Here is a 72,089-nt window from a genome sequence, read left to right as displayed (position 1 = left end):
AGTCGATCCAGGGGACTAGCACTAAAGCACAGAGATCGAACCCTTGTACGGGGGCGGTCGCTTCATTCTGCATATTGTTATGCTCTGTCTTTTTTGTCTCAACTAACTGATGAACAACTAGAGCAATGCCCAGAAGAAGAGTTGGCACTCCTCACCTCACGTTTTACACGTGCCCTGCAAAATGTTCGTTCAAGGAAGAGAGGTGGGAACAATGCTCCAAGGTGTTTTGAATGCAGTGATCCCAATCACTTTCGCCAAAATTGTCCAAAATTCTTATCCAAGATGGTGAAAGAAGAGAATGGGGAGGACAAGAAGAAGAGGCGTCCCTTCAACATCAAGAATAAAAAGAGGGGCGACTTTGCTCGAGCGGTGGCTCACAGTATTTTCTCCGTGATTAATGAATATGGCGAACCATGCTTGAGTGATGTGGATATCGAGTCTGATTAAGATGATGCATCCAAATGCAAGCGCGACATAATGGGATGTGTCTTATGGCTAGCAACAAGAGTGCTACCTCCTGCGGTGACTACGACAGTGACAGTAACAATGAGGTAGAACTTTCTTATGATGAATTACTTAAAAGTGCTAATAAATTGAGTTCCTTGTTTGATCATGCTACTAAAAGAATTAAGAAATATGACTTGAAAATTGCATCATTGAATTCTAAAATCACTAGACTTAAATCTATGATTCCTGATGATGATTACTGTAAGTCTTGTGATTCTATATATTCCGAGCTTACCTCTTTGCGTTCTATTCATGATGATACACTTGATAAACTTAGAGTTGCATTAAAAAACAATGAGAAACCTATTGTGCATAAACGTAAACAAAATAATGATGCTAGCATGAATACTTCTGATTTGATAGATTCAACTTCTTGTAGTAATTGTCATATTTTTAAATTGAAGTTGAAAGATGCAAATGCTAGGGTTTCCGATGTTGAAATTGCTTTACATATCCATGAGGTTTCTTTGTGCGCTTAGTAGAAGTGAAAAACAAATCATGGATGGTGCTTGTGATAATTGTATTGCCCTGTCTCATCAAGTTAATCATTTACAAGCATCTTTGCAGAAATTTTCTAGTGGGCACAAAAATCTGAATATGATCTTAGATAAGTCTAAAGTGAGTAAAAATAAGACCGGACTTGGTTTTAATACACATGCTCATTTTAAGGCTAATCCACCCACTATTGTTAAGTCACTTGGCAATGAAATTTTTGAAAATCTAACAAGCCAACCAATGTTATTTTTAAATTTGCCGGCATCACGTCTAATGATACTTCAACAAATGCAAATGTAGGTCATACATTACATGCTAAACCTGAAAGTAGGTACACTTGCACTTATTGTAATAAACCTGGACATGGTGTAGGTTCTTGTTTTAGACTAGCTAGAGTAATTAAAAAAGAAAGAAAACAAGCTAGATCTAATTCCTTCAAGGCACATTATGCTCATGATAAAACTATTACTCCTCATTATGTGCCTAGGTGTGTGTTTCACCTTCCGTTTCAACTTGCACGAGACATGTACAATCTGTCCCAATGTATAAGGAAACTCGTGTTTGGCCTACTCGTCGTGTATCTCAGTACTGGATACCTAAAAGTTTTTATCTAACCCCAGTACGGAGATCTCGGCATGTGTTTGTTGTTTGTAAGCACTTCGCTTGAGGAAGGGGAACATATGGCTAGTGGACTCCGGTTGTTCTCGTCAGATGACCGGTGATAAAAATTGGTTCTCCTCCCTCACACATGCATCTCAGGCTAAAAGTATAATTTATGGAGATGCTTGTAGCTCTACTGTTGTGGCGAAAGTGCTTTTATTCGTAATGCAGGAATATATGTTCAGGGGGAGGAAATATTTTTAGATGAGGAAGATGACGACGTGCCCCTGCTGTCCATACACACTTCGACTATTCAAGTTGGGGTTGAGCAACCTCCTGAGTCAAATATTTCAGCACCCCTGACACATTCAAAAAGAGGCACCCTCCTGAGCAGCTTATTGGTAGCATGGCTAAGGGAGTCACACGGTCATACCCTTATTGGTGCACGTTGGGCTTTATGTTATTTTTCGCAACAAGGTTAGGTTTCAAGCTTCCCCACTTGCATCACATCTACAAGTTGTCATAAGGATTTTTAGGTATCTACATGGCATCCAAACTTTTGGCATTTGGCTTTTTGCTTCCTCTAGTATTACACCGTGTTCATTTTCGGGTGTTATTTTTGGAGGCTGTAGAATTGATAGAAAGAGTACATCTAGTACAAGCTTATTTTTGGATGATTCTTTTGTACTTTGGTCTTCTAAGAAAAGTTCTATTGCAGAATCTACCATTGAAAGTGAATATGTAGCTGCTGCTTGATGTTGCTCACAAGATTTTGTGGAAAATAGATACAATGAAAGATTACAGGGTAATTTAGAAAGTGTACCACTTTATTGTGATAACACTAGTGCTATATATATTGCTAAAAACCCTGTGCAACATTCTAGTACTAAGCACATAGATATAAGGGATGCATAGCTTGTTAGTACGGAACACAAATCTATCATTAATGACGAACTTGTTTCATGTTCTGCCCTCTTTACAATGCTGCAAAACATCTTTAAAATCTGCATCATGTTCATATTGTTCTTTTATAGTCTCCAATCCAAATATCCGAAAATCAAGCTGAGATAACAAGGTATAACGACGTGATAACGCATCAGCAATAACATTATCTTTACCCTTCTTATGTTTAATAACATACGGAAAAGACTCAATAAATTCAACCCATTTAGCATGACGACGGTTCAGCTTTGCTTGACTACGAATATGCTTCAAAGATTCATGATCAGAATGTATAACAAATTTTTTGGGCCATAAATAATGTTGCCATGTTTCTAAAGTCCGAACGAGAGCATATAATTCGTTATCATAAGTAGAATAAATCAGACTAGGCCCACTCAATTTTTCACTAAAGTATGCAACAGCTTTTCCATCTTGTAACAACACACCTCCTAAACCGATTCCACTAGCATCACACTCCAACTCAAAAGTCTTATTAAAATCAGGAAGTTGGAGTAAAGGAGCATGTGTCAACTTATCTTTCGGACTTTAATAGTGTTAGGATCAAAAGGCTTGGTGATGAGGACATTCCAACTAATGATACAACCACAGCCCCTACAGCACCTACACCTCAAGTACCGGGGATACATGGACCAATTACTAGAGCTCGTGCACGACAACTAAATTATCAGGTACTTTCGTTCCTCGGTACTTCATTTAATATTAATGAGAATATGCTGCTGCCTAAGATGGGTTCTTTTATGTGTTTTAGGAATGTAGGACCTAGCTTGGACCTCAAGGATCAGCGTTGGATAGCAAACCATGGAGGTGGCAGCAAGGTGGCGGGAGCTAGCTCAAGTGATGATTTCAGAACATTGAAACCGCCATAACGAGAGATGAGAAGAAGGCCGCATCCTCTTCATCAATGGGATTTCGGCCAAGTGAAGGATTCCCCCTCCAATGGGTATCTATGGGCCAAAGATGAGGGTTATAACCTTGCTTTATTGGGCTTAAGGCCATGTAATAGAGTCCAGCCAATTTTTAGATGTTTTCCTTGTGTTTTAGGAGGATTCCTAGGCCGTTTCGGAGTCCCTCAAGGACCTAACCGAAAACCACCTAGTTCCCCTCCTATTTATACCCCATGAGCCCCCCTATGGAGCTTTGGGTTTTGATTAGATAAAGTTTAGCCTTTCCTTCTTTCGTGTAATCGCGTGTGTCGGTTAGCCACCTGTTTTACCGTCATTAAGACTCCAACTATACTGAATATTCAGATTCGTGAACCGTCATATCTCCTATTCGCAATTTTAGATTGCTTTTCATCTTGTTCTTGCTTGTTCTTCGATTGTTTGCAGGACCAAAGACCTTCGTGGTAAGGTTGATCGTGCCCCCGCGGGATCAATAACCTTCTGGAGTTGGTGTATCGATCGCTAAGGCGCTGCCTCCTAGGTTGTAGTCGGATCGTCAACGTCACCTCCTACCAAATCAATAATTAGGTATCTCATCGAAAGATCGGGATACCCTCGAGGCTATCACGTGGTATCAGAGCTTAAGGAAAGAAAAAAAAAAGGAACGAGAGAAAAAAAAACGAAAAAAAAGAGAAAGAGTTCGGGTCAGTTTCGGACCCGAGTCCAAGTAGAATTAGAGTTTCGGGTGGGTTTGACCCGTGTTCACTAAAACGGGCGTATCTTTTGCATACGAAGTCGGATTTGGACGTTCCAGGACTTTTCGGAAAGCTCTCGACGAGGCGCATCCTCTAAAATTAACGGCTCCTTGACCCTCAAATTCATCCTCTAAGGTGGATGTTTCGAGCTCCGAAGTTTCTGCACTTGTTTTTGGGCACCTGGGCAGCGCAATATATCTCAGAAGTGCGCCATGGCCGAGGAAGGGTGCCTGATGCCCGAGCTAGCGGCCAAGGCTGCCACGAGCCCAGGCGAGGGTTCGCAGAAGAAGGGTTCCCGCAAGCGCCGGGGGAAGCAGGGTCTCGCTGCGGACTCCCGGGCTCCTGCCGCGAGGCCTGCGAAGAAGGCCTCGTCGGGTGACGGGTCTGGCGGCAAGTAGGGTGACGCGCCCCGCTGCCCCATCCACAACAACTCCACCCAGGACACGCAGGACTGCCGCATCCTGCAGGGGATCAAGCAGCGACGCGAGGAGCGCCATGAGGAGCGCCGCGCTGCTGGCGCCTGCTTTAACTGCGGCGACATCGGGCATCTCTCCCGAGATTGCCCGAATGACCCCAGAGCAGGGCCGGGGCCTACCGGCGGGGACGAACCCCAAGGGGGACGCAGCCAGCCTCGCGCGGGACGGGAGCGCCCTCCCCGGGGACGCGACAGGGCTCTTGCGGAGGAGCAGCGCGAGTCCGACTGCACTGGTGGCGACGAGCCGGGCTTCCAGGAGCCTCGCGGCGTCACCTGCATCCATATGGGAGCCTATGCTCTCCCATCCCACGCCGCGGTGAAGCGCCTAACCCGCGACGTGTGCGCGCTGTTGCCGGACGAGGAGCCGCAGCAGCCGCTGAGGGGGTCGCATGTGCCGATCACCTTCAGCGCCGACGATCACCCAGCGCGGCAGCTGGGTTCAGGGGTGATACCCTTTGTCGTCTCACCGATCATCAGCAATATGACGGTGACCAAGGTACTGGTGGACAACGACCCGTTTTGGGGGGTGAACCCCGGGATCGTGCGCCTGCTGGGGCGCATCACGCTGCCGGTCACCTTGGGTCCCGGGAAGCGTTCAGGACTGAACACACAGTGTTCGACGTGGCACACACCCCGTTGCCCTACAACAGGATCCTTGGTCGGCCAGCGCTGATCAAGTTCATGGCGGCTACGCATTGCGCTTATGTCGTGATGAAGATGTCGTCCGTATATGGGGTTCTCTCCATCAGGTGCGACCTCAAGGACACGGCCTGGTGCGTCGGCGAGGTCGTCAGGGCCGCCGCCGCGGCTGACGCTGGCGATGAAGGTGCTGCCGGAGACGACAGCTCACCGGGCGATGCCCCGGCATCAAAGAAGGCCCGCGCCGCACCGCAAGAGCGTGCCGGGGGAAGCGCAGGCTCGAGCTCGCGCCCCAGCGAGGGGCAGAAGCTCCGGGAGGAGGCCGCCAAGGTGAAGAAGCTGCCCTCCAAGCCGGCAACAAGAAAAGCACCGTCACCGTCGGTGCGAACCTTATTGCCGAATAGGAAAGCGCCCTCATCACTTTCCTCCGGGATAACGCCGACGTGTTCGCCTCGGAACCGTCGGACCTTCCCGGAGTCCCCAGGGTGGTGATTGAGCATCGGCTCGCGGTGCGCCCGGACGCACGCCCCGTCAAGCAGAAGATTCGGCGGCAAGCACAGGAGCGTAGAGAGTTCATCAAGCAAGAGGTGGACAAGCTCAAGGCTGCCGGGGCTATCAGGGAAGTTCTGTACTCCACTTGGTTGGCTAACCCTGTAGTAGTACCTAAAGCAGGGAACAAGCTTCGCATGTGCATAGATTTTACTGATCTCAATCGTGCATGCCCCAAGGATCCCATCCCTGTACCTCGTATCGATCAAATAGTTGATTCTACCGCTGGTTGTGATTTGCTGAGTTTTCTGGATGCTTTTTCCGGCTACCATCAAATTAAGATGGCGGTCGAAGATGAGGAAAAAACAGCGTTCATTACCCCGGTTGACTGCTATTGTACATGCATGCCGTTCGGGTTGAAGAACGCGGGCTCCACATTTCAGCACGCGCTGCGCGAATGTTTGGGGCCCCAGCTAGGCCGCAACTCGGAGGCCTACATGGACGACATCGTCATCAAATCGAAGCGCGGGGACTCGCTGATTGATGACCTGCGAGAGACGTTCGATAACCTCTGCAGGATCAAGCTCATGCTGAACCCCGAGAAGTGCACCTTCGGTGTGAACTCCGGTCAGCTTCTGGGTTCTTGGTTTCACACAGGGGGATACAAGCTAATTCGAGCAAGATAGAAGCCATCGAGAAGATGAAGGCTCCCCGAAAGGTGAAAGATGTCCAGCGCCTCAACGGCTGCGTTGCCGCGTTGGGACGCTTCATCTCAAGGCTGGGCGAACGCGCCCTACCTTTCTTCAAGGTGATGAAGAAAAAGGGTCCGGTTGACTGGACTCCCGAGGCTGAGGTGGCGCTCTGGGAACTCACGCAGTACCTGAGGTCGCCGCCCGTCCTCGTCGCCCCCAAGCCGGGCAAGCCACTGTTACTCTACCTAGCAGCGACTGACCAGGTGGTCAGCTCGGTGTTGGTTGCCGAGAGGGAGGAAGATGTTCGAGGGACTGAGGCTGTGGAGCAGGGGGCTGAACGGCCCCCAGCAACCGCCTCGGACCCAGGGACCACCCCCGAGCCGGCAGCTTCCGCACCGCGTAAGCGATTAGTGCAGCACCCGGTGTACTTCATCAGCATGGTGCTGCGCGACGCGCAAAGAAGGTACCCGCAAGTACAGAAACTCCTTTTGGGGATTCTCCTTGCGTCCCGCAAGCTGCGCCACTACTTTCAGGCGCACCGCGTCACGGTGGTGTCGGGGTTCTGCCTCGAGCAAGCCCTCACCAACCGTGAAGCCACCGGGAGGGTGGCCGAATGGAGGATGGAGCTGTCGAAGTTCGACCACCACTTCACCAACTCCAGGAGCATCAAGAGTACGGCCCTGGCGGACTTCGTCGCGGAATGGACGTCAACAAGCGTGGAAGAGAATGAGCTGGAGACCAGCCTGCCCGGCAAGCTGGACGAGGACCGCTGGGTCCTCTACTTCGACGGTGCGTTCAGTCTTCAGGGAGCTGGCGCTGGAGTCGTCATCGAATCACTGACAGAGGACCAGTTGAGGTTCGTTGTCCAGCTCGATTTCCCGAACTCCACCAGTAACACGGCGGAGTACGAGGGCTTGCTCGCCGGGTTACGGGCGGCGATCGCCCTCGACATCAAGCGCCTAGTTGTTTGCAGGGACTCCCAGCTCGTGATCAACATGGTGAACAAGGACTACGACTGCCCGCAGATGGCACCGTACGTGGAGGAAGTCCGCAAGCTAGAACATAAGTTCAAAGGTTTGCGATTCGAGCACGTCAAGCGGAAGGATAACTTCGCTGCTGACGAGCTGGCCAAGATGGCAGCAGAGCACCGGAAGCCTCCGGCGGGGGTGTTCTTCCAGAAGCAAGCGGCTCCTTCAGTCGCCCCCGAGTCGGCTGCCGGGGATGCCCCTCCGGCAACCGAAGGAACCCCCGCAGCAGTAGGGGTCCATGCCGCTGATATAGTGGCATGCGTTGGCAGGGAGATCCCTCCCTGGGCGGTGGAAATCGCCCGTTACTTGAAAAGGGAGGCTCTCCCAGAAGATGACGTTGCCGCGAAATGAGTAGCGCGGCAAGCCAAAATGTACACTGTGGTGGATGGAAACAGGGTCAAGCTCATCTGCGTGCCGCAAGACGAAGGGCGCGCACTGTTGGAAGAGATACATCGAGGCACATGTTCGCACCATGTGGCCTCTCGGGCCTTAGCCGGCAAGGCGTTTCGGCACGGTTTCTACTGGCCCACGGCCCTGGCCGACGCAGAGCGGCTGGTGAAGACGTGCGAAGCGTGCCAGTTCCACTCGAAGAAGAGCAACCAGCCGGCGCACGCCCTGCACGTCATCCCTTCCTCGTGGCCATTCACGGTCTGGGGGCTTGATATCGTCGGCAAGCTACCGAGAGCGGTTGGTGGTTACGAATATTTGCTTGTGGCCATCGACAAGTTCTCCAAGTGGGTAGAAGTGGAACCAGTGCGGAAGGTGACCGCCCATGCGGCCATCAAGTTCTTCAAAAGCATTGTGTGCCGGTTTGGTGTGCCCAACAGCATCATCACCGACAACGGCACGCAGTTCACGAGCGCAGTGTTCCAAGCCTATTGTGAGGGCATGGGCACTAAGTTGCACTTCGCGTCCGTTGCTCACCCGAGGAGTAACATGCAGGCGGAGCGAGCCAACGCAGAAGTGCTGCGGGGGCTCAAGACGAGAACCTTTGACAAGCTCACTCCGCCACGGGGCATGCAGTCGCCGGGTTAACCGCAACGTGCATCACGGGACATGCAGTTGCCGGGTCCCCCGCAACGTGCATCACGGGACACGCAGTTGCTGGGCTCCCCGCAACGTGCATCACGGGACACGCAGTTGCTGGGCTCCCCGCAACGTGCACCCCGGCTGGGAAATAGAATGCTCACATCCAAGTTCGGCGTCAACCCTTCCGTGCCCGAGGGTTGGGAGGCAGGAGATTACTCGTGTTACTTTATGTATTTTCTTGAATTTCGAAAAAAAATTGCAGCACCTCGGGCCCGGTAAGAATCTAATCTGCAGGAAAAGGTGGAACCTTACGCACTGTAATACCCGTGGGCTGCCCACGGGTCGTGGCATGTAGCAGTGCCTTGTGGTGCGGGGTGACCGCTACACAAGGGACTCACCGCACTCCGAGGCTCTTGACTTGGAGGGCGCCGCCACGTGTGCCACAGCAACTTGGTATGCAGGGTGGCGAAGACTGTACCACTTGTCGAAGGGAGGGATGCCACGGGTGCTGCGCTGATCCATCGCGCGTGGTGGCGAGCCCCTCCCCCGCGCCTATAAAAGGCGCGCCCCAGCCATGGAACGGCTCAGAGCGAAGCCGAGAAAGGGGCTGTTAAGGCACGCGATGCCGTGGAGGCACGATGGTGGTGCATTCCATCAGCGCCTAGCGCTGACAGGTGCACTACCATCGCGCCCTTGCCACATCGCCCCATCGAGGCCACTCCGAGGGGCGTCGCAGAGACACGGTGGTAGTGCATGCCATCAGTGCTCCGCACTGACGGATGCACTGCCACTGTGCCCTTGCCGCGCCTCCTCAAACGAGTGGCTCCTGGGCGAGGGCTGTCGTGGAGGCACTGTGGTGGTGCATCCCTGCAGAGGACACCTCCGCAAGGAGCAGGGGTTGCCACGGAGACACTATGGTGGTGCATGCCATCAGCGCCTCGTGCCGACGGGTGCACCATCATAGTGTCCTTGTCGCATTCCCCTAAGAGAGCTCCACTATAGACGCGGGTCGTTGCGAGGACGCTATGATGGCGTCAGTGCCGGCGTTCGCCGTCCGTTCCAACCCATCACCGCGTCCCTGCCATGGCCCTCGAGCAGTTTTGCTCCCAGGCAGCGAGGGCTGCTGCGGGAACATTGTGGCATCCTTGCCGCCCGCTTTCGGCGGTGGTGGCGAGGAAGCCACGATGCCCCTGCTGCGGCCCTCAGACGGGTTTGTTCCAAGCAGCGAGGGCTGCTGTGGGGATGCCGTGACGTCCTCGTCGCCCGCGGTCAGCGGCGGTGCCGAGGAAGTCACGGCGTCCCTGCCGCACCCCTCGGAGAAGGCTCTTCCAAGGGCGTGGGTTGCCGCGGCGTCCCCGCTGCTTCCCTTTGTCAAGCACTTTGCAGGGATAACGAGCCAGGAGTGCGCCTCCGGTGAACGCTTTGGGCGCAAGACTGAACGAGAAGCTAAGTACTAACACCTAAATGGCGAACCACTAAGAATTGGACGTAATTGAACGCTGTCTCGTCAGGTGTGGCCCCGGACCCTACGCGTAGCCGGAGTGTTAGAAGGACGCTTGCGGGGGGAGTACGCTCCCCGTGTGGCTTCCCAGGTCCGTCCCGGAAGGGCACGGCTTGGAGTAGTTACCCCGCAAGTGGAGTGGCTCCCCGCTACCGCTTGACCCCAGGTTTGCACTGCGGGTCCGTCCCGAGTCCCTGGTCTGGTCAAGGGTGAGGCGTGCGAGTCCCCGGTAACACAAGGCGAAACACGCAAAGGCTAGGGGGGTCACCCCGCGAGGCAGCACCGGGAACAAGGAACAGGGGTTTAAGCAAATTAAAGAGCTTGAATTGTCTAAGTGTTGAACGGTTACATAAGATAATGGAAAAATAATTGTTCAAGCGGCACCAAGCGCCGCACTTGCAGGAAAAACAAGTAAAAGGAGATACATCGGAAAGCAGCAAGGACGGCTGGGGCTGCGGCAACTAGTTGCCGGCGTCTTCGGCAGGGGGCTCCGTGGACGGCTCGGGGTCCGGCTTCCGCTGCATCCACTCGACCACCTCGTCGACGAACCCGCGCACTGCTTGGGTGTGCGTGGGCTCATCCTCGCCATCCGACCAGGCGTCCAGCAGGGACTCGAACGGAAACTCCGGGTCCCGGAGATGTATCCTCGGGAGGATTGTCCCGGCAACCTCCCGGGCACAGTTGGCGACTTTGTTGGCGCTGTACTGGGCGATCCAGACGTCGAGAGCCCCAAGCTTCCCCACCAGGTCGGAGAAGAAGGGGATCAAGGTGGAGACGTCCGTGCCGTCCACCTCCGCCGCCTGCAGCTCGAACTTGGGCAGCAGATCGCGCAGCGCCTGGGCAATCTTGAGCAGCTTCTCGGTCTCGATCTTTTGCTGACCGATCAGCGTGCCGCGGTGAAGCCGAGCGGTGACGGTTGCCTCCTTGGCCTTGCTGAGGCGGCCCACCAGCTTCGCGAGCTCTGCGGCCTTGGCCGCGTTGTCCTCGCCGGCCTTGGCAAGCTCCTCCCGAGCAGCGGCCAGCTCGGTCTCAAGCTTGGCCCCCTTATCATTGGCGGAGCCGAGCTGGATCTCCTGCCGGACCGCTGCTCCCACCGCGTCCTCGGTGGCCTTGACCTGCACCTCCAGCTTGACGCGAAGGCCCTGAATCTCACCACGGTAGTTGTTGATCAGGTCGCTCTTCTCGTCCAGCCGAGCCAAGGCCGCCGCGAGCACCCCGGCGTGCTCCTTCTTGGTCGCCTCAAGGGTTGCCGCCATCGAGTCCAGCTCCTCCTGAAGCTTCGTGCGCTGGGCCTCCAGCTGCCGGTGGAGCTCGGCCTCCGGGACGACCGGTTCCTCGATGTCCTCCAGAGCTTGCCGGGCAAGACGCGCCTCCTCCCTAGCGAGGCGCGTCTCCTAGCGCAGCCGGGAGAGCTCTTGCCGTTCCCTCTCCACGGCTTCCCGCACCTCGCCAAGTTGGCTCTTGGTAATGGCGTGGTGCTCCCTCACCTCGCTGAAAAAGGTGACGAAGGCTTGCTGTTGGTCCCTGACGGCGTCCAGGAACCGATGCCCCTGCTCGAAGATGCTCGGATCGCAGGTGATAGGATTCCAAGCGAGCCCGGCGAGGGTGCCGAGGTCGGTGTTGGCGAGGCCAGCCGAGGACGATGAAGCCCCCGCTGCCGAAGTAGGGATGTGCGGGGGGTCGCCCGCCTGCTCCGGGGGATCCTGTCGTCCTTCCCCGACAGCTTCCCCTTCGCCCGCACCCGGGGACTCCGGGGCTAGAGAAGCCACCCTGTCCCCGGCAGGAGCCGTTCCTTGCTAGGCAGTAGGCGAGCCTGCGCCAGCCGCGCCCGCGGCTGCAGGCGCGTCGCCGGGCGCCGTCCCGGTGGTGGAGGCAGCCACCATTGCCGCCGTCGCCGACGCGGCAGGCGCCCCTGAGGGGGCCGCCGCTCGGGCGGAAGCCGCCGCCGAGGCTCCGGCGACCCCTGCAGACGCGGATGCCGCCGAAGTACCGACGGGCGCCCCTGAAGTGCCGGTGCGGATGTCGCCGCCGAGGCCGCTGCGTACGCCCTTGATCTCTGATCAATCAGGGGCGCATCATTGCTGTCCTCATCATCGTCGTCCACGGGCACGACTTCCGGGGACACCGCAGCGGGAGGGCCAGCTACTCTCCGACTCGCCCCCGCTCCCCTCGAGCGCCTGCTTCCCGCGAAGTGCTGGCAGGGGAGCGCGGGGGATCCAAGTGGGGTTGTCGTCCATCAACCCCCACTCGTTGCAGGGCGGGAAGGCTGCGACGATATCGTTGAGCGCCGCGACCCCGGCATGGAGGGAGAAGACCCCCGGCGGGAACCTCATTGATTGGAGGGTTTCGCCAGAGATTCCCCTCACCCACATCATGAGGGTTTCCAAATCCATGCCGTCCTGGTGGAGGCGTGTTCTGTCCCCGGGACCCGTGTACATCCACACGGGCCGGGAGCGCAGTTGGAGCGGCACGATACGTCGGTTGTCGTCGCTCAGTGCTCCGACACCGGGGGCGTGCAGCCACATCCCCCTTTCTGGTTCGGTAGGGGCGTCTGGGTTGGAGACCAGATGATCGCCGGCACGGCCGACGAGGCCCTACTAGGCCGGCGAGGCAAAGTGCTAGGGGTACGCGCTAGTCCAAGAACAGACGTATGCACGATTTTTACCCAGGTTCGGGCCACCCGGAGGTGTAAAACCCCACTCCTCACCGCTCTCTGCTGGCTACCTGCTGGAGCCACTAAGCATCTATCGAGCGAGCTTCGTGCAAACCAATTAACTGACCAACTGACTAACCTGTCAACCCTCTCCCTCTCTCAGTTGTCATGGGTCCTCCTTTTATACGCAAGGGGATGCCACATGTGCCACGGTGCATGGGCTACAAGTGTCCAACGGGGAGGCATGCAACTCTCCCTGGTGAGTTGGTGGCACGCATGGGTGCCACCTCCGCTGCTAGGGGCCTAAGACCCTAGGGTAGGATTGGACAACCACTGTTCCTTCGACCCGACGGGTAACTACCCGTCGGTCGGCTCGTTTACTGAGCCGCGCACCTTACTCCTTGCCTTGGTGGGACCGCGCGTTCCGCGCCCGCCACGCGCCTGTGTGGCGCTGTCCAGTGGGCCCCACGACCCGAGGCGGGGGCACGCGTCCGGGAGCCTCCAGTCCCCGCAAGTCGGCCCGGGACGCACCCGGGCCCAGCGCGCCCGGGAACCTCCTCCCGGGAAGCAGCTTCCCGGGAGGTGCCTAATCGGGAATATTCCTGGAAGCCCCGTAGCCCATTTCGGGCTGGTAGCTTGCCGGGAAGCTCGTTGGCGCTCCCCGGGATGAGACCTTCCCGAGAACCCAAGGGAGGGGGCCACGCGTCGCGCAGCGGTGGTACCCCGGGTGCCACTGGTGCGACAGTAGCCCCCGGGCGTGGGCCGGCATCACCTGTCCCCGGAAGGGTCTCTTCCTAGCCGGTTGCCGGGCTACGCCCTTAACCGACGCATGGGCCCCCGATCAGTTGCGGGCCCGCGCCCCATCGCTGCCCCGCGTACGGCACCGCCAAAAGCGGAGTAGTGGGTGCGAGATTTCCGCCCTAATCCCCCCCCTAAATGGGGTAGTTATGGCCACTCCGCGCATTACTCCCAGTGATTAGGAGTTATCTCCGCGCACCCGTAGGGTACGGAACCGGCCGTTACCAAACGACCGGGCGTCATAAAGCTTCCACTGTTGGCAATGGGGAGCAACACTTTGCCCTTTCGCCTCCATCCTCTTCCGCATCTTGCATCCCTGCGCTCTTGCCAGCTTCCACCCTCGCTCCTCATGGCGCCCCCCACCACCAGAAAGGGGAAGGAGGTCCAGTCTTCGAAGAAGCCTGCGACCAGCAAGACCGAGGCGGCACTCAAAGCGGCCGCTGCCAAGGACAAGAAGAGGCGGAAGATGCGCGCGAAAGTAGGCTTCTTCCGCCCCGGCTACAACAGCGAGGCGCTGGGGAAGCTCCGGCACGCCGTCGCCTCCAACTTCAACGAGCACGGGGAGACGCGGATCTTCCCGGCGGGCGTCGAACACCAAGATAACGACTTCCGGGTGTTCGTGCGCTTCCTCCTCTGCGGCATGGTGCCGCCCTTCTCTCTGTTCCTCCACGCGCTGATGGAGTCCTATCAGCTGCGGGTGGCGCAGCTCCACCCCACCTCGCTCTTCCTCCTAGCCACCTTCCAGTTCCTCCGCGAGGCGTTCGTGGGGGTGATGCTGTCAGTGGGGCTCTTCCGGCATTACTTTTACCCCGCGCATCGATGTCGTCGGGGGTGGTTTTACCCCGCGAAGGCGATGTCGTCGGGGGTGGTTTTCCGTGCCCGCGACCAGATGAAGTCGGAGTTCATCGTCCGGTCGGGGAAGAAGATCGAAAAAGAATGGCGGGGCGACTGGTGCTGGGTCCGAGTGGAGGACCCCCAGGAGTTCATCCAGCCGCCGGCGGGGCTGCCGGTGCCCCAGATCGGCTGGCAGGACAGGTACCACCGCGACGCCGACCTCCTCCCCATCGTGGAGAAGATCAAGGCGTTGCGGCTAGTGGGGCTCACAGATGTCGACGTGGCGCGCACCTTCGTCCTTCGGCGCATAGCCCCGCTGCAGCTGCGTTCCCGGCCCGCGTGGATGTACACGGGCTCCGGGGACAGGACACGCCTACAGGCGGACGGCGTGGACTTGGAGTCCCTCAAGACGTGGGTGAAGGGGATCTCCGGCGAGGTCTTCCAGTCGATAGAGTTCTCGCCGGGGGTCTCCGCTCTGCATGCCAGCGTCAAGGCGCTCAGCGACATCGTCGGCGCCTTCCCGCCCTGCAACGAGTGGGGGCTGATGGACGACACCCCCACCCGCATCCCGCACGCTCCCCCGCAAGCACCCCGCGGGAAGCAGGTGCTCGAGGAGAGCGAAGGCGGGTCCGAGCCCAGCTGGCCCTCCCTCCGGTCGCTGGACGACGAGGCGGGCCAGGTGGCTGCGTCCCCGGAAGTCGTCGCCGTGGAGGACGACGACGAGGAAAGCAGCGACAGCGCGCCCCTGATCCTGAGAAGGTCGAGGGCGTTCGCGGCGGCCGCAACCACTTCCTCAACAGCGACGTCTGCCCCGGCAGCGGCCCCCACCCTGGCGGCAGCCGCCGCTCCTGGGGCGCCCGCTGGTACCACGATGGCATCCGGGGCAACAGGGGCCGCGAGTGCCTCAGCGGCGGCCCCTGTCTTGCCGGCGGCCGCCGGCTCCGTGGCGGGAACCGGCTCCGGGGTGCTCGCCGGCACCCCGGCAACGTCAGCACCTGCGGGGGCCTTCGGCGCCCAGGCGACGGCCTTCGCTCCGGTAGCGGGGGCCTCTGCGAGCTTGGTGCCCGGCAGCACGGCGGTATCGCCATCGACACCTGGAGCTCTCCGGGTCACGACGACACCGCGGGCGCCCACGACGCCGCCCGCCCGGAGGGTCTTCCGGGGCTTCGCGCTCCGGCGCAACCCTCCGAAGTCCTCCTCGCCGGCGGGCGCCAACAAGAGGGCGAGGAGTGATTCCCCGACCGGCTCGCCAAGCAAGAGGACGCGCGCGGACACTGGCAGCGCCACCGACCCCGCTGCCTCGGGGGCCAGCGTAGGCACAGGCGCACCCCTTGGCGACCCAGCCCAAGCGGAGACAGGGCCGGCACCAGGTATGTCTTCGTCGATTCCCTGCAACTGCAATTCCTGCTAGCCAAATTCACAAACATGCCTTCTCTTTCTGCAGCGAGCGGCAGCTCGCCCGCGGCAAGACCCTTGGACGCTCCTGCTGGCGCAGGCGAGGGAGCGGAGGCTGCATCGGCAAGCCCGACGGCCGCACAAGGTAACCGCCCTGGTCGCCCCTATTCGCCTCCGATAACACCAACCATCGCCGACCCTCATGCTTCTCCACGGGTGCAGGCACATGGTCGTCGGGCCACGGGGGCGGAGGTGGAGTCGGAAACGGCTCCCGTGGACTAGCACGAATAAGCACAGAGATCGAACCCTATACGGGGGCGGTCGCTTCACCTTCGGCCGACACATCCATGAAATAAAACCACCTCGATTTCCATCGAGAAGATGATTCCCTTGCTCGGAGGTTGAAGAATTTGGCATCCGCCTGAGTTTTGATATCCACACATCCAATCGCGTCCTTGCCCTGGCGCTGGATCGTGAACATTCTCCTCCAGAGACCCAGGTGTGGATTTATTCTGTCGCAGCACGCGGCTTTGACACCGGGGGTGTGCGGGCACCCCCTATTAGGTTCGGCAGAGGGCGACGGGGATCGCTCCGACGATCGCCGGCGGGGCTGATGTGTAACCTGCAAAACACACTACAGACACATGCACACACGTTTTACCCAAGTTCGGGCCACCCAGAGGTGTAAAACCCTACGTCCTGCTTGTCTGAGCTTGTATTATCAAAAGATTGGGTGTTTACAAGTTGCCGGGGGGAAGAATCCCCGGGTGCTCTCTTTTTGGCTAAGTGCTCCTTGCTACTCTGGGCCACTACCAGTGGTGAACTGCTTGTCGGTTGAATGGGCCAACCTACCAATGAACCGAACCCAAAAAGGAACACTTTTACCATTGGCGGGGGTCCTCCTTTTATAACCAAGGGGATGCCACAGGTGCCACGGTGCATGGATTACAAGTGGCGAGCAGGGAGTTTGGGCAGCTCCTCCTCGGTGCGCTGGCAGACATGCAAGGGCGCCGGTCCCGCGACTAGGGGTCTAATACCCTAGAAACTAGCTCTGGGCAGCCACTGTTTGCCTGACTAGATGGATAACCCCCCTCATGTCGGCTCATTAAATGCGTCTTGCGCTACGCTCCTCGTCCTGGCATCCCTGCATGGCGCCTACCACGTGCCCACGTGGAGCTGCTGCTCTGTTTTGCTCAACCCCACCCTCGCAGCAGGAACCTGCGCCCGGGAGCGCTTCCTCCCGGCAAGTTACCTCCCGGGAAGCGCCCCGGTGAGAATATTCCCCGAAGCCCCGGTAGCCCTGCCGGGCTGTGAGCTTGCTGGGCAGCTTGCACGTTGCCGCCCGGGGTGTGATCCTCCCGGGGACCAAGCGATGCGACCCACGCGTCGTGCAGCAGTGGCACCCCGGGTGCCACTGGTGCGACATATTCCAAGAAAGCATTCACACAGCGTCACAAAGCACGCGATGTGGAGGTAGGAGTTTGGAGAAAGATTGTGAAGTTGGATCCCGTAGGCTAAAAGCAAGCTACGAAGGAAATGGTGGACTGGGCATGCTAAGCCACGAGTGATGAAGTCGTAATGCACCACTCACTCTCCATGCATGGGGCGAGGGATTACCTCCTCGCTGGGAAAACGCACATGCCCCGGCCGCGGGGACAGCAACCCTTCCTCTTGCATGCCGGCCACCCTCTCGCGATCCACAGAGGACAGCAGCCAAGCTTCTGCACTCTTCTTGCTTTTCCCCCATCTCACTGGGTCGAAAGACGTTCTTGTTAGGGAACACGAAGGGTTTTGTCTATGGAAGCTAAAGTCTTGGGCGCTTGAGCTATGGGTGCGAGGAAGAAGAAGGGTTAAAACTAATTTACGCCACCTCCGTTTTTATCCTTACCTTGGCAAAAAATCCGGGACGCACGATCTCGTTCGTGGCCACGTGTTCCGCATCAACCGGAATACGAAACGGCAAGCATGAAAATAACTGCTTACTTTGTGGGCGCATGAACCAATGAGATCATCATTGCGTCTTGTTTACTGCGCGAAGTGTGATCGTTTCTCCACTGACGCACGCCTACAATGTGCCTAGCTGTCAGGCTAGGTTGTACATCTAGTCACATCGGCTAACCAAAATGGCTCTTCACCTCCAGCAGGTACGTCATCAATGACGAAGTCTGACTTGAATATCATGTCTCGAAATTATCTTTCATACAGGATGACGGAGTTTATCTTAAATGTTGAAAGTCGTCTTGAGTCTCGACTATGAACACTAAGACCCTAATTTGAGTTGTGAATTAACCAGTTGTGGCTTTATACTAAAGACTTCATATAGTCAGTTATTGTTTATTCTTTACTTACAACAGTAAAAACAGGATAATGATCCTGACACAAAACAGTCGATTTCATATAGTCGACTCAATTGAGTCGCACCAGCTGCGTCACCTCATTTGTTTATGCTCATTCGCATAACAGTAAGCCTGTTGGATTTCTCCAAAAGAGCCTGGAGCCGCACCAGCTGCGCTGCTCTCGTAAACCCCATGCTCATTGCATATAGATAAGCCTCATGGATCATTCCATCGAGCCTAAAATCGTATCAGCTGCGTATTTTAGTAAATCCATGCTCATTGCATGAAGATAAGACCCGAAAGTTCTTTTACGGGCCTGGAGTCGTACCAACTACGTTATTTCCAGTCGAATCCATACTCATTGTATGAAGGTAAGTCCTAAAATTTAGGCCTGGATATGCATCGACTGCATCCCTCGAGTAATAATTCTCACTTAAGGGTCGCGCCCTGCAACCATGTTCATTACAGGAAGATAAGACCCGTAGGCTTCCTACAGGGCCTGGAAACGTACCAGCTACATATTTCCAGTACAAGCAATCTTAATGAACGAGTCGAGTACTTAAAAACTGAAATTTGACTCTATAAGACCCTAGCAGGCTAAGTTGAAATTCGCCAGTCGCCAGGTTCAAGCCCGGGGACTCGAATGCTGAGCAAAGCTAATGTTGTTTTCGCCCTAGAGCGATTAACTGGACTCGACTTCTCGAGTATCTGGGCGCATTAAGCATATATCCTTATGACTCCAACTCACCGCATTGATCCACTATCAGATCATATTGTGAAACTGTCGTTTAACAGTCAAGCACTAAAGCATCGGCTCAGACATTCTCTGAGTCGAAAATACTTCTCATTCGAAGTACAAATCGATGAAACTCCAAGTCTGCAGCATTATGCAACTGGCTCAATAGCAGAATAAGATCATTCTTTATGGGAAAAGTCCCTAGTCGAGTCTTCGACTCAACCAGGCACTTGGGGGCTACTGACGTGGTTATGATTAACCACGTAATCGACTCGAGTATACCCGGTATAGCCCAGCTGGGGGGCCACAAGGAAGCGTACTACGATTCCAGGAGTCTACATGCCAAGTCTTGCAATTCAAGCTAAGGAAGATTAATTAGAGTGTATCCCTCATTGTAACCGACTTGGAATTTACCCGAGGCCTGAGTTTCCTGCATATATTAAGGACCAGGAGGGGGAGCCAAGAACAGACCCAACTTAGATACAAGTCGCCTAGACGCACTCGTCGACTCTATGCTTCTAGACTCTGCGGCACCCCATTGTAATCGACTCATCAATACAGACCCGACAAGCAGGACGTAGGGGTATTACCTCATCGAGGGCCCTGAACCTGGGTAAATTGTGTTCCCTGTGTCCTTGTTAGCCGACGAGTTCGCAAACACACACTCGAAATCTTTCCTGGATACAAGTCCATCAATATGGACATTGTTGAAGTCACATCTTCGCCAGCCCCAGCGGAGACGGTGCCTTCTGGGGCGGCGGCAGCCTCGCCGGTGAGCTCGATCACCCGCACTTCGGTTGTTGCGCGTGCCGTTGGAACGTCCCCGATGACTGCACATAAACACTTGCGTCAGCTAGGAAAATAATGCAATTTAAAATAAAAAGACGTTGTAAAGAGCGTCGCAATACCTTGCCGCGTCCCATCTCCAGCTAGGTGCATGGCTCCATCACCTGCATCCCCACCGGTTGTCGGGATGCTCCCGCCGGCCACCACAGTCCCTGCGAGGGACTTGGCGCTAGAAATCAACTTCGCAATTAGTTAAAACAGGGAATACTTGGTTCCGGGGGTACCTGCTCCTGGGCCGGTGCCCTGCAGGCTTGGGTCGGGGACTCGCATGTCCCCAACGACATATGCCGCCGATGTATCCGCCGCATCAGCGGCGTCTTTGTCACCACCGCCCGCTACCGGGCGTGGTTTTTTGGCCAGGGCCACTGGCGATGTACTAGGCTGCCCCCTCTTCTTTGAAGATCTGTGGAAACGCAGAAGTAAGTTAGCGGAACATATGAAATTCAAGGAAACAAAAATGGTTAAAATAACAGTAAATTTACCCCGGCAGGTTGAGCTTGAGCACTTTGTCCACCAAGATACTTCTCGCCGGGGGTGCCCTTCGTGCGGGCAGAACCGGCGGAGCCGCTGGAGTGGCGGGGGTGGCTGCCGTAGTCGCCCCGCTGCCGGCGGAAACTACGGTCCCCGCATCCGGCTGAGGCGCCCAGGGCTGCGGGCTTGCTTCCCGCTCACTCGCCCGCTGCGCGGCTGACCGCCTCACTAGGGGGACGTCATCTTCATCGTCGTCGTCGTCGTCGGAGTCCCCTTTGACGCCCAGTGAAGAGTCATCGTCGCGTTCGACTCCTCCGGCATGACGAAGTCCCGGTCCTGGTCGCCCCCCTCCGGCTCTGCTGCCGGCTCCTTGCCGGGGCGGGTAGTGGGTTTCGGGGGGGGAGTCCTTGACGTGGGATCCTCCACAATTCCCCACTCGTCGTAGAGTGGGAAATCTCGGGCTCCCGGGTCCGGGATCCTGGCATGGAGCGCGTGCGCCCCGAGTTGCAGCAACCGGAAGGTTTCGTCCTCGCCGATGATGCCCCTCACCCAGAACTGAATCTTGTCTGGAGTGAGCTCCTTGCATTGCAGCCGGGTATGGTCGTCCGGCCCGGTGTACATCCAAGCCGGATGCGAGTTCCACTGCAGGGGAGCCACACGCCTCCCGATGAAGTGGCGCGCCACGTCCGTGTCCGTGAGCCCGGCATCACGGAGCGCCTTGATCTTGGCATAGATCGGGGCCAGCTCCTTGTCCTTCGGGTCACGGAGCGTCCAGTCCCCCGAGCCCTTCAGGGGTCCGAGGGGCTCCTCGTGGAAGTCCTGGAGCTCATCGGTGCGCATCCAGCACCAGTCGCGGCACCATTCGTTCTCTATCTTCTTCTTCCCCAGCTAGATGAACTCCGACTTGAGCTTTCGTGGAATCGGAGCACTACGCCCGAGGACAGGGGAGCCTTCGCCTCTGTCCTGGGGTAGTAGTAGTGGTGGAACAATGCCACCGATGGCATCACCCCCACGAACGCTTCACAAAGGTGTTGGAAGACAACCAGTGTGAAGAAGGACGTGGGGTGAACCTGGGGAAGGATGGGCCCGTACGACTCCATGATGGCGGAAAGAAAGAAGGAGTGCGGCAGCACGAACCCGGCGAGGACAAACCTCGCAAATACCCAGAAGTATAGCTGGTCACGATCCGCGCCAACAGAAGAACCCGCGTCGGCCCGTACTCGTTGTGCTTGGTGGCGAGCGCCAAGGCCAACTTCTCCACCCCCTCGCCGTTGTACCTAGGGGAGAAGAAGGCGAACTTGGCTCGCATCTCCTCGTCCTTCCGCGCTCGTTCCGACAGCTCCTTCATGGAGACCTTCTTGCTCTTCTCTCCTTTCCTGGTGCCGACCTTGGGTCGGTTTTGGCCCTTGGAAGACATTGGCGAGGATGGGGAGTGAGCTTGGCAAGAGTTGGGGTGCGGAGAGCTCGGGGGCAATGGCGGAAGCAAGAAGCAGTGGGGGTACCTGGGTATTTATCAGGGGCTAGCGGGTCACAACGGACACCCCCACGATCGGCAATTAAGTGTCCTAAAGTTTCGGGAAATCAAGATAGGATGCGCGACGTGGCCTTAACTGCCTGTTAATTATGAAGAACGAGGCAGGGGATCGTGCACCTGACCGTTTCGCTTGGGTGAGGGGAACCAAGGTGCGGCTGACAGGGCCGGGTACCGGGACTTTCTCCTTGGACTCACGCGTCGGATAGGGCATAGCCCAGCAACCGACCAAGGACAACGCTACCTGGGAACTCAAGGTTGCCGGCCCACGCCCGGGGGCTACTGTCATACCAGTGGCCCACGGGGTCTCACTGATACGGACGCGTGGGTCGCAGCCAATGAGATCTCACTAGACCGGCTCCCCGTGAAGGGCAAACCTGGGAAGCTCACCCCCGAGGCGGTAGCTAAGGGATTGTGGAAAGACGCTCATTGGCAAGACCATCACACGAGAAGATGGAAGCTCTGACATCATTGACAAAGTCAAGGCCAAGATCCAGAGTAGAAGAGATACCCGCCTCAGCGGCTACCCAAGAAGCATGGTCCCGGCAAGGTAATAGCCCGCTGCCCCCGCAACGGACTGGATGCTCGTACTAGGGTGCTCCCGGCAACTCGAGCTCGGGCCTACAAGTGGGGACAGCAGGACAGCGGAACACTGAAGACAGTGGAGACAGCTGAGGCAGTGCATTTAATGCACCGACAGGAGTCACATCGGCAGGGCTAAGCTTGCTCAGCAAGGCTAGAGCTGCTACCCTACGGTTCATTTTATTTACCATGTACAGTGGCTTCGGCGCTGCATGAAGCCCACCGTGGATCGATAGTAGTGTAAGTTTTGTGACTAGGACATGCGGGTAGCTAACGTGTCACGCTGCATGCATTGGCACATGTGGTATCCCCTTGTCTATAAAAAGAGGACCAATGCCACCGGTCAAAGGGTTCCTATCCCGGTGAAAGATAGAACGTAGCTCAGCATTCATCTAAGTAGCGAAGTTCCTTAGAGGGACAAGTAGCGAAGCCCGGGTACTCCCGGGCAACCTGTACAAATCAAAACTCATGAATACAACACTAAGCAGGACGTAGGGTGTTACACCTCCGGGTGGCCCGAACCTGGGTAACTTCACGCGTCGACACTTCATGTCTTTCGCCACGCCGGCGATCGTCGGAGCGATCCCCTCGCCCTCCACCGAACCAAGAAGGGGGTGTCCAACATCCCCGGTGCCGGAGTTCCATGCTCCAACAAGTCATCCGCAAGCTCCAGAGGACGGAGGGCAGCTCCTCGACCCAGGCTCCAGCTGCGCGATGCAGGGGAGTCATGAGACGTTTTTTGATGCCAACTATGAGCAAGCCATTGGCTTTTTCGACCTGCCCTTTGGTTTGAGGATGTGCCACTACGGCGTAATTGAGGTGAATCCCCATCTTCTCACAGAAGTCCTAGAACTTATTTGAGATGAAGTTTGAACCGTTGTTTGTGATGATGCTGTGCGGCACCCCGAAGTGGAATATGATGGAGCGGATAAATAGCATGGCAGATGTGCCTGTAGCGTTTGTGATTGGCATGGCCTCGATCCATTTGGTGAATTTGTCAATGGCGACGAGTGACGAAGTTGGGACTTCGACAATGTCCATATTAGTGGACTTATATCTAGGAAAGATTTTGAGTGTATGTGTTGGAAAACTCACCAGCTAACAAGGACACAGGGAACACGATTTACCCAGGTTCAGGCCCCTCGGAAGGTAATACCCCTACGTCCTGCTTGTCTGATTTGTATTGATGAGTCGATTACAAAGGGTGCCGCGGAGGCTAGATGCACAGATTCAATTTGGCGAGTGCGTCTAGGCGGCTTCTAGCTAAGTTGGGGTCCTTGGCTCCCCCTGCTGGTCCTTGGTATGTAGGATCTCAGGTCTTAGGTAGAGTTCAAGTCGGTTACAATGAAGGAAACATATTCTAATTAGACTTCCTTATCTTGAGTCATAATCTTTGGCATATGGACTCCTGGAGTCGTAGCAGGCTTCCTTGTGGGCCCCCGGCTGGGCCGTAACAGGTATACTCGAGTCGAGTACGTGGTTAGTCATAACCAAGCCAGTAGCCCCAAAGTGCCTAGTTGAGTCGAAGACTTGAGTAGGGACTTCCCCGAAAAGAACAAGCTTTCAAATAGCTACTGAGCCAGGTTTGTAATGCTGTAGACTCGATATTTCATCGAGTTAGACTTCGAATGAGAAGCATTTTGACTCAGAGAAGGTCTGAGCAAATGTTTTAATGTTCGACTGTTGAGTAACAGTTTCGCAATCTGATTTTGATAGCTTGTCAAATCAAATGTGATGATTAGAGATCGTAGGGATATGCGCTTAATGTGCCTAGATACTCGAGAAGTCGAGTCCAGTTAATTGCTATAGGGCAAATACAACATTACCTTTCATCAGTATTCGAGTCCCCGGGCTCCTGACAACTGCGAAATTCAACTTAGCCCGCTGGGGTCTTATAGAATCGAACTCTAGTTTTCAAGTACTCGAATCGTTTGTCAAGATTTTTGTCATTGTATGTACTGGAAAGACATAGCTGGTACGTTTGCAGGCCCTATAGGAATCCTACGGGTGTTATCTTCATGTAGTAAACATGGATCAGGGAGCGACCCTTAGATGAAAATTCTTACTGAAAGGATGCAGTCGATGCATATGCAGGCCTAATTATAGGGCTTACCTTCATGCAATGAGCATGTATTTCACTAGAATAGCGAGCCAGTACGATTCCAGGCCCGATAGAGAATCTACGGGTCTTACCTTCGTGCAACTACAGCACCTACACCAGGATGATGAGGACATCCCAACTAATGATACAACCACAGCCCCTACATCACCTAAACCTCAAGTATCGGAGATACATGGACCAATTACTAGAGCTCGTGCACGACAACTAAATTATCAGGTACTTTCGTTCTTCGGTACTTCATTTAATATTAATGAGAATATGCTACTTCCTAAGATGGGTTCTTTTATGTGTTTTAGGAATGAAGGACCTAGCTTGGACCTCAAGGATCAGTGTTGGACAGCAAACCATGGAGGTGGCAGCAAGGTGGCGGAAGCTAGCTCAAGTGCTGATTTCAAAACATTGAGACCACCATAACGAGAGATGAGAAGAAGGCCGCATCCTCTTCATCAATGGGATTTTGGCCAAGTGGAGGATTCCCCCTCCAATGGGTATCTATGAGCCAAAGATGAGGGTTATAACCTTGCTTTATTGGGCCTAAGGCCATGTAATAGGGTCCAACCAATTTTTAGATGTTTTCGTTGTGTTTTAGGAGGATTCCTAGGCCGTTCCGGAGTCCCTCAAGGGCCTGGCCGAAAACCACCTAGTTCCCCTCCTATTTATACCCCATGAGCCCCCCTATGGAGCCTTGGGTTTTGTTTAGTTAAAAGTTAGCCATCGCTACTACTTCGTGTAATCACGTGTGTTGGTTAGACCACCTGTTTTACCGCTTTCGGAACCCCAACTTATCGTCTCGTTGAGACATTGGTTTGATATAGTATATTCGCTCAGATTGCATCCGCTATTTATCTTGGTCAGGTTGATCGTGCCCCCGCGTGATCAATAACCCTCTGGGTTGGTGTATCGATTGCTAAGGCGCTGCATTCTAGGCCGTAGTTGGATCGTCAACGTCACCTCCTACCCAAATCGAGAGTTATCAATCTCATTGAAAGATCGGGCCACCGACACCCATATCACGTGGCATCAGAGCTTAAGGTTGCTCGATGAGATCTTTCAATTTATCCCTAGCTTAGATCTGTTTTTCACCTATCGTCAAGAAAAAGCCAAAACAAAAATTAGATTAGTTACCTTGTCCTAGAACCAATCTGAGGCTTGCAATTTTCACATTAGTTTTGCATTGTTGAATCTTTGCTGCATCAATCATGTCGAGTTGCTGGACTAGATTGGATCATTTTTCAGATTTTTTTCTACTAGATCGAACTTGTTTTTGTCTTTTGATTTCGTGCGACGCAGGCTTTCCATCAATCTTCCGCCGCCAAACTTCCTGCCACACCACCGCCATAATCTTCCGCCGCCGCCATATCTTCCACCGAGTCCCTCTTCGAGTCCTACATCGAGTCGGCAAGTTATAGTTTTCAGCCGCGAGTTCGAGTCCGAGTCCAATCAAGAGTGTTTTTGTAAAGTGTTTCATAATAGATCGAATTTTGTTTAGAGATCAAGTTGTTCGGAAAGTTGTGAAAAAAAAAGAAAGGAAAGAAAAAAAGGAAAGAAAGAAAGAAAAAAACGAAAAAAAAAAAGAGAAAGAGTTCGAGTCAGTTTCGGACCCGAGTCCAAGTAGAATTAGAGTTTCGGGTGGGTTTGATCCATGTTCACTAAAACGGGCGTATCTTTTGCATACGATGTCAGATTTGAACGTTCCAGGACTTTCCAGAAAGCTCTCGGCGAGGCGCATCCTCTAAAATAAACGTCTTCTTGACCCTCAAATTCGGCCTCTAAGGCGGACTTTTCGAGCTCCGAAGTTTCTGCACCCGTTTTTCGGCACCGGGGCAGCGCAGTATATCTCAGTTTTCTCCACCGTCCGACCTCCGTTTCGAATGATCTTGCACTTGTTGGAAAGCTTGTTTTGATACGCTTCTAACCCATATTTTCTCATATTTTTCTGAGTTTTCCTTACTACAGCCTTACTAACGCACCTAGCACTTTCATGCGGTTAATGAACGAAGTTTTACGTACTTTCATAGGACGATTTGTGGTGGTTTATTTTGATGATATATTGATTTACAGCAGCTCTTTAGAAGATCACTTGAATCATTTACGTGCTTTTTTTGATGCTTTGAGAGATGCACGTTTGTTTGGTAACCTTGAGAAGTGCACGTTTTGCACCGATCGAGTTTCGTTTCTTGGCTATGTTGTCACTCCACAGTGCATAGAAGTTGATCAGGCCAAGATCGACGCTATTCAAAGCTGGCCAACTCCAACAACAGTCACCCAAGTGAGGAGCTTTCTTGGACTCGCTGGGTTTTATCGCCGCTTTGTAAAGGATTTCAGCACCCTTGCTGCACCGCTTAATGAGCTCACAAAGAAGGACGTTCCATATGTATGGGGCGCTGCACAAGAAGAAGCTTTTCTCATAGTGAAAGATAAGTTGACAGATGCTCCTTTACTCCAACTTCCTGATTTTAATAAGACTTTTGAGTTGGAGTGTCATGCTAGTGGAATCGGTTTAGGAGGTGTCTTGTAATTGATGCCGTTGCTACTCTACCCTGAGGACGGCAAGGGATTAACACGTCGATTTCTTGTGGGTAAAGTATACCACCTCTCGAGAGTGTCAAACTAAGTACTTAGCCGTGTCCTCGGTTACGGACAATTATGAGCAACTAGATATTGGGGCTGTAAAGAAGGTCTCACTCATTCCAATTTCATAATAAAACGAATGGATTGAACTGGGTAGGAGCATTGATGTTTCTACTCAATGTGCCTAGGTTAATAGGAGCATGGGTGTTTCTACCCCGTGTCCAATAAAATAAAAAACTACTTGATTAAAAATGATAGGATTGAACTATGATGCTTTTATGCAAACAGCCAAACTCCACTGAAGCGACCGCCCCCGTACACGGGTTCGATCTCTGTGGTTTAGTGCTAGTCCCTAGATCGACTCACTAGCACACACAGTTTCAGGATGTAATATCATAGAACAAAGGTCTCAATATTACAACGTATCATTCAGAATTTAAAAGGTACTTACAACTCGCATAACCTCATGGGTTAGCTGGAAATAAAACAACTATTAAGCAGCGGAAGGCGAAAGATACAAGGGCACATCAACACCACGGTGAGAGCGTGTTGGAATGTAGGCCCGTAACCCAAACAAACAAATAGGACGTACATCTTACTCGACGTCGGAACTTCCTGCATCATTAATCGATGCAGCCACTAGGGTCAATACATTCAATGTATTGGCAAGATTCACTAGGAGTTATATCAGAGCCTACCAAGTATATGCATAATATGGCAAAGCGGGGTTCAAGGCTATTTGCGTGGAAGCAGAACATAAATTACCCTACTACAAAGGAATGTTATAATAATGTTAACTATTGGACACGGGGTAGACACACTCATGCTCCTATTAACCTAGAGCACATTGAAGTGGATTCATCAAGTGCCCCTACTCTGTTCAAACCATTCATTTTATTTAAGAAATTGGAATGAGTGAGACTTTCCTTACAGCTCCACATCTAGTTGCTCAAATTGTCCGTTGCTGGGGACACGGCTAAGTACTTAGATTTGACGATCTCGAGAGTTTGTACACATTCCCCACAAGAAACCGACGTGTTAATCCCTTGCTGTCCTCAGGGTAGAGTAGCAACGGCATTGATTAGGAGATTTTGAGAGGTAATTCTCTAAACCACGAGAAAATCACGCTCCCCCTACATGGCTACCTCAGTACAATTCCTCGGGTCTTGGTTCATACAACTTACTCTTGTCTCGCCAGAGCCCATATAGCATTGTGGTTGTACTGGAAGCTACTAAATAGGAAACTACTCCAGTCTCGGTTACCCCAGGTGGCATTCCACATTTGCAACGTAGGCGCTTCCCGAATCCACGGGAGAGACGTCCATGGACGATCCATTCCTGAATCCACAGGAACTCGACCCAGAGGGATCCATAGAAATGGACCTGACGCCGCTAATCTTCAAAATCCTCAAAGCAGCCCACCCAGGATGGTTCATTGAATTAGTTGTTTTGCCTTACATCTAACAAAAACATTTCATATAGCCAAGGGCATAACAATATCATAATGTAGTTATTTCCCCCACGATACTACCATAGCCTAGCATTCAACTACAATCGATGGCAATTTGGTGGCAAGGTAATGGCGAGGGTAAACTATACTACTTGGGATTTATAGCTAGCATAGAGGTACGAGTAATAGTCCTATCAATGCATCTCTACCAACAACAGTAATGCATAAGTAGTTTAAAACAACCATAAGAATGGGATATGATCAAAGTGAACTTGCCTTGTCCAAGGTTGTGATAGTTCTCGCACTCTTCGCAACAACAAGGAATACACTCCACACAATCTAAAATAAAAGAAACATGCACACAATAAACACAACATTTAATGCAAAAATCATGCCATGATGCATATGCTATGTTAATGCACACTTGTTTACTTTTAATGTAACAAGTTTTGTTTCTGTTTTGAAAAGTTTTTCAAATGATTTGGACAGGTTATACAGCATCAAAAAGGTAATTACTATGCATGAAACAAGGATAGGGTTTAAATTAAAAGATTGTGTGGTTTTTGCAACATCGAACAAGATTTAAACTTGTATGCCATTATTATTCACAAAATAATTTCTCTTCTGGTCCTAATGGACAGAGAACAAGCTTAAATAATTTTACAGCAGGCTAATAGCTCAAAACTATTTTGAAACAATTCATTTGAAATTTAAACCATATTCAACCATTCTGTAAATTGCTTCTGACTAAGTTGTTCAAACCTGAAATTAGACAGTGCCAACATATTCTACAAGTTGTGACGATTCCAGAAAGGTGCGGAACACAAAATTTGGACAAACGGTTTGAAAGATATGATGCTTTGAAGTTGTAGGGTCTTTCCTGCAAAAGTGCATTATCTATTTCGGCTGAAAATAAAATAAAAACAAAAAGAAAAGACCTCGCCACGTGGCATGGCGGGACTGGCCGGAAGCCAGGGCTTCGTGGCCGGCGGCGTGGGCTGCCGGCGCGGGAGACGGAGGCGGCATGGTGCGGGGCAGCGGACGGGCGGCTGCCGGAGCCGGAGAAGACGGGCAGCATGCGCGGGGTGGCGGACGCGCGCGAGCAGCGGCGGCCGGCGAACAGCGCGGGCGGAGCTTCAAAAAAATAAAGCACGCGCGTCACGGTGTTCGGAACGAGGAGAGGAGAGAGGCTAGGGGGTCGGCACGGGGAGATTCTCACCGGAACGGCGGCGAAAACGCGAAGAACGGCCACGGCAGTGTCGAACTCCGGCGAGCAATTAATCTCTAACCGATGCGAAATAAGGCGGGGAAGTTGGGGGAAATTGAGGAGAAAAGAGAGGAGCTCGAGGTGACGCGCGTTGTTTCGGGAGTAGAGGCTCGTGCGCGGAGAAATCGGAGTGGAGGCGTGGGGTGGTTTCGCGGACGTGCGCGGCATGGACTGCGGAGGCAGTTGGGGAAGAAAGGGGGCGTGGGTCCCACCGGTCAGTGAGAGGAACCGGGCGGTTCGGGCTGGGCCGATCCGGTCCAGTTCGACCGGTTCGGTCCGGTTTGACCGGTTTTCTTCGGTTTTTCCTTTTCTTTTATCTATTTTCTGTTTTTGAACCTCAAAATTGATTCGAAGCTCCAAATCACTCCAAATAAAATGCAACAAAAATTTTAAAATCATATTTTCATATGATATAACTTTTGGAACAAGAATTTCCTCAAAATAAAATATTCAAAAATACATTTGCCTATAAAATGGCTTTTAGGGCCCTTAGGTTATCAAAATAAATTATTTTTCAAAATAGTTTCAAAAGCCAACTTATGGGATAGCTTTATATATGCACTAAGTCCCTTTTTATCACAATCCCCTCATGGGTTAAAATGCAAATACTCAAAAGGAAGATCAAAGCCCAAAATCAAATAAAGGCATTTTTGCACAAGTGTTTTCTGGGCAAATTTTAGGGTTTTCAAATGTGGTTAAATGCAGAGTGACATGATGCTTATGATATGCATTGCATATGAAAGGTTTTGAAAATTGTGATGTTACAGATCTAACCCCCTTAAGATGAATCTCGTCCTCGAGATTCCTATTGGTTAGCAAAAAGGTGTGGGTGGTCTTCTCGAAGATCATCCTCGTGTTCCCACGTAGCTTCTTCTTCGGTGTGGTGATTCCATTGAACCTTGCAAAATTTGATGGTCTTGGAACGGGTATGTCTTTCGGCTGTTTCCAAGATTCTGGTTGGTTTCTCTTCGTATGTGAGATCGCTTTGAATCTCAACTTCGTCAAGTGAAACTGTACCCCTTAGTGGCGTATCGGCCATTTCTGGGTGGCACTTCTTTAACTGTGACACATGAAACACGTCATGGACACTTGTCAACACTTCAGGTAACTCCCAACTTGTAAGCTACCTCTCCTTGGCATGCTAAAACCTTGTAGGGTCCAATATAGCGTGGCGCTAGTTTTCCTTTAATCCCAAATCTCTTAACTCCGCGTATCGGGAAAACTCTGAGATACGCTCCGTCACCAATCTCATAGGTGACCTCACTTCGTTTGGCATCTGCATAACTCTTTTGCCTAAATTGAGCTATCTTGAGTCTGTCTCGAATCAGTCTGACCTTCTCTTCGGCATCCTTTATCATGTTGGGTCGAAATAGACTACGATCTCCTACCGCCATCCCATAGCAAAGGTGTCCTGCATTTCTTGCCATACAAAGTTTCGAACGGTGCCATTCCAATACTTGCTTGAAAACTGTTGTTGTATGAGAACTCTGCATACGGTAGATTCTCATCCCAGCTAAAACCATAGTCCAGAGCGCAAGCTCTTCACATATCTTCAAGAATTTGGTTCACTCTTTCCGTTTGTCCATCCGTCTGTGGATGAAATGCTGTGCTAAATTCTAGTCTCGTGCCTAGAGACTCGTGCAATTGTCCCCAAAATCTTGAGGTAAATTGGATACCTCTGTCTGAAATGATCTCCTTAGGAACTCCATGTAGGCATACAATCCTAGACATGTATCGTTTGGTCAACTGAGCACTTGTATAGGTGGTCTTCACAGGTATGAAATGGGCAATCTTGGTCAAACGGTCGACTACTACCCATATTGAATCATAACCAGATCTTGTCCTTGGCAAGCCGGTGATGAAGTCCATGCCTACCTTATCCCATTTCCAGACTGGCACTAGCAATGGTCGTAGTAATCCAGCTGGTTTCTGATGTTTAGCCTTGACTCTGCTACATACATCACACAGAGCGATATACTCAGTGATGTCTCGCTTCAATCCTGTCCACCAAAACTTTTCTTTCAAGTCCATGTACATCTTTGTATTACCGGGGTGGATTGAGTACGGTGAATCATGAGCTACCTGTAGTATTAGCTTTCTGATCTCAGGGTCTTATGGTACACAAATACGCTTCTCAAACCATACAGTACCTTGATCATCTTCAACGAATCCTTTTGCCTTCTCAATCACCATATTATTCTTTATCGTTCTAATTTCTGAGTCTTCTTTTTGGGCTTTTCTAATTCTGTCCAGTAGAGTGGATTGTACTTCCATGTTGGCTAAGTAACCTTCCGGGACTATCTCCAATCTGAGATCCTTGAATTGCTCACACAATTCAGCAGGTAACTCTCCAGCTGTAAGTCCATTAATATAGCCCTTACGACTCAATGCGTCAGCTACTACATTAGCCTTGCCTGGATGATATTGAAGATTCAGATTATAGTCTTTGATTAACTCTAACCATCTTCTTTGTCTCAAGTTCAATTCCTTCTGCGTGAATATATACTTCAAGCTCTTGTGATCGGTGAATAACTCACATTGCTTTCCCATGAGATAGTGCCTCCAAGTCTTGACTGCGTGCACTACAGATGCTAGTTCCAAATCATGAGTGGGGTAATTTTTCTCATGATTCTTAAGTTGTCTTGAGGCATATGCTACGACTTTTCCTCCTTGCATCAAAACACATCCCAATCCTAGACGCGAAACGTCACAGTACACTTGGAAATCTTCCAGTAAGTCGGGCAAAACAAAGATGGGTGCTGATATTAGCCTCTTCTTCAAATCTTGAAAACTTTCTTCACATTTATCAGTCCATTCAAACTTCTTTTCTTTCTTCAAAAGTTCAGTCATAGGTTTGGCAATCTTGGAGAAATTCTCAATGAACCTCCTGCAATATCCATCAAGTCCTAGGAAGCTGCAAACATCTCCGACGTTCTTAGGGACTTCCCATTCAGTCACCGCTGCTACCTTTGTGGGGTTGACGGCAACTCCGTTTCCTGACACTATGTGTCCCAAGAATCCAACTTCGGACAACCAAAATTCACACTTGCTGAATTTTGCATAAAGCTTGTGCTCTCTAAGCTTTTCCATGATCAGACGCAAATGTTCTTCATGCTCTTCTTTGCTCTTCGAGTAGATCAAAATGTCGTCGATGAATACTACGACAAACTTATCCAAACATTCCATGAATACCTTGTTCATCATATTCATGAAGCATGCCGGGGCATTGGTTAATCCAAAAGGCATCACTATGTACTCATACAGGCCATACCTAGTGGTAAATGCTGTCTTGGGTATGTCCATTTCTCGGATCTTTAACTGAAAATAACCTGATCGAAGATCGATCTTTGAGAAAACACAGGCTCCTTTCAATTGATCAAATAGATCATTGATTATGGGTAGTGGGTACTTGTTCTTTATCGTCACCTCATTTTGTGAACGATAGTCTATGCACATCCTTTGGCTCTTGTCTTTCTTTTCCACGAATAGGACAGGTGCTCCCCATGGTGATGAGCTAGGGCAAATAAATCCTTTGGCCAACTGTTCTGCAAGTTGCTTCTTCAGTTCCTTCAATTCATCTACAGCCATCTTATACGGTCTCTTGGCTATAGGTCCACTTCCTGGCAATAACTCAATAAGAAATTCCACATCTCGGTCCGGTGGCATGCCTGGTAATTCGTCTGGAAATACATCTGAATATTCTTTCACCATCGGTACATCCTCGAGGCTAACCCCCTTAAGAGAATTTACTTTGGGTAACTCAAGCTCATAGGTTGACTTGAAACGGATTCGCTTCTTCTCTGGAGTTGTGAGTGTAATAATCCTCTTGACACAATCCATAAGTCCTTCATACTTAGCTAGCCAATCCATTCCTAGGATCACATCCAAGTGATAGCCTCGAGGGTGTCCTAATCTTTCGATAAGATACCTAATTATCGATTTGGTAGGAGGTGACGTTGACGATCCGACTACAACCTAGGAGGCAGCGCCTTAGCGATCGATACACCAACTCCAGAAGGTTATTGATCCCGCGGGTGCACGATCAACCTGACCACGAAGGTCTTTGTTCCTGCAAGCAATCGAAGAACAAGCAAGAACAAGATGAAAAGCAATCTGAAATTGCGAATAGGAGATATGAAGGTTCACGAATCTGAATATTCAATATAGTTGGAGTCTTGATGACGGTAAAATAGGTGGTCTAACCGACACACGCGATTACACGAAAGTAGCAAAGGCTAAACTTTATCTAATCAAAACCCAAGGCTCGATGGGGGGCTCATGGGGTATAAATAGGAGGGGAACTAGGTGGTTTTCGGACAGGCCCTTGAGGGACTCTGAAACGGCCTAGGAATCCTCCTAAAACACAACGAAAACATCTAAAAATTGGCTGGACCCTATTACATGGCCTTAGGCCCAATAAAGCAAGGTTATAACCCTCATCTTTGGCCCATAGATACCCATTGGAGGGGGAATCCTCCACTTGGCCGAAATCCCATTGATGAAGAAGATTCGGCCTTTTTCTCATCTCTCGTTATGGCGGTTTCAATGTTTTGAAATCATCACTTGAGCTAGCTCCCGCCACCTTGCTGCCACCTCCATGGTTTGCTGTCCAACGCTGATCCTTGAGGTGCAAGCTAGGCCCTTCATTCCTAAAACACATAAAAGAACCCATCTTAGGCAGCAGCATATTCTCATTAATATTAAATGAAGTACCGAGGAACGAAAGTACCTGATATTTTAGTTGTCGTGCACGAGCTCTAGTAATTGGTCCATGTATCTCCGGCACTTGAGGTGTAGGTGCTGTAGGGGTTGTGGTTGTATCATTAGTTGGGATGTCCTCATCACCAAGCCTTTTGATCCTAACACTATCAGGTCTGTGGGGAAGTTGTGTTTTCCAATTCCTAGCATCAGCATTCGGCATTCATAAGCCGCATTCGGCATTCATAAGCCGCATTCGGCATTCATAAGCCGTTATCATGTCTCCCCCAGGTGACTTCACCTTCATAGGGTTCACTAAGGTACTAGTGGTTAATCCATTCTTATGCACAAAACTCCTTGAGATGAAAGAATGCGATGCACCGGTATCAAACAGTACGAGTGCTTCAAAAGAATTTAGACGGAAGGCCGATTATGATAACTTGCTCCTCCGTGATTTCCTCCACGTTGACGTGGTTCACATTGCCCTTCTGGAATGGGTTAGGCTTTGCTCCAGCCTCATTGAACTTCTCGGGACAATCATTGGAGTAGTGTCCCATCTTGTGACACTTAAAGCATTGCACTCGGCTCAGATCCCTGCCAGTGGTGCGGTTCTGCCCTGGGTTGCCTCCATTGTTCTGGCCACTGCCCTTGTTGTTGTTGATCCTTGGATGCTGGTGCTGGTTATTCTGATTGATGTTCTGGTTGTTGGTTATCTGCCAGGTTACCATTTGGAAAAATTGAGTCTGAGCTGCCAACAGAGTCTGCATGGTCACTGCATTGTCGTTCTCTCCCTCATGATTGTCACTGTTGTTGGTCATATGGCTATTGTTGTTGGGGACACGTCTTGGAGGCATCTTTTAGGATAGCATAGATGAGAAATAGATAGACAGGGTCTAAGGGAAAACTAAGCCCCACAACACAGGCAAAACAATAGTTCAAACACAATTATAACACAAGCATGACAACTCAATCATGAACAAGTCAACTATAAAGCAAGCAAAAACATTCACTAGGATTTTAACATCCAAAACAAATAGTTCACAAGGCATAACAGCCTAAGATACAAGTAAAGAGTTGCAAGTAAACACACGAATCTACATTGCCATACCACAACGACGGTATGGTCAATGACTAACACGATAATGAATATAGTATAATAAATAGTCTGGCGGGCTCTAAGCTGAAACTAAGGAAGTGAAAGGAAGTTGGCGTTCCCGGAGTTCCTTGCCTTGGAACGGGTGCGGGTGGCAGGTGTGTCCATCTCGTGGACCTCCTGGGGCTCCTCCTCGGTTGGCACTCCCTCCTGAGCTACCATCTCCGGATCCTGCGGTGGAGGTGGGGTCTGAACAGGTGCCGGTGCGGCAGTTGGTGCGACTGCGACGGCTTCGATGAAAGCCTTAAACTGCTCGCAGTAGTAACGGGCTTGGTCCCTCTCATACATCAGCTGCTCTATGGCTCCTCCCATGTTGAGGACAGCGTTTTTCAACACGGTCTTGTCCTCCTGTAGCTGGGCATTCTCCACCAATAGATTACTGGCCTGCTCCTCGGCTAGGTCGGCCCTGGTCATTTCCTCACCGAGGCAGGTCTCCAGATTCTCGGTGTTCTTCTCCATGCTCTCAAACTGGGCGGCCACCTCGGACACCTCCTGGTCGTCGGCTACTCGCACGGCCTGGCACGTGTGGTTCCGCCTTCCAAGGAGTCGGAAGGGGGAGTCCTCGGGAAACTCATGCCGATAGTCCCGGCACACCTGCGCGAAGGCGCACTGCATGGCGAACTGAAGGCCCAGCATGAAGTCCGGGTAGCACACGGAGTAGGTGATGTCGGGCGTCAATGGAACAACAGTTCGTCCTCTGATCTCCGTGTCGATCTCCCAGCGGCGTGCACCTCCCTAGGATCCCACCGGCTCAGCACGTCCTCGGAAACAGGGTGCTGCCAGGTGCAGTGTCGTGCACAAAGTAGCAAGCTGTCTCCCAAACGGAATGTCGTCGTCAACTGTCGGGTAATGGACGTGTGTGAAAGGTGGCTCATCTCCGAAGTTTGGTGGACCATTCATCTACAAGATTTATGGTGGAGGGAAAGAATCAGTCACATGATCAAGTAGGTGGATGCATAAATGTAATAATGACAATATAAGGTGTATGTTATGCAAACATGCCAACAAAATTGTAACAGTGGGAAGCATGACATTGTAGTATGAGGTGTATATAAATGCATATAAAATCTGAAGATGCAAGTGGATGAAGTAGAACACAAGTAGTATCTATGCATTGGACATTGGTATGATTGCAATTGTATGTGAATATGTATGTAACTCAATATGCAAATTTAGAGTGGTATGAAATGCATAGAACAATCCTATGGTCTCTTTTGGTCTAATCCATACTAGGGTCATGTTCCTACAGGCAACACATTGCTCTGATACCATCTGAAGTGATCGCCCCCATACACGGGTTCGATCTCTGTGCTTTAGTGCTAGTCCCTAGATCGACTCACTAGCACACACAGTTTCAAGATGTAATATCATAGAACAAAGGTCTCAATATTACAACGTATCATCCAGAATTTAAAAGGTACTTACAACTCGCATAACCTCACGGGTTAGTTGGAAATAAAACAACTGCTTAGCAGCGGAAGGTGAAAGATACAAGCGCACATCAACACTACGGTGAGAGCGTGTTGGAATGTAGGCCCGTAACCCAAACAAGCAGAACGTACATCTTACTCGACGTCAGAGCTTCCTGCATCATTAAACGATGCATCCACTAGGGTCAATACATTCAATGTATTGGCAAGATTTACTAGGAGTTATATCAGAGCCTACCAAGTATATGCATAATGTGGCAAACCGGGGTTCAAAGCTATTTGTGTGGAAGCAGAACATAAATTACCCTACTACAAAGGAATGTTATAATAATGTTAACTATTGGACACGGGGTAGACACACCCATGCTCCTATGAACCTAGAGCACATTGAAGTGGATTCCCCACAAGAAACCGACGTGTTAATCCCTTGCTGTCCTCAGGGTAGAGTAGCAACGGCATCGATTATGAGATTTTGAGAGGTAATTCCCTAAACCACGAGAAAATCACGCTCCCCCTACACGGCTACCTCAGTACAATTCCTCGGGTCTTGGTTCATACAACTTACTCTTGTCTCGCCAGAGCCCATATAGCATTGTGGTTGTACTGGAAGCTACTAAATAGGAAACTAGTCCAGTCTCGGTTACCCCAGGTGGCATTCCACATTTGCAACGTAGGCGCTTCCCGAATCCACGGGAGAGACGTCCATGGACGATCCATTCCTGAATCCACAGGAACTCGACCCAGAGGGATCCATAGAAATGGACCTGACGCCGCTAATCCTCAAAATCCTCAAAGCAGCCCACCTAGGATGGTTCATTGAATTAGTTGTTTTGCGTTACATCTAACAAAAACATTTCATATAGCCAAAGGCATAACAATATCATAATGTAGTTATTTCTCCCACGATACTACCATAGCCTAGCAGTGAACTACAATCGATGGCAATTTGGTGGCAAGGTAATGGCGAGGGTAAACTATACAACCTGGGATTTATAGCTAGCATAGACGTACGAGTAATAGTCCTATCAATGCATCTCTACCAACAACACTAATGCATAAGTATTTTAAAACAACAAGAATAATGGGATATGATCAAAGTGAACTTGCCTTGTTCAAAGTTGTGATAGTTCTCGCACTCTTCGCAACAACAAGGAATACACTCCACACAATCTAAAATAAAAGAAACACGCACACAATAAACACAACATTTAATGCAAAAATCATGCCATGATGCATATGTTATGTTAATGCACACTTGTTTACTTTTAATGTAAAAAGTTTTGTTTCTGTTTTGAAAAGTTTTTCAAATGATTTGGACAGGTTATACAGCATCAAAGAGATTACTATGCATGAAACAAGGATAGGGTTTAAATTAAAAGATTGTGTGGTTTTTGCAACATAGAACAAGATTTAAACTTGTATGCCATTATTATTCACAAAATAATTTCTCTTCTGGTCCTAATGGACAGAGAACAAGCTTAAATAATTTTACAGCAGGCTAACAAGCTCAAAACTATTTTGAAACAATTCATTTGAAATTTAAACCATATTCAACCATTCTGTAAATTGCTTCTGACTAAGTTGTTCAAAACTGAAATTAGACAGTGCCAACATATTCTACAAGTTGTGACGATTCCAGAAAGGTGCGGAACACAAAATTTGGACAAACGGTTTGAAAGCTATGATGCTTTGAAGTTGTAGGGTCTTTTCTGCAAAAGTGCATTATCTATTTTGGCTGAAAATAAAATAAAAACAAAAAGAAAAGACCTCGCCACGTGGCATGGCGGGACTGGCCGGAAGCCAAGGCTTCCTGGCTGGCGGCGGGGCGGCAGGCGGCGCAGGGCGGCGTGGCGCGGGGACGGCACGGGGGACGGCGGACGGCGACGCGCGGGCGGCCGGCGCGGGAGACGGAGGCGGCGCGCGGGGCGGGGCGGCGGACGGGCGGCCGCCGGAGCGGGAGAAGACGGGCGGCACGCGCGGGGTGGCGGACGCGTGCGAGCGGCGGCGGCCGGCGAACAGCGCGGGCGGAGCTTCAAAAAAATAAAGCGCACGCGTCACAGTGTTCGGAATGAGGAGAGGAAAGAGGCTAGTGGGTCGGTGCGGGGAGATTCTCACGGGAACGGCGGCGAAAACGCGAAGAACGGCGACGGCAGTGTCGAACTCCGACGAGTAATTAATCTCTAACCGATGCGAAATCGAGCGAGGAAGTTGGGGGCAACTGAGGAGAAAAGAGAGGGGCTCGAGGTGACGCGCGGGGTTTCAGGAGTAGAGGCTCGTGCGCGGAGAAATCGGAGTGGAGGCGTGGGGTGGTTTCGCGGACGTGCGCAGCATAGACTGCGGAGGCAGTTGAGGAAGAAAGGGGTCGTGGGTCCCACCGGTCAGTGAGAGGAACCGGGCGGTTTGGGCTGGGCCGGTCCGGTCCGGTTCGACCGGTTCGGTCCGATTTGACCGGTTTCTTTGGTTTTTCATTTTCTTTTATCTATTTTCTGTTTTTGAACCTCAAAATTGATTCGAAGCTCCAAATCACTCCAAATAAAATGCAACAAAATTTGTAAAATCATATTTTCATATGATATAACTTTTGGAACAAGAATTTCCTCAAAATAAAATATTCAAAAATACATTTGCCTATTAAATAGCTTTTAGGGCCCTTAGGCTATCAAAATAAATTATTTTTCAAAATAGTTTCAAAAGCCAACTTATGGGATAGCTTTATATATGCACTAAATCCCTTTTTATCACAATACCCTCATGGGTTAAAATGCAAATACTCAAAAGCAAGATCAAAGCCCAAAATCAAATAAAGGCATTTTTGCAATTTTTGGCAATTTTTAGGGTTTTCAAATGTGGTGAAATGCAGAGTGGCATGATGCTTTTGATATGCATTGCATATGAAAAGTTTTGAGAATTGGGATGTTACATCCACATAGCCAAATTATGCATGTACTTGGTAGGTCATTTATAACTCTGGTGAACGTGCCAATACATTCAAATGTATTGACCACGTAGTAGCTGCAATTAACAATGCAGGTGGATCCGACGATGAGGAGGTTCGTCGTTTTGTCGTGGGTCATGTGCTTACTTCCAACATGCTCTCACCTTGGAGTAGTTGAGGCCCTTTTGTTTTACCTTTTTCCGTTGCAGTTTTGAAACATTGTTTTATGATGATGAAACAGTATTTGTTTTATGCTGGCCCAAGAGGTCATGCGAGGTTGTAAGTACTATTTGAATTCTGGATGATGCGATTTAATAAAGTACTTTTGACCTTTGCTTCTGTATATTTCATCATGAAACTGTGTGTGCTAGTGAGTCGATCCAGGGACTAGCACAGTAAGCACAGAGATCGAACCCTAGTAAGGGGGAGGATCGCTTCATAAACTTGTTTATCTTTCTTCATTCCGCTACAACTCTAAAACTTGCTAAGTATAATCTCTGTTGTTGAAGTACTCATTTTTGAAGAAAACTTAAAATTAGTCACATTCACACCCCCTCTATGACGTACTCGATCTTTCACTTGGTATGAGAGCAAGGATTCCTTGTTTTGGTTTAACCACAAAAGGAAGAATTATGTCTAAGGAAAGGAAGTTACCTGTTCTTAGCAGTACTAATTATGCATTTTGGAAAAATCATATTAAGACTCACATCATATCTACTGACCCTTGTGCTTGGGAAGCAGTTCACAAACGGTTTTGTTGTTCCTCAGGGTCCTATCTCTAGATATGATGCTGTCTCTCTGAAGAAGTATCAAGCGAACGCCAAAGCCTGTGATATCATCTTCTCGACTGTCAGTGATGCTGAGTTTAACAAGATCGGTAATCTTGTTGATGCCAAGAAGATTTGGGATCTTCTCGGTTAAGTCCATGAAGGGACAACCACTGTCAAAGATTCTAGAGTTACTCGCCTCATCAGTCAGTTTGACAGACTTGTGCTTGAGCCCAATGAGACTGTTTCTTCACTCTATGATCGTATGAGCATCATTGTGAATGAGCTGAATACTCTTGATGATCACAATATCACTGACTTGATGCAAAATAGAAGGTTTCTTCGAGCTCTTTAGAACTTGGTCATCAACATTATGAGAACATCACTTTTGGTGACAGTGGTAAGGGAAAGGTAATTGGTCTCGACAAAGTTGCTATTTCTAAGGAAAATGATCTGTTTATCAATGAAGTACTTCTTGTTGAATCACTTGGATATAATCTTCTATCCGTTGCTCAACTATGTGATCATGGACTAATAGTTTGCTTCACAAGACCATATGTGTATGTTACTTCAGAAAAGGATAACTTTTTTGTCTTCAGAGGGCGAAGAAAGGGTAAGCTCTATCTTGTAAATTTTGAAGACTCCTCATACACCCCCTACGTGTCTAGTTGCAATATTTTCACTAGGGTGGCTCTGGCATAGAAGACTCGGTCATGTGGGCATGAAGAATCTTGACAAAGTAGTCAAAGGTGACCACATCCGAGGTCAGAAGAACGTCTCATTTGAGAAGGATCATTTATGCAGTGCATGCCAAGCTGAAAAGCAAATCGGAGCGTCTCATCCTGCGAAGAATGTCATGTCTACTTCAAGACCTCTCGAGTTGCTTCACATGGATCTGTTTGGTCCTACTACATACATGAGTATAGGAGGTAACTCATATGGATTTGTGATTGTTGACTATTATTCACGTTTCACTTAGGTGTTCTTTTTGGATGATAAGAGCACAGTAGTTGAGATTTTCAAGAAGTTTGCACGAAGAGCCTGGAATGAATTTGAAGTAACCATCAAGGGCGTGTGAAGTGACAATGGAACAGAATTCAAGAACCTGATGATGGAATAATTCCTCGATGAGTTCGGCGTGAAGCACGAGTTCTCCGCACCTCAGGTTCCTCAACAAAATGGGGTCGTAAAGAGGAAGAACCGCATGTTGATTGAAATGGCCCAGACTATGCTAAATGAGTACAAGACTCCTGACCGCTTCTGGGTTGAAGCCATCAACACAGCATGCCATGCTTCAAACCGCTTGTATCTTCATCGACTCCTAAAGAAAACTCCATACGAGCTCATCTCCAACCGCAAGCCTGATGTGTCAACAGAAGCAAATGCTACATCCTCAACAAGAAAAATAGACGAGCTAAGTTTTATTCTAATTGTGACGAAGGTTTCTTCTTGGGTTATCCCTCGAATGCACATGCTTATCGAGTCTTCAACAACACCACAAAAGTTGTTGAAAAAGCTAAGGATGTGCAGTTCGATGAAGCTAACGGCTCCCAAGAAGAGCAATTGCCAATGTCTGTAGATATTGAAGAAATTTCAGGTAATATTCAAAAGATGGCCATTGGCGATATTCGTCCAGAAGAAGTCAAGCAAAATGAATCCGGAATCAATAGTGAAGAAGATACTTCACAAGCTGAAGAACCTAACCAAACTGGAACTTCAACCCTAGCTGTAGAATGAACTGTTGCTTCAAATGAAGCACAATCTAGAACTGCTGGTGGTGAAATACATCATACGAAGATCTGCAAAAGAATCCAGAAGGATCATCCTGTCGATCTCATCCTTGGAGATATCAGAAGAGGTACTCAAACTCGCTCACGTGTTTCAAATTTTTGTGAGCACTTCTCTTTTGTGTCTTCTGTTGAGCCGAAGACAGCGGATGAAACGTTATCGGATCCGTATGGGGTGATGTCTATGCATGAAGAATTGAACAACTTCAAAAGAAATCAAGTCTGAACCCTCGTTGAAAGGCCAACGCAAAATGTCATCGGCACTAAATGGGTCTTCAGAAATAAGCGAGATGAAGAGGGAATCGTCGTGAGGAACAAAGCATGTCTTGTTGCACAGGGCTTCACTCAGGTTGAAGGTTTGGATTTTGGTGAAACCTATGCCCCTGTTCCCCGTCTTGAATCTATTAGAATTCTTCTTGCATATGCTAATCATCATGACATAACCTTATATCAAAGGGATGTGAAAAGTGCATTTTTAAATGGAACAATTGAAGAACTCGTTTATGTTGAACAACCCCCTGGTTTTGAAGATCCAGAACATCCTAATCATGTCTATAAACTTGATAAGGCACTCTATGGCTTGAAGCAAGCGCCTCGAGCATGGTACGAATGCCTCGGAAAGTTTCTAGTCAAGAAGGGTTTCAGAATTGATAAAATTGATCCAAAACTCTTTACAAAGAAAATGAATGATGCTCTCTTTGTGTGTCAAATATATGTGGACGATATTGTTTTTGGTTCCACTAACCCTAGTTTCAGCGAAGAATTTGGAAAGATGATGACCGAGAAGTTTGAGATGTCCATGATGGGAGAATTGAAGTTCTTCCTCGGTATTCAAATCAAGCAAATGAAGAATGAAATCTTCATCTCTCAAACGAAGTACATCAGGGATATGCTGAAGAAATTTGGGTTGGAATCTTCCAAGGAAATTGAAACTCCAATGCCGACAAATGGACACCTTGACCTCAACACTACTGGTAAACGGGTAGATCAAAAGGTTTTTCGTTCCATGATTGGTTCTTTACTTTACCTTTGCGCATCTAGGCTAGGTATCATGTTGAGTGTTTGCATGTGTGCAAGGTTTCAAGCAGATCCCCGAGACTGTCACCTCATGGCAGTAAAAAGAATCCTCAGATGTTTAGTTAACACCCCATGCTTCGGTCTCTGGTATCCCAAAGGTGCTTCTTTCGATCTTGTTGGCTATTCTGACTCAGATTATGCTGGTTGCAAGGTTGATCGAAAATCCACTTCCGGCACTTGCCAATTCCTCGGAAGATCCTTAGTTAGTTGGTCTTCAAAGAAGCAGAATTCTGTTGCTTTGTCGACGGCTGAAGCAGAATATATTTCAGCAGGCAGCTGTTGTGGCCAACTTCTTTGGATGAGGCAAACTCTCAAAGACTTCGGTATCTCAGTGGATGTCGTTCCTCTCCTGTGTGATAATGAGAGTGCCATAAAGATTACCAATAATCCCGTCCAACACTCTCGCACGAAGCACATTGATATTCGACACCATTTCCTCAGAGATCATGTGTCCAAAGGAGAAATTTGCCTAAACCATGTGAGGACAGACAAACAACTCGCAGATATCTTCACCAAACCTCTTGACATAATTAGATTCTGTGAGCTGAGGAGTGAATTAAACATCTTGGATTACCGGAATATCTCTTGAAGACTTGCATATTTGTTAATACTCTTGCATTCATGTTTGCTTCATCTGCATTGTCTTCAGTATTTCTGTTCCTTAGTATTAGTGTTGTTTGTTCTTCTTTTCGTTTGTCTTCAGTAGGTTTAGAAGCCTGTTGTTCGTTTCTTTCTTTAAATTCATCTGTGCAGTTGTTCTTCACTGCATTTGTCTCTTACTATCGGATGAAAATGAAACTAAGGACACCTTAGAACCTTTCTATCTTATCTATTTCTTGTCTGCACACAAAGACCGTTCATCGTAATTCATGTATCATCGTAATCCTTGTCGATGATGCAAGAATTCTCTTTCTTCAAAAATGAGTTTGTTTTTGGTAAAACCGTCAGTCTTCAAAGTTCTGAAGAATGCTACTTCAACGGAATCTCCGTTTTAGCCGTAGTCTTCACGAATCTTTTCGAACGGTAATCTTATCCCAATGGAAAATCCTAACTGTACGGGGAAACCCCAGCGAAATTTTTGGGATAAAAGATACCGGTGAGATCTTCTCACTTTTTCACCTCCCTATAAAAGACCACCATATCCCCTCCTGGAAAATTTACCTTCCACCGCAAATTCCCCCGTTCTCATTCGCCCGGAAGCTCTCGTGACTCCTCTCTCGTCGTGACTCTGCTCTCGCCCGGACGAAGACTTCAAGCTTCAATCTTCATCAGCGCCGTCACTGATCTTGTAACATCCCAAAAATTCAAACTCTTCCATATGCATTGCACTCATGAGCATCATGCCACATTTGCATTTTTGAATCAAAATTTGAATTACAAAAGGCTTTGAAAAGGTTTTATTTCATTTTAAAACCCTAGATTTTCACCCATTTGAGCCTTGGATCTTTAAACCATTAGGGTTTATCTATAAAAGGGGTTTATTGCATGAATAAGCTATCCCATAATTTTTGGGTATTTATTTGGAGTTGAAAAACTATTTTATTTAAATAGTTATAAAGCCCTAAAGGCATTTATAGGGCAGACGTATTTTTATATATTTTATTTGGAAGGGAAATTAGTCCCAAAAGTTAAATCATATTATAATATGATTTTACAAATTTTCTGGAATTTATTTGGATCAATTTGGTTTCAAAATCAAAAGATATCAAAGAAATCAGAATAGGAAAAAGAAAAGAAAAAAAAAGAGAAAACCGGACCGGCCAACTTGGGCCGAACCGGCCCGGTCCCGCCCCGAGCCGCCCGACCGAACCGGCCCCGCGCGACGCGCGCCCGCCGCGAGCCCCTGGCAGGCGGGGCCCACGCGTCAGGGTCGTCTTCCCCGAAGGAAAGCGTGCCTGTCACGCCGCCGTGTCCGAGCCGCTGATCCCGCACGCCATCCCCGCCGCCCCGTCAGCTCCGTGCTCCCCGCGACTTGCCGCCCGCGTTCCTATAAAGCCCAAGGCCTGCGCGTTCGTTTCCCCTTCCCCTCTTCTTCGATTACGCGGCGCCGCTGCCCCGATTCTTCGCCGGAGCTCGCCACTGCCACCGCCGCCGCACCCGTGAGTCATTCTCGCCGCCGTTTGCCTCCCCCTCTTCCTCTTTTCCTTGCGGTCATTTTGACACGCTCCAACCTCCGTCTGGTGCACCGCAGCTCGCCGACGACGTCAACCCGAAGCGCCGCCGCCGCCGCCGAGTCTCCGCCGTCCTAGGCGTCACCTCCGGCTGCCCCGATGCGAACCAACGCCGCCATCCGCTCTGCCTTGACGAGCCGCGCCTCCCGCACGCTTCCCCGAGCCAAAAACCTCGCAAGAAACCACGACGGACGGATAGGACTTAAAGTTTTCAAATGGCGAAGAAACGAAGAACCAGATAAAAAGCAAACTCCCCTTGAGTCAAATAAAACGCAAAACCCCTCCCCCTGGCTCCTTCTCCCCCTTTGGCATCAAGACGCCAAAAAGGTTGAAGACTATTGGCTTGGAGTAGCTTCGCTGTCTTCAGGCTTCAGGACATCGGGGTAGTGCTTGGCGAGGAAATCTTGAAGCATGCCACTGGTCTTGCCTTCGCGGGATATCAGCTTCTTGATCAGCACTTCTTGATTCTTCAGAAGAGGTGCCTGCTTCTCAAGCAAACTTGCTGATTGTCAATCTTTCGGGAGAGCTTCACTACCAGGTTCTTCAAAGAACCATCCGTGCCGAAGCTGGTCTCAAACTGAGAATCAGATGGATTAAGTGATTTCTGCAGCTGCGGTTGCGACGGAACGGGCTGTGAAGACTCCTTTGACGGGCGGTCAAACACTGAGGTATGAGGAAGCACAGACGGCTCTGGGTCTTGAGGCTTCAATGAGAAGTACTTGTGCTGATGCTCCAACTCAAATCGTTTCTTAGACAACTGCAAAATGATCTTCATGATCTGAGGTGCATAAGGTAGTGCACGCACACGGTCGGCAGAGGCATGAGTTATCGTCTGAAGAATGTAATCTCCAAAATCCTTCTTCTCACCCTTGAAGACTGCAAGCAACAGATTGTGGTGAAGACTGGGAATTTCATTTGAGCTGCCTTGCTTGGGAGAGAGAGTGAAACGGAGAATGTCATTGAGGATTTTCACTTCAGGCTTCAACCCAGAAAGTCCTCCGAAGGCGCCTGAAAATCCTTCTTCATAAAGAATAGCGATATCTTCATCTAAGGCAATTTGTTCTTCATGTATCTTGGGCTGGCCATCGAACTCAGCAAGACCAAGAAACTCTTTGAAGTGCCGGGAGGTGCAACTGCCTATCACCATCAGTCATCCAGTAAATGTTGTAGCCTTTGGAGTTGTCTTCAAACTTACATACCTTCCTGCCAAATGTAGCATAGAACTGAAGAATCAGCTCGTCATTCCAGTTCTGGCAGGTTTCAACAAACTTCAACAGATTCAGATCATTGAGCGCATTGGCTGCAGGCATGACGCCACTCTGACGATTGTAAGCAAACCAATCATCATTAAGATACTTCATCTTTGCAAAGTGTGTCCTGGGCAGAAGAATCTGCGCATAATAATCCTGCTGCTCAAAAGACCAGAATCTCGGGTTTTCAGCTGATCTGTCCTCTTTGTACTTCAACTCATTGTTCAGCCTCACAAGGCGAAGCTCAGCGTTCTTCAGGGCCTTGAAGTATACTTTTTCACGGTCAGAGGAGACTGGCATCTTGGTCTTCGGAGACAGTAACTCCCGGTTGTCCTCGGACATTGCTTGAGATCTCACGAGCATCCGCGAGAGTCTCTTGGCCTCACAATCCTTTGCCACTCCGGATCGCTTCTTCTTTAGCGCAGTCTTCAACAGACCTTCCGGCAGATGATCAATCTCCATCAGATCATCAGACTCTTGCGTGGCTTCATTTTCCTTTTCTTCCTTCTCTTCTTCCTTCTTCTCTTCTTCCTTCTTCTCTTCTTCCTCCTCATCACTTGAGGAGCTTGGGTCGGACGGTTCGGACGGTGCGACATTCTTCATCACAACTTTCTTCACACGGACTTGCGGCGTTGGCACGGGGGCATCTGCATCAGTCTCTGCATCGTTGATGTTGAGGTCACAGGTGGCTTCAGCTTCGAAGTCACAAGTTCTTCCTTCTCCAGCAGATGCATCCACAGACTCTGTCCGAGGCAACGAGCTGTTGGTGGGGGGTTCTTCAGGACGAGCGAGCTCTTCCTTATTCTGCCCCAGCACCTCATCTCCTTCTTCCTGCTGGGCGGTTTGCTCAGACAGTACTGTTGGTGATGAAGCAGCTTGTTCCTGTTCCTCAAGGAGTGAAGTAAGCTTGACATTGGATACATCTGGCACAGGGGTGTCAATAGCTTTGTTCTTCCGAGGATCTGCCACAGACGATGAAGTGGAGGGACTTTTTCTAACAGGAACTTTGATTCTCAAACCAAACTCCTTGGCAGTCTTCTTCACTTCAGCAATCTCTGACGCCTGGCGAGTCATGGTGATCTTCTTCGGTAGGACTGGCGCTGGTAAATCCTGACTTTCTTCAGTGTCCGAGGGGGCTGCTAGGCCATTTGTGGCCTTGAGACCAATCTCGCGACGGGTCTCACGAGCGGCATCCCTCGTTTTCTCATATTCGGTCTTCTCTCGGTCAACTTCTTCATTACCACCTTGTTCTTCAGGAGATTTCTCCTTGGCGGCTTTCTTCCTGGCTTCGCTTTTGGCTTTGTTAGCCTTGATGCTCTCGGCTGCCTGCTTCATTTGCTCAGCGAGCACAACCTTCTTCTTCTTCTCAAGCTCAGCCTGAGTCTTCAAAGCGATTTCTTTTTCTTTCTTCAGGGCGATGAGGTCAGCCCTTTTCTTCTCCTTAGCTTCCTTCTGAGCCTTCTTCATCTGCAATTCAGCAGCTTTAGCAGCTTTCTTCTCTTCTTTCCTTTTCAAGGCAGCTTCTGCCTTCTCTTTCTCGACACGTTCCTTCTCAGCTCGTTCTTCTTCTTCTAACCTTCTGGCAACACGAATACTTCGGTTCTGCTCCCATTCTTCAGCCTGAGCATCAACCCTTCAGCATGGCTCATGAGGTGATGTGGGAGCGATCCTTCCTCAAAGGCAGCAAGAAGAACGGGGTCGATATGGACGACTTGAGGAGGATAGGGAATCTCTCCAGAAGCCATGGCGGCAGCATCCGCAGCATCTTTCGATGAAGAACCAGGTCCAACAGCTGAGGCTCTCTTGGCTTTCTTCAGATCCTTCTTGAACTGTTTCTCTAAATCTTCAGAGCCCTTCCTCTTCTCAGGCATCTTTGCCTTGCCCTTAGATTCTTCACTGGGCTTGTTGTGAGGCACTTGAGGAGGCAATCAAGAACCTCTGAGCCTAGAGGCTCTGGCAGGACCACGCAGTTCAACTGCAGGTTCAGACAGGAAAACGTCACTGTCTTCAGCATCTGAAGCCTTCTTGGACTTGAGGAAAACGTCACTGTCTTCAGCATCTGAAGCCTTCTTGGACTTGAGCTTCTTTAAGATGTCAACATAATTTATGTCTCTGATGATCTTCAGAGCCTTCTTGTTGAATTCCTCATGGTGAGGTCGTCCATCCTTGCGGACAATCTTGAAGTGTCCCAGTTTGGGAGCAGGAAAATACATGTTGGCATTCTCTACTTCCTTGGTTCTTCTTCGGATTTCAGTTGCGAGCACATGGGAGTGCTTATGAATGATGTGCTGGAGACGGTGCTTTCTCTTCATCCTGGTCTCCCCTTCAACATCGTCTTCTGAGGAATAGAAAACGGAGATTTCCTCAGCAGTGGGAGGAGGCACATCCTTGAATCTCTTGGCCTTTTCCTTCTTCTCGGCCTTCGGCTTCATCACCACTTTCTTTCCACGACTGTGCAGTACTTCACCAGGCCGTGGGGAGTTTATAGCATAATTCAATCTTACTCCGGGAGAGGTTGTCACTCTCAGAGGAACAGGTTCCTCAATTTCTTCATTTGAGTTTTCAATATTGACATGCGGAGATGCAGGCCGTGAGGGTTCAGGCGTTTAGTCAAACATATACTGAGCCTCTCTCTCTGAGTCAATGCTAGACCGGGTTGAATCAGACATGGTGACACCTGTGAAATAGAGGGTACGAAGAATAGGCGAGAAGTACACAAATTCTCGGAAACAAAACAATTTTTTGGCAAGAGTTTTTAGCTGAAGCAAATTGACTACGTTTGTGAAGAATGATAGCTCAGTTCTTCAACGAAGACAACTACACAGATTTAAACTGAAATTCTACAACAGAGTTTCAACCTAGATCTGATTTAGCTAGAGCTTCGGAAATTTAGAGTAAATCATTGTACGCAAACATAGTAATCTACAGAACAGTTGAGGATTCATCTAATTCTAGAAATTAAATGAAGACTTGAAGTGTACCTAAGATGAGCTCGGTGAAGAACAGAGGAATCACCAAAACCCTAACCGCAAAGCCCTAACTTGGCGAGAGCAGTCAATCTACTACAGCAAACGGAGATATCAAGATATGTTTGCTACGCGGAATCGATCTAAGAAGGGAAAAACGACGCTTGCCTGCAATTCCCGACTCGAATTGATGTAGATCAGCAACGGCACTGAAGATCTGGGCTTGAGGAACTCGTCCGGGCAGGAACAGCCGCAGCGAGGAGACGCGAGAGCATCCGGGGGCGAGAGAGCGGTGGATTTTGGGTGGAGGTGATTTTCGGGAGGAGGGGTAAGATGACCTTATATAGGGAGGTGAAAAAGAGAAGATCTTACCGGTATTTTTTTATCCCAAAAATTCCGTTAGGATTTCCCCGTACAGTTAAATTTCCTTAGGGATAAGATTTCTACCGTTCGGAAAGATTCGTGAAGCCTACGGCAAAAACGTAGATTCCATTAAAGTAGTATTCTTCAGAACTTTGAAGACTGACAGATTTACCAAAACAAAACTCATTTTTGAAGAATGAAAATTCTTGCATCACCGACAAGGATTACGATTATACATGAATTACGATGAACAGATTTTGTGTACAGACAAGAAATAGATAAGATAGATGTGTTATAAGGTGTCCTTAGGTTCATTTTCATCTGACAGTAAGAGGCAAATGCAGTGAAGAACAACTGCACAGATGAATTTGAAGAAAGAAGCAAACAACAGGCCTCTAAACCTACTGAAGACAAACGAAAAACGAAGAACGGATAACACAAGCTGAGGAACGGAAAAACTGAAGACAATGCAGGTGAAGTAAACATGAATGCAAGAGTATTCACCAGTATGCAAGTCTTCAAGAGATATTCCGGTAATCCAAGATGTTTAATTCACTCCTCAGCTCACAGAATTTGATTTTGTCAAGAGGTTTGGTAAAGATATCTGCGAGTTGTTTGTCTGTCCTCACATGGTTTAGGCAAATTTCTCCTTTTGGACACATGATCTCTGAGGAAATGGTGTCGAATATCTATGTGCTTCGTGCGAGAGTGTTGGACGGGATTATTGGCAATCTTTATGGCACTCTCATTGTCACACAAAAGAGGAACGGCATCCACTGAGATACCGAAGTCTTTGAGAGTTTGCATCATCCAAAGAAGTTGGCCACAACAGCTGCCTGCTGTAACATATTCTGTTTCAGCCGTCGACAAAGCAATAGAATTCTGCTTCTTTGAAGACCAACTCACTAAGGATCTTCCGAGAAATTGGCAAGTGCCGAAAGTGGATTTTCTATCAACCTTGCAACCAGCATAATCTGAGTCAGAATAGCCAACAAGATCGAAAGAAGCTCCTTTGGGATACCAGAGACCGAAGCATGGGGTGTGAACTAAATATCTGAGGATTCTTTTCACTGCCATGAGGTGACAGTCCCGGGGATCTGGATGAAACCTTGCGCACATGCAATCACTCAACATGATATCTGGCCTAGATGCACAAAGATAAAGTAAAGAGAAAATCATGGAACGAAAAACCTTTTGATCTACTGGTTTACCAGTTGTGTTGAGGTGAAGATGACCATTTGTTGGCATTGGAGTTTCAATTTCCTTGGTAGATTCCATCCCAAATTTCTTCAGCATATCCCTGATGTACTTTGTTTGAGAGATGAAGATTCCATTCTTCATTTGCTTGATTTGAAGACCGAGGAAGAACTTCAGTTCTCCCATCATGGACATCTCAAACTTCTCCTTCGTCATCTTTCCAAATTCTTCGCTGAAATCAGGGTTAGTGGAACCAAACACAATATCGTCCACATATATTTGACACACAAAGACATCATTATTCATTTTCTTAGTAAAATGTGTTGGATCAATTTTACCAATTTTGAAACCCTTTTTGACCAAGAACTTTCTGAGGCATTCGTACCAGGCTCGAGGTGCTTGCTTCAAGCCATAGAGTGCCTTATCAAGTTTATAAACATGATTAGGATATTTTGTATCTTCAAAACCAGGAGGTTGTTGAACATAAACTAGTTCTTCAATTGTTCCATTTAAAAATGCACTTTTCACATCTATTTGACATAAAGTTATGTGATGATGATTAGCATATGCAATAAAAATTCTAATAGATTCAAGACGTGCAACAGGGGCATAGGTTTCACCAAAATCCAAACCTTCAACCTGAGTGAAGCCCTGTGCAACCAGGCGTGCTTTGTTCCTCACGACGATTCCGTCTTCATCTTGCTTATTTCTGAAGACCCATTTGGTGCTGATGAAATTTTGCTTGGGCCTTTCAACAAGGGTCCAAACTTCATTTGTCTTGAAGTTATTCAGTTCTTCATGCATAGCCATTACCCGATCCGGATCCGATAATGCTTCATCCGCTGTCTTCGGCTCGACTGAAGACACAAAAGAGTAGTGCTCAAAAAAATTTGAAACACGTGAGCGAGTTTGAGTACCTCTTCTGATATCTCTAAGGATTTGATCGACAGGATGATCCTTCTTAATTTTTTTGCAGATCTTCGGATGATGTACTTCACCACCACCAGCGCTAGGTTGTGCTTCATTTGAAGCAGCAGTTTGTTCTTCAACTGGGGTGGAAGCTCCGATTTGGTTAGATTCTTCAGCTTGTGAAGCACCTTCTTCATTATTGATTCCGGATTCACTTTGCTTGATTTCTTCTGGACAAATATCACCAATGGCCATCTTTTGGATATTTCCTGAAATTTCTTCAATATCTACAGACATTGGCAATTGCTCTTCATGGGAGCCGTTAGCTTCATCAAACTGCACATCCTTAGCAATTTCAACAACTTTTGTGGTGTTGTTGAAGACTCGATAAGCATGTGCATTCGAGGGATAACCCAAACAGAAACCTTCGTCACATTTAGATTCAAACTTAGCTCGTCTATTCTTTTTGTTGAGGATGTAGCATTTGCTTCCGAAGACTCTGAAGTATGACACATCAAGTTTGCGGTTGAAGATGAGCTTGTATGGAGTTTTCTTCAAGAGTCGATGAAGATACAAGCGATTTGAAGCATGGCAAGCGGTGTTGATGGCTTCAGCCCAGAAACGGTCAGGAGTCTTGTACTCGTTCAGCATGGTCCGGGCCATTTCAATCAACGTGCGGTTCTTCCTCTCCACTACCCAATTTTGTTGAGGAACATGAGGTGCAGAGAACTTATGCTTCACGCCAAACTCACCGAGGAATTTTTCCATCATCAATTTCTTGAATTCTGTTCCATTGTCACTTCGCACGCCCTTGATGGATACTTCAAATTTATTCTAGGCTCTTCATGCAAATTGCTTGAAGATCTCAACTACGGTCCTCTTATCATTCAAAAAGAACACCCAACTGAAACGTGAATAATCATCAACAATCACAAATCCATATGAGTTACATCCTATACTCATGTATGTTGTAGGACCAAATAGATTGATGTGAAGCAACTCGAGAGGTCTTGAAGTAGACATGACATTCTTCACTGGATGAGATGCTCCGATTTGCTTCTTAGCTTGGCACACACTGTATAAACGATCCTTCTCAAAGAAAACGTTCTTCAATCCTCGGATGTGGTCACCTTTGACAAGTTTGTTCAGATTCTTCATGCCCACATGACCGAGTCTTCTATGCCAGAGCCAACCTAGTGAAGATTTTGCAACTAGACACGTAGGAGGTGAGTATGAGGAGTCTTCAAAATTTACAAGATAGAGATTACCCTTTCTTCGCCCTCTGAAGACAAAAGAGTTATCCTTTTCTGAAGTAACATACACATATGGTCTTGTGAAGCAAACGATTAGTCCATGATCACATAGTTGAGCAACAGATAGAAGATTATATCCAAGTGATTCGACAAGAAGTACTTCACTGATAGACGGGTCATTTTCCTTAGAAATAGCAACTTTGCCGAGACCAATTACCTTTCCCTTACCATTGTCACCAAAAGTGATGTTCTCATGATGTTGAGGACCAAGTTCTAATGAGCTAAACATTTTCTTCTCACCGATCATGTGATTCGTACATCCGGAGTCCATGACCCACTCCTTTCCTCCGGATGCATATGCCTATGAAGAAAGTTAGGCTCATTTAGGCACCCATGTCTTTATGGGTTCCTACATGTTAGTAGAACTTGAAAAACACAAGGCATCACGGAAAAATGCAAGACAGATTTTGGCACCCAAATTTGAGGTTTTGCATGTTCTCCACGCATTATGGTTCCAGTGAAATTAGCTCTCACTTTGTTATCCTTACGCATCCTTAGAATGTAAGATTCATTAACATGAAATATCGGGTAAGCACGTGAAGTATTGGGACGCTTTGAAGCATCCTTGCGAGGATTCAGGTTTCCCACAAATGGAAGAACCTCAGTATACTTCCCTCTTCCCTGGACAAATTTTGTAGAGGATATTGCTCAGGAACCAAGCATCACCGTTGACATTGTACTTCCTCTCAAAACCGATACCATCCTTGCGTCGGCGAGGAATTTGAAGACCAAGAATCTGGTTCAAGGTTTCAGTCCGTTGGTGACACTTGAGGATACCGGCCTCAATCTGCTTCTTCAACTTAGCATTTTCTTCAACCAGTGAGAGATCACTAGGTGAAGGGTTAGTGACAGCAGTGCAAGATTCACCAATAGTAGTAAAGCTAGAAGCAATATCAGGTGAATCAATTGAAGCAGGGAAATCAGTTTGAGTCACAGCATTTGAAGTAGTGATTCGAGGAATGTTGTTTAGTGAAGAATTGCATTTAAAACATAGTTCAGAGTAATCATCGTTTTGAGGTAAGTTGACTAACTTAGCATTGCTTCCCCTTCTTCTTGTGAGCAGAGTCCTTATTCCAATCCTTCTTGTGACGGTCATGGCTCTTCTTGTGAGGATGTTTATTGAATCCCTTTTTCTCCTTGTCTTCATCAGGTTTCTCGGGACATTTAGCGATGAAGTGTCTTTCTTGCCATAATTGAAGCAAGCTCTTTTGGCCATATCAGATTTCTTTCGATGAGCAGATTTCCGATACTTGGAGGAGCTGGATTCACCTTGATGCTTCAGTTTGTTTCCAAACTTCTTATTGAACCTATGAGCTCCCCGGCAAGCTACCAGCCCGGAAGGGGCTAGCGGGGCTTCGGGGAACATTCCCGCCTGGGCACCTCCCGGGAAGCTGCTTCCCGGGGGAGGTTCCCAGGTGCGCTGGGCCCGGGTGCTTCCCGAGGTCGACTTGCCGGGACTGGAGGTTCCCGGGCGCATGCCCCCGCCTCAGGCGCGGGGCCCAGTGGTCAGATCAACAGCGCCACGCAGGTGCATGGTGGGCATGGGATGCGCGGTCCCACCAGGGCAAGGAGTGAAGCGCACGGCTCAGTAAACGAGCCGACCGACGGGTAGGTCTGATCAACGGAACAGTGGTTGTCCAATCCTACCCTAGGGTTTTAGGCCCCTAGTAGACAGCCAGCAGAGAGCAGTGAGGAGTTCCTAGACCTTGAGAGGAAGCCCGGGAGCTTGCCCGGCAACTTGTAAAAAATTGATCCGCAATCAATATCAGCTCAGACAAGCAGGACGTAGGGTTTTACACCTCCGGGTGGCCCGAACCTGGGTAAAAAACGTGCGTGCCTCTGTTCTTGGGTTCACGCGCACTCCTAGCGCTACATATCGCCGGCCCCGCAGGGCCTCATCGGTCGTGCCGGCGATCGCCGGGGCTCTGCCCAAACGCCCCTACCGAACCTAAAAGGGGGCCGTGGCCGCACGCCCCCGGTGTCGGAGCACCGTGCGACGACATCTGGCGCGCCAGGTAGGGGGCGCGGGAGTAGAGCCTCTCGGTAACCACCGGCAGCGGCGTTGGCATCGACGTCGGCCTCGCTTTCTTCGCCGACGGGACCAGCCGCCATGCCCCCCAAGCGGGCTGGCGATCCACGGATAGACTCGCGTGCAGCCCCAGCGGCAGACACGCGGTCGCACGACGTGTGACCCGAGTCGGGGGCTCAGGAGAACCCCGAGCCCTCGAGGGTGCAGCAAACGCAGCTGCCTCCGCCGCCTCCTCGGCCGTCTGCTGACAATTGGCCGAGGGGACCGGCTGCCCCCAGTGTCGGGGCCAGTCACGCGAGCGGGCATGGTGCCGCCCGCGCCGGTCAGCGAGTTGAGTCGCGGGCGGAGGATGCTCCGTGGCAGCGGCACCAGGGCCACACCGCGTCGCGGGCAACCCCTGGGAGTTCGCACCCTGCGCACCCGGAGGCGTCCGGGGCCAGAGCGGGAAGCAGTCGCTCGGGACACCGACCGCCCCCCGCACGAACCCCGGCGGAAGCCATCATCGCCGCGCGCGTCATGGTGCGGTACGAGCCGCAGCAGGGCACGCCGGCGCACGAGACGTGGGGCGAGGAGACGGGGGCCCAGAGGGGTCCTCAAACTCGTCGCCCACCGTTCCTGGGGGCGATGCGCGTGGCATCTTGAATGCCCGCCAGCAGGAGGATTTGCGCCGGCGCAGGCGCGAGGTAGAGCGCGAGCGCCCACAGGAGCAGGAAGACGCTCCCCTGGGCCCCGAGGAAGGCTGCACCGCGTTCACACGCGAGCTGCGGCGGGTGACGTGGCCCCGTAAGTTCCGAGCGCCCGCGCTTGGTACGTACGACGGGACCGCCAACCCCAAGGATTTCCTCCTGACCTACATGTTGGGCATGCATGCCATCGGCGCTGACGACAAGGTCAGGGCAAACTGTTTCCCGATGGTTCTGAAAGGATCAACGCGAACCTGGTTGCTCAACCTACCCGCCGGGTCCATCACCACTGGGGCGAACCTGTGCGAGCAGTTCGTAAGCGCGTTCCAGGGCGGCTACAAGCGCCTAGGAACCATGGCGGAGCTGCACACTATCGTGCAGAAATCGGGAGAGATGTTGCGGGCCTTCATCAACTGCTTCTCCAATCTTTCCTATTCCATCCCGGAGGCGGAGGCGGCCGCCATCATCAACACCTTCGCCATCAACGTCCGCGATCCCAAGATGCGCGAGAAGCTGAGCACGCATCGGATCCGGACGACGCAGGACTTCTACGCCCTGGCGCACAAATGCGCCATGGCTAAGGAAGGGCACTAGGCGCCCGAGCTGGCAGCCTTAGGGCTTGCAGAAGAAGGGTTCCCGCAAGCACAGCGGGAAGCAAGTCCTTGCTGCGGACTCGGGGGCTCATGCTGCGAGGCCTGCGAAGAAGGCCTCGCCGGGTGGAGAGTCTGGCGGGAAGCAGGGCGACGCGCCCCGTTGCCCCATCCATAGCAACTCCACCCATGACGCGCAGAACTGCCGCGTTCTGCAGGGGATCAAGCAGCGGCGGGAGCAGCGCCGTGCCGCCGGCGCCTGCTTCAACTGCGGCGACATCGGGCATCTCTCCCGAGACTGCCCGAACGACCCCTGAGCGGGGCCAAGGCCGGCCGGCGGCGGAGCCGGCAGGGATGAACCCCAAGGGGCGCGCGGCCAGCCCCGCGCCGGTCGGGAACGACCTCCCCGGGGACGCGACAAGGCGCGCGCTGAGGAGCAGCGCGAGTCCGACTATACCGGCGGCGACGAACCGAGCTTCCAAGAGCCTCGTGGCGTCGCCTGCATCCATGGGGGAGGCTATGCTCTCTCATCCCACGTCGCGGTGAAACGTCTCACCCGCGACATGTGCGCGCTGTTGCCGGATGCGGAGCCGCAAGAGCCGCTGAGGTGGTCGCACGTACCGATCACCTTCAGCGCCGATGATGTACACTGTGGTGGATGGGAACCTCTACCGCAGGCGGGCGAACGGCGTCAAGCTTATCTGCGTGCCGAGGACCAAGGGCGCGCACTGTTGGAGGAAATACACCGAGGCACATGTTCGCACCATGTGGCCTCCCGGGCTTTAGCCGGCAAGGCGTTTCGGCATGGCTTCTACTGGCCCATGGCCCTGGCTGACGCAGAGCAGCTGGTGAGGACGTGTGAAGTGTGCCAGTTCCACTCAAAGAAGAGCAACCAACCGACGCAGGCCCTGCATGTCATTCCGTCCTCATGGCCGTTCGCGGTCTGGGGGCTCGATATCGTTGGCAGGCTACCGAGGGCGGTCGGCGGTTATGAATATTTGTTCGTGGCCATCGACAAGTTCTCCAAGTGGGTGGAGGTGGAACCAGTGCGGAAGGTGACCATCCAGGCGGCCATCAAGTTCTTCAGAGGCATTGTGTGCTGGTTTGGTGTGCCTAACAGCATCATCACCGACAACGGCACGCAATTCACGAGCACGGCGTTTCAAGCCTATTGCAAGGACATGGGCACTAAGCTGCGCTTCGCGTCCATTGCTCACCCGAGGAGTAATGGACAGGCGGAGCGAGCCAACGCAGAGGTGCTGCGAGGGCTCAAGACGAGAACCTTTGACAAGCTCAAAGGCCACGGGAAGCACTGCATCGAAGAACTCCAGCCCATGCTGTGGTCCATCCGGACCACACCTAGTCGGGCAGCGGGCGAAACTCCTTTCGCCCTTGTCTACGGGGCAGAAGCGGTACTGCCCCTCGAGCTCAAGTACGGATCTTCCCGAGTACGCGCGTACGGCGACCCCAGCCAACACGAGCAAAGGGTCGACGATCTAAACTTCATCGAAGAGCTTCGATGCCGGGCTGCTGTGCGAGCCGCGTGCTACCAGCAGGGACTCCGTCGTTATCAGGACAGGTGAGTCCGTCCTCGGGGGCTCGAGAACGGAGACCTTGTCCTGCACCGGATACAAGGAACGAAGGCCAGGAACAAGTTGACTCCGAAATGGGAGGGCCCCTTCCGGGTAGTGCAGGTGACCAGGCCGGGGGCTGTCCGCCTGGAAACCGAAGACGGCTTGCCGGTGCCCAATAGTTGGAATATTGAGCACTTGCGCAAGTTCTACCCGTGAAGCGGCGGAGCCCGACCCTCAGGTGATGCCTCCGATGCATACCTGTCGAACTAGTGTAACCGGACAGCCCCCGTGTGTAAACCACTAGTTAATCCTGAATAAAGATAAGTGTTTCGCCCCTGAGCTTTGGATTTGCCTTGTTTATTCGCGTGTTCCTCTCTCTTCTGTCTCCTGCTTTAAGTGCACAAAGGTGTCTTTCCATACTTGGTTGTGAGCAGGGGGTTGTTGTGGCCTTGAAACATAAACCCGTTGCCGGATCGTTCCGGCACGGGACATGCCGTTGGCGGGCTTCCCGCAACTTGCATCACTGGACATGCCGTTCGCGGGCTTCCCGCAACGTGCATCACTGGACATACCGCTGGCGGGCTTCCCGCAGCGTGCATCACTAGACGCGCAGTTGCCGGGCCGCCCGCAGCTTGCACCGCGCAGTCGCTACGCCTGGGAAAGAAAGTGCTCGCATCCAAGTTTGGCATTGACAACTCTGTGCCCGGGGGCTGGGAGGCAGGAGGGGTTTGTCTGTGTTGCTTATTTTCGGAAGTTCCGAAATTTTTTGCAGCACCTCGGGCCTGGTAAGAGTCTAACCTGCAGGAAAGGGTGGAATCTTGTACACTGTGATGCCCATGGGCTACCCATGGGTCGCATCATATACCGGTGCCTTGTGGTGCGGGAGGACCGCAACACAAGGGGCTCACCGCACTCCGAGGCTTCTGAGTCGGCAGGTTGCCGCCACGTGTGCCACGGTTGCCTGGTAAACATGGCGGCGGAAACTGCGCCGCGTTCGAGGGAAGGGCGCCATGGGTGCTGCGTGGGTCCGTCGCATGCGGTGGCAAACCCCCCTCCCGCGCCTATAAAAGGCCCGCCCCAACCATGGAACGGCTCAGAGCGAAGCCGGGTCCAGGGCCATTAAGGCGGGTGGTGCCACGGAGGCGCGGAGGTGGTGCTTCCCGTTCGCGCTTAACGCCGGCGGGTGCGCTGCCATCGCGCCCCTGCTGCATCACCCCATCGAGCCCGCCCCGAGGGACGCCACAGAGGCACGATGGTAGTGCATGCCATCGGCGTCCTGCGGCTACGGGTGCACTGCCGTTGTGCCCCTGCCGCGCTTCCTCAAGTGGGCGGCTCCAGGGCGAGGGTCGCGGCGGAGGCACTGTGGTGGTGCATCCCATCAGCTTCCGGCGCTGACGGGGTGCATTGCTGCAGTGCCCCTACCGCGCCCCTCCATAGGACACCTCCGCAAGGAGCAGGGGCAGCTGCGGAGACTCTATGGTAGTGCTCGCCATCCGTGCCTTGCGGCGGCGGGTGCACTATCGTAGAGGCCCGATCGCATTTCCCTTGAGAGAGCTTTTTTCGGACGCGGGTCGTTGCGAGGACGCTGTGATGGCGCCGGTGCCGGCGCCCGCCACCCGTTCCGGCCCATCACCGCGTCCCTGCCACGGCCCTCGAGCAGTTCTGCTCTCGGGCAACAAGGGCTGTCACATCCCTTGGGACGAGCTCCCCAGAAAAAACCAGGTCTCCCCGGTTGCGGGGGCTGTCACCGGGAGGCTATAACTTCCTCGCCACTCGTGCCCGCCGTTCGTGGTGGGGCGCAGCTGGCAGCGAGGACATTATAGCCGTCTTGCGGCTGCTCCCGGGGTAGAGTCCTCCTAAGCCAGGGTTCGTCCCTGAAGGCGAGGGTTACCGTGTGAGCGTGGCGGTAGCATCGTCGGCGGCGGTTGCCGCGGGCGGCGATCCTGCCCCCGCGCTCCTGCCGCACCCCTCAGAAACCGATTCCTTTGAACAGGTACCCAAGGTCGGCTACCAAGGCAGTGCCCTAACTGCACTTTACCGCCGAGCGTCATGAGGCATTGGACCGAACGGAAAAGCTAAGTGTCTGAACATGAACATGAACTCGCTAAGAACTGAACGAAATTGAGCTCTGTCTCGTTGGGTGTGACCCCAGGTTCCGCGCGTAGCTGAAGTGTTAAAAGGGACACTTGCGGGGGGAGTGCGCTCCCCGTGTGGCCTCTCGGGTCCGTCCCGGGGGGACACGGCTTGGAGTAGTTACCCCGCAAGTGGAGTGACTCCCCGCTACCGCTTGGCCCCAGGTCGGCACCGCGGGTCCGTCCCGGGTCCCTGGTCACAAGGCACGACACGCAAAGGCTAAGGGAACCACCCCGCGAGGCAGCCTCGGGAACAAGGGACAAAAATTGAGCAAATTAACAAGCTTGATTGACTAAGTACCGAATGATTACATGGACTAATCAAAAGGTGATTGTTCAAACGGCGCTAAGCGCCCGACTTGCAAGAAAAGCAAACAAGTAAAGCAAACAAAGCAAGATATAGAGGGAGCAACGAGCACGGCTGGGGGCTGCGGCAACTAGTTGTCGCCGTCCTCAGCCGGGGGGTCGGCGGGGAGATCAGGCTCCAGCTTCACCTGCATTCGCTCGACGACCTCGTCGACGAACTCGCGCACTGCTTGGGTGTGCGTGGGCTCGTCCTCACTGTCGGACCAAGCGTCCAGCAAGGACTCAAAGGGAAACTCCGGGTCCCGGAGGTGAATCCCGGGAGGATTGTCCCGGCAACCTCCCGAGCGCAGTTGGCGACTTCGTTGGTGCCGTACTTGGCGATCCAAACATCGAGCGCCCCGAGCTTCCCCACCAAGTCGGAGAAGAAGTGGATCAGCGTCGTGACGTCCTGCCGTCCACCTCCGCCGACTGCAGCTCAAACTTGGGCAGCAGGTCGCGCAGTGACTGGGCGATCTTCGTCAGCTTCTCCGTCTCGATCTGCCGCTGCCCGATCAGCGTGCCGTGATGGAGTCGGGCGTCGTGCGCGGCCTTCTTGCCCTTGCTGACAAGGCCCTCCAGCTTCGCGAGCTCTGCGGTCTTGGCCGCGTTGTCCTTGCAGGCCTTGACGAGCTCCTCCCGGACGGCGGCCAGCTCGGCCTCGAGCCTGGCCGCTCTGTCTTTGGCGGAGTTGAGGGCCTCATGCCGAGCCGCCGCTCTCGCCGCATCCTCGGCAGCCTTGACCTGCACCTCCAGCATGACGCGGAGGCCTTGGATTTCGCCGTGGTAATTGGCGATCAGGACGCTCTTCTCGTCCAGCCGGGCCTGGGCCGCCGCGACCACCTCGGCGTGCTCCTTCCTGGTCGCCTCGAGGGTGGCCGACATCGAGTCGAGCTTCCCTTGGAGCTGCACGCGCTGGGCCTCTAGTTGTCGGTGGAGCTCGGCCTCCGGGACCACCGGCTCCCGGGCGTCCTCCAGGGCTTGCCGGGCCAGCCGCGCCTCCTCTTCCGCGAGGCGCGTCTCGATGAAATGTAGAGGATAAATATAGCTTCAAAATGCAACTAGATTCATCTAATTTGGAGTTGTGAATCAAAATATATGAACAGAAGAAGATGCCTACGTTTTACCAGGATTGCAGAAGATTCAATTTTCTGTCGTTGTGGCTCTAGTGAAGATGTACTTTCTAAGGCGTACCACTACAGCCAAAGGATAATCCTAGATGTGCTCTACGCAGAAAAGGAAAAAACGCCTCAATATGATATACGGTTGAGAATATACGAGACACGGAAGTTGGCTAGTCAATACAGCTGCTACTGCTGAAAGTTCTCACCAGAGGCAGGAGTTGGCCGGAGTTGAAGGACATGGAGAGGGAGTCGGAGGAGGAGTCGATGATGTAGTTGAAGAAATCCGGGAGGTCACAACGAATGCCAGGGAGTCGGTGCTGGTCTTCGGTGCGTCCCGAAACGGCGGTGAGCGATGCACGAAATGGCGTCGGCGTCGATCGTCGGAGGCGGCGCTGCCAACGGCTTCCGTTGACTGCAAGACCTTGTCAAAAAGGTGGGGGACAGTCACGGAAGTATACTGGTTCAAGTAATCGAGGAACAGAGCTTCGGAGGGAGCTCACCTTCAACAATGGATGCGACGGACGGCGGAGGAAGATGGTCATGTCACAGATTCTACGGTGCTCTAGATACTAAACTCGAGATAGGAAAATGAGGGAGGAGGGACGGAGGCACAAAGTGACGCGATAGGAATAGCCTTTTATAGGCCGAGCAGGGAGATCAGGAGGCGGATGGCAACAACCAGCATTTGGGGCGCGTCGGTTTCACGAGGCAATAAAGGATCGAAACTGATGATGCATTCACTGAATCGGTTACTGACGTTATGGGGATTAATTTCCATGTCTTAAATCGGAGAGAAACGGAGGAGGTGAAGGGAATCGGTGAAGAGTTCAACCGGCGGCAGTGGCGCTCCAGTTTCTGACTCTGTACGTGATGCGAGGAGGAAGACGAAGGTCGGGGCTGGGCTGGGGCGCTCGGGGCAAGTTGGGCCAAAGGGAAAAGGGTTTGGCCCAAGAAGAAGAAAAAAAGGGAAAAGAGTGGGCTGGTCTGCCAGAGAAAGAGGATTGGGCTGGGCTAGCCCATCCGAAATAGAGAGAGGAATGGGAAAGGATGGGATTCGGCTCAGGGTAGGTTTAGGTTTTTCTAACCTTTTTCTAATTACAAAAAATAATAGGAAATCAAATATGGCTTTTGAAAATACCACATGAACTCCAGAATATTCAAGATAATTTTAGTAAATCAAAATATACAATATGGTTTTAGTCAAAATAGTTCTATCCAAAATAATGTTTATAAATATCTTTTGAAATATCAATAAACACCAAGTGAAACTCCAATAAATATTTCTATTGTCCAATGAGCTCTTAAATTGATTTCAAACACGAACTAAATAGAAGTGCACATCTAGAGATGTTTTCCAACTTTATTATTGGAGAAGTCATATTATTCTCTCTCTTTATTATTAAATAAATATTGGAAAGCATTCTCTCTCTTTATTATTAAATAAATATTGGAAAGCGTTTCTAATTGATTTAAAAATTTCAACGATGCTCTCAAATGGTCGTGACAACCAAATTGGAAATTTGGGATGTTAATAAATCCTTCAAAAAGAAAATAGGATATTAAGATTCAAAGCATGATCCAGATAAAATCATAAGATGCAAATGGGTCCAAATAAAATATTAAATTTATATAAATCTCCCGACCATGTCGTGTATAATTTGGATAGTCATATTAATCCACTCTTTTCTTGAATATTCAAACATGATGTGGAAAAATTTAAGTAAGTTCTAAAAATTCAAAAACCTTCGAAATTTAACAACCAAAATATTTCCAAAACCAATATTTTAATTAAATTAATTATTTTATTTAACATTCCAAAATCAGAATTTTTTTGAGATGTTACACAAGTCCACCCAATCCTCCTGAGATAAGACCTAAGTCTCGCCCAGTTACTCGTGGTAAATCTTGAGGTGATCTCCGAACCTTTACAGACTGGTTGACGGCGAATCACAAGTTTCGATTGCTCTTCGACACTGACTCCTAACCGTCTAGGTGATGCCAATCACCAACAGTAACAAGTTTCAAGCGCTCGGCTAGAGAGGGAATCTCATTCTTCACGCTCAGTTCAGCTCTAAGGGTTTTCTCAGATGTTTTTCAAAACAACTCTCTGGGGATCACCACCGAACCCGTTCAGGGTGGGTCGTCTTATATAGCCTTGGCCACGGCCGATCTAGCCGTTGTGACCCGTTGAATAAAGTGATCCCTGAGTCTGCAGCTTGCACTTTATCTCTTTGTCTCACAACAGTTAGACTACGTGGTCAAAACGTAAAGCGACAAAGATTTTCAAACACATTTGAAATCAGAGTGCAGATTTCACCCGGAAGTTTCTGTGAAGCCTGAAATGCTTCATTCTTCACTCTGACGAAAAATACTCACACAGAAAATGGTTTTCGCCTAAGCTGAACATGAAGAATAGGTTTCACCTGAACCAGCTACACACTTCAAACCCCCATTAATAGTACGACGTTCCTATACTCAAGTGAAGAAAAAGCTACGAAAAGATCTATGAAGAAAGCTACGCTTCACATTCTTCACCATTCTTCGCCGAGTTCTTCATGCTTCAAGCCAGTACCTGTACTTCAATTTTTAGGAATCGTCGATGCTGGTTAAACCAACTCTTCTGAGGAACTAAAATCTGAAACACTTCGTGCAACTCATTAGTTCCTCAATCATATTGTCATCATTCATCAAAACCCATACAGGGGCCAAGGTTTCCTTTTCATCTGTAGATTGCTTTGTTTATGTAGAATAACTCTCTAAGATTCCGAAGCTCTAGCTGAATCAGATCTAGGTTGAACCTCTCCAGTAGAATTTCTGTTTAAATCTGTGTAGCTAGCTGTCTTTGTTGAAGAACTGAGTAGTTATTCCTCATAAACACAGTCAATTTGCTTCAGCTAAAAACCTCTTGCCAAAATATTTTGTTTCTGAGAATTTGTGTATGTCACGACCCGACATGCCACTAAACCAGTAGCACGCAGATCTCCGACATATTACAAGTGAAGTGAAATTTCTCAAGTAATATGCCGCTCAAAGTAGTAAACAGAAACAATTGCAGTGGATTCGATACATGAATAATTAGAATTACCTTTACAAATCAAAATACAACTCAACACTTACAACAGCTTCATTACTCAACTTCTAAATGTTTCACTACCCATATAACACTGTGATGATTGAGTTCCTGAATTTGGTTCCCATCCGAAGATACATGGTGCACCTGGCCTCCATCATGAAACGGAACACCTTTGCTGTCCTAAGAGTTGGTCACCTATACAAAGGAGGTTTATATAGGGTATAAGTACAAAAGGTACTCAACAAGTCCAGGATAGCAACATGTGTTTGAATGCACTACGTTCTACTAGGACCCATGGTCCCCAATAAGCAATGATTTTTGAAAATATTTCTGAGAAAAGAGTCAAGTTGTTATATTTTGAAATCTCTGATCTCCTTGTCTCACGGGTTGTTAGGATCCCCAATGGACTCCTTTCCTGCCGCGATCGCAGTTCCTACCCGGAACAGGGAGTGACAAGCCACGGTTCAATACACTCTGCAGAGGTGCGTTACTTTACCCACAGACGCCCATAGTCATGCATCGAGGGGATAACACTCCCATGGACACAGAGCCTTTTCACCCACCCCATCTGCCGTTACCTCACAACGTAGCTGGCCGGCGAACTCAGACACCAGCTACCCACCATGACAAGTTGGTAGCCTACAGTAGAGGTCAAAGTCCAACTGTCATTCATTCTATCGCAATTGGTCGCCTATAGTAGAGGTCGCCCCAACTGCTCCCAGGGAGGTAGGACATTAAGATGGCATTACTTCGGCTTAGCCCCGCCCATACAAGGTCATGTGGTCAACGAGGTCACTACGGCGCTCGAGTACAAGTAGTCCGTTGTTGATTAAACCTTAAGGTGATATCCTTTGTAGTCGAACCCACTTTCCACGGCATGAAAGCCAGGCTTGAAAGCCTCCAAACAGGGTTCGAGCTACCAGCCATATTAGTTCATCCAGCCATATTAGTTCATCGACTGCTCCATCAGTCAATCAACAACATCCAGGTCATATTATTTAGAAGATAACTTTTCTTTTGATGCAGGTGATACCAATAGAATACATTGCAAAGCTTTGATAAAACATAGTCATCAGATATGAACAAGAACTGGACTTGCCTGAGATACCCGGAAGATCAAGCAGAATACAACGAAGGGTCGATTCAGCAGTAATAACTTCAAAGTAGCGAGAAGAACTCCAAAGCAGATTTAACTGGAATATTGCCAACAAAGTCCAGTGAGGACAAGCATGAAGCAGGATGCACAAGCATGAAGCACAAATAACTAATTCTATTCAGTCAAGGTTACTTAGTTTATCTTGCATGGCTTCATTTCAGCAATACTCAAACAGAGTCTAAACTATCAGGTATTAATCCTTAATGAATTTTCAGATATATGTAAGATAACCCCTATTATTCTACCCATCCTGATCTTAAAAACAATAAGATTCAGTTTAGCTTCTTTATGTCTACTCGACCAAACATGCATGCAAACAAGGCATTCTTTGGCATAGCAGTCAGCATAATTCCCAGGGTATATTAGAAATGGGTGCTTAAGTATGTTTTCTTACTTCAGATTTGTGCATGTGTATTTGTCCAAACAGACAATCATATATACTAGCAGCTAGCACTTGAAGGTAATGTACTACTATTATTTCTTCAGGAAATACACTTGCGTGGCTATTCTGTCGTGTTCTAATGCATTGATCTACTACCTCTAGTAATTTTGGTTAACTAGTTCAGGATAGTGATGCCTATTGTTAAGTTTAGCCTATTACATGTTATTAAATTAAGATTCACTCTGCTAACCAACTCCTATGGATGCCTAGTAACAAGTTAGGTGCATGTAAAAACATTTGATGCCCCTGTGCTGTGCAAACCAGACAATTGAGCTACGCTGTGGTTCAGTTCTTAAAATCTGGGATTTAAATCCTATGGCTCCAGTTCCTGATAAAACAGAACCTACACTACTCTAGCCTATTTCTGAACTATTTAACAGTGTACTCTTCCCCCCTCTTACTGAAAGCAAGTAGAACTTAAACTTATCGTAACTAACTCCATCTCTCCGCATCCCCAAATGGAATATGGTATTGCTCTAATAACTCTCTTGTTTATTAAGGCCTAAATCTGAACCTTTTGCGTGTGTGTATGCTGTACATATACACGGATTCGATATGCAACTCGAACGAACGGAATTATGGCTGCTATTAAATCATATGATTATATGAAATTTGGAGATACACTGTGCCAATCGTAGTCCTATCTTTCTTACCCAAACATCAGATCAGCCAACAAGCAAGCAAGGAATCAATTTATTAAGATTCGTGGTGCTCCCTAGTACAAGGTATTACCTGACTGGTTGAGGATTTGGGGGTGACATAATTTGGTTGGGGAATTGGTCGCCTAAGACCTCAAGAAATTTCTCCAGCTCTATTGGTCTCTTAATCCACTCTTCCTCCTAAGCCTCTCGCCGCCGCCGCCGCCGCCTCGATCTGACGCCTGGAACGGGGCCGGTGTGGCCCTCTTCCCCGTCTGCATCAACCTCTCCCCGCTGCACCATCTCCTTCCTAGTTCCTAGACCCTGCTGGCTCCCTCTCTTCCCCCCTGATACTTCACCTTCTCAGGGAAAACTATGGCTCAGAGCTTGGTTCATGGAGGATTGCCACGAACTGCTAACGAAGGGAAATGAAGAAGCTGATGTTCTCTAGTTCGTTTTTTTTATTTCTTCTCCTCGAGCGGCCTCCTCATGCTCCTGATACTTACTCTGACCACCACGTGGCCAAACTTTGCTACGGTGGCTCCTCCTCTGCCTGCCAGGTCATTTGGTTTCCTTCTCTCTTTCTTACTTCAGTCGGTTCTTTCCATCCCTCCATCTCTTTTCTTTGTTTTATTTTTCTTTCCAGGGCTATTACGTGGCCTGAGTTATTAGAGTGGTATGTTCTTTACTTGTCGACTCTTGATTGAAATTTCCAAGAGTCATTCTAGTGGCTATTGGATGTTTCGATAAATTACAAATAAGTACAGTTTTGAGTACAAACGCTCATGGTAATTAGAACAGGCCGGCTAAATATTTCTCACATATGGGATGTGTTATGTGCACATAACCATTTAATTGAACTGCTAGTCCTATTTTATATCTACGGCTCAACTTTTTAATCTAATTTGGTCTTCTAGTTTAATTTAATTCCAGATGATTATCCAGATATAGCAATATAAGACGACAATCAATTCTACAACTAGATACTAGCAACAAGGCATAACGAACACAATCAATCAATTGATGCAACAACTAAATCACCTCACCGTCGCTCGGACTAATTACTCTAACTCGAGTGCCAATAATTACTAGTTTCTTATGCATTGTTCAAAAATTATAGAACACTTTGCACATAGATATGAGCAAAAGTGGAATGCATAAGAACCAATAAGTCCGCACATATATGGTTATCACCATGACCCCGGGTTCGACCGACACCGACACCGCCCCCTAGCCGGTGTGATCAAACCAGTAGTATGGTTAAACCTAAATAAAAATATACTCTACTAAAATATAAATGAATTTTTCTGCACCGCATATTTGGAACTAATTATATCTCGAGTATTTATCTCGATAATTTAACTTTGTGAAAATCCAGGGTTTTACATCCTACCCCGTTAAGAAAAATTTCGTCCTCGAAATTCAAAGTAAAAAAGAACTGCATGGACATTTGAAAGTGCAGCCTATGTTCCACTGATAGAGGTGCGGATATAATTAGGTGGAGCAAAGTGGATATTACGAATGTTAGACAAGGCGTGTCAAGGTCAGTAAGTTGAGATGATCTAATGATGAAACTTTTGAAACATAACCATTACCTGGTAGTTTATCATTATTACTGTTAGTGGCTTATCTCAGAAATAAACTAGATCAGAATCATGTTAAATGAGTTCTTAAACCAGTGATATATTCAAGTTTTAGTTATGAATCATTGATATTATCTTTTTCTCTTTGTTGCTGCAAAACTCACCAACCTATGCCTAGTACTTACTGAAATTTAACTATACAAGGCAATTAAGATTCATATACCTGGTTTATCCTAATACATGACATATGAATATGTTCCCTATGCATAACAGAACTTAAACTATGGTGTGTTTTTCTTCCATTCCCATATTTTCTTTTAACAGGACAGACAGACAAACTTGGTTATCTTTGGCTTCAAAACAGGAAGAATTTGTAAACCATACCATTATACTTGCTACTCTGTTTTCTGTACAAAGTACTATACTTGCTACTCTGTTTCTGTACAGAGTACTGTGATCATTGTTCAATGGTTCTTCTTCTCGCCGTTGCTGAACAAAAATCATCTCTAGCCTGGGCTGCACTGCCGGAATCATACAACCTGTTTCTTAAAGCTAAGTGTCATTCGCATGTGTCAAGATTGCTTATCGTGCTAGCTCATTTATGCAAAGGCACAAGTAACTTTTTTATAGGTATTTAGTCTAAACTTGTACTGGCAAGTCTCATGAACAACACATGAACTCATAGGTAATAGAGTACCGCATATTTCCCAGCTGATTACAGGTCAAAATAATGCTATCAACTAAGCTTCCGATGGCAGATTTTATTTTTCCTTACTTCTGTTACCAATCCTATCAAGTAAAAGATGTTTACTTTCTCCACTAATAATTTAGTTGGTTCTAGTTCTTGCAAGGTTTACTTTTGGACAGAACTTTAAACTACATGATTTTTTTAGTTTACCAAATAGACAAGCTAACAAGATACTAATGTCCACCAGTTGTATTAGTTGTTAACAAAGGAAACTGAAACCAAGTTAAGTAGTTTTGTTCTATGCATTCTAATAAACTTCTCTGAACTAGGAACACAAATGCATTTATTTTTTCCTGTTAGCATTTGTTTAATATTTACACCCGGGTCATTACAAACATGACTTGCATTTTTAAACAAGCTAAGTGAACTAACTTACCAAAAGTTGATTCAACAGCAGTTTACCATGTACAGTAACCTTGGATAGCAAGAAGTAACTATCCTGGAAGTTGTATATACACTAACCCTTTAAATTTATTTAATCATGGACCTAAATTTACCTCATACGTCAGGTTCAAGTAGAAGAAAACAGAAATTTTCACACAGTGACAATTTAAAATTTAAGCATGTGGTCGCTAGCATGTCATTATGTTGTGTTAGTAAAGCAATCAGCACAGATTAACATGGTTCAGGTTAGGTACAAAACCATTTAAGGACATGGTTGTCCTAACTCCTAAATTAATAATGTGCATGTACTTCTTTGTGTATCTTAGGGATGCATCTCCTAAGGACTCGCAGAAGAGTGCAAGCAAGTGCCTCAGGATCACAATCAGGAAATGATATGATCCAGAAAAGGTGGAATTTAAGACCTGACATGCCTGGAAAGAATTTTCTCATGCCCGCCATCTACCGCATCTTAACTTAGAATTATAGGTAAGAGTGGAAAGCATAGATAAGTGTACCCAGATTATAGGCAAGATCAGAATCAGATAAGTGCAGGTCCTAGATGTCTCCTAAACTTGTGCTCTACCCCTTCTCCTGAGAGCAATACTCAACTTGATATCACCGCCTCCAACATCACACCACTAGCTCCATTTGATTGGGATTCAATGATACTATATCCACCCATAGTATATCAAAACCATCAAATGAGAGATAAAGCAAAAACAACCCCAGATTTTTGAGCAATACAAGTATGAGACATGATACCTTTTATAATGTAATCATGCCATCTGTATAAATTAATCTTCTTCAAATAATTTTGACAAAACGTTGGGTTAATATAACACTAGTGAACAAACAGGTCTAATGACCAAGTATGTTTTAAGGCCAACTATCTATAAGTTCTATAACTTAAGTTAGTGCTACAAGAGTTAGGCTTCACACCTATGCGAGAAGTTAGTATGGACATAGATCTGCTAAGATAGAGCAAGGTGTAGAGAAGTAACAACAGCAATAGATGGAAGAGAATTAGAATAGACAAAGGATTATAGACAAAATAGGATAGAAGCATGGAATAAGATGAAAAGATCCAATGCACTCTGACTTAATGGCCGTACAGTCCCTCGCTACCTACGAGCTTAAGACCGACCATTGCTCTGATACCAAATGTAACGACCCGACATGCCACTAAACCAGTAGCACGCAGATCTCCGACATATTACAAGTGAAGTGAAATTTCTCAAGTAATATGCCGCTCAGAGTAGTAAACAGAAACAATTGCAGTGGATTCGATACATGAATAATTAGCATTACCTTTACAAATCAAAATACAACTCAACACTTACAAGAGTTTCATTACTCAACGTCTTGATGTTTCACTACCCATATAACACTATGACGATTGAGTTCCTGAATTTGGTTCCCATCCGAGGATAAATGGTGCACCTAGCCTCCATCATGAAACGGAACACCTTTGCTGTCCTAAGAGTTGGTCACGTATACAAAGGAGGTTTATATAGGGGATGAGTACAAAAGGTACTCAACAAGTCTAGGGTAACAACATGTGTTTGAATGCACTATGATCTACTAGGACCCATGGTCCCCAATAAGCAATGATTTTTGAAACATTTCTGAGAAAAGAGTCAAGTTGTTATATTTTGAAATCTATGATCTCCTTGTCTCACGGGTTGTTAGCATCCCCAATGGACTCCTTTCCCGCCGCGATCGCAGTTCCTACCCGGAACAAGGAGTGACAAGCCACGGTTCAGTACAGTCTGCAGAGGTGCGTTACTTTACCCACAGACGCCCATAGTCATGCATCGAGGGGATCAGCCTCAGATAACACTCCCATGGACACAGAGCCTTTTCACCCACCCCATCTGCCGTTACCTCACAGCGTAGCTGGCCGACGAACTCAGACACCAGCTACCCACC

The sequence above is a fragment of the Brachypodium distachyon genome, chromosome 4 (assembly GCF_000005505.3).
Source record: "Brachypodium distachyon strain Bd21 chromosome 4, Brachypodium_distachyon_v3.0, whole genome shotgun sequence".
Taxonomy (NCBI): domain Eukaryota; kingdom Viridiplantae; phylum Streptophyta; class Magnoliopsida; order Poales; family Poaceae; genus Brachypodium; species Brachypodium distachyon.
Note: the sequence above shows the minus strand (reverse complement) of the source record.